Source organism: Cucumis melo, chromosome 5 (genome assembly GCF_025177605.1).
Source record: "Cucumis melo cultivar AY chromosome 5, USDA_Cmelo_AY_1.0, whole genome shotgun sequence".
Taxonomy (NCBI): domain Eukaryota; kingdom Viridiplantae; phylum Streptophyta; class Magnoliopsida; order Cucurbitales; family Cucurbitaceae; genus Cucumis; species Cucumis melo.
Genome location: NC_066861.1, coordinates 19,858,865 through 19,930,953, shown reverse-complemented (window position 1 = coordinate 19,930,953; position 72,089 = coordinate 19,858,865). Strand labels below are relative to the sequence as shown.

The window sequence follows — 72,089 nt, the reverse complement described above, 5'->3', positions numbered from 1 at the left end:
AGATTCATCTAATGAATTTTGTTAGAAAAAATAAATTAGAAAAAATTTACTTTGCAACAATAACTTAGGAGTATGGCCTGTTAGGAAAAATAAATTACGAAAAATATATTTGCAAAAATAACGTAGAAAAAATTACTTATGAAAAATTAACTTGGAAAAATATCTTAGAAAAAATTTTCTTTGCAAAAATTTAAAATTTATGTTAAACGATGCATAAACATAATACAAAAAATCAATTGTGTTAAACTTAAGAAAAATAGTAATTCATAATTTTATCAATTTATTTCAAGTTTTCAAAAAAAAAACAAATAAGACAATCAACAACTTTTGACAATGTTTGCTATAGAAATAAATAAACATAATAAAAATAAATATCGGTAATTAGGTGGGGTAAGATGAAATTATACATGTATTTTCATTGAATTGAATTTTTTTATAGCTTTTATTTCTAAATAAATCAAAGGAATAATTTTTAGAAAAAATACGATTCTACTTTTTTCATTAAAAATCTATTTTATGAAAAGATTTAGCATAAAACAAAATTTGAATAACCAAATTTGTATAATAAATCTAAAGAAGAAAAGATATGCATCATAATGCATTTTTTTTTTAAGACAATTTGTGTTATCAAAAGAATGATAGCATGATAAAAGAGAAAAAAAATAATAAAATTCTATTATAAAAAGAATAAATTTGTATCATACTTAGGAAAAATAAAGAATCAATGATAGTATGGCAAATGCATTTAGAAAAAAATGTCGGTATGTAGTGGTTAAAATCATGCAAAAACTTATATAATTTTTTTAATTTATTTTACAAAATTAACAAACTTATAACTTGCTTTAAAAATCATTTTTGAAAAAAAAAACACAAATTAACAAAAAACACTATTAATTAAATAATGAAAATGAAGAATTAATAATTAAACTTTCTCCTAAAAGCAAATTTTTTGTTGTATGCAATATTTTAGGTAAATGGAATTGACTAGAAACTTCTCTGCTAGGTTATATTTCATACCAGTCATTCATTTTTAATAACCATTTGTTTAAACTTACATCATTCCCTAAACTTGTATAAGTCAACCTGACTTAAAAGTTACTTGAAAGAGAAAAGAAAAAAATAAAAAAGAAAAGACTCAACTTCATATGTTCGTTTTTTCAAAAGACAATCTTATTTTGTTAATTCTTTCTATATATCAATGCATTTAGCCCATAAACTTTGTTGCCTTAATACTCTTCTAATTATTATTATCGCTTGAAATTATTTTGTCATTTGTTCTAAATTGCTAACGTGTTGTGAAATGTATGCACTACGAACACTCTTAATTTATGTCATTTTTGTGATGTTTACTAAATATGTAATTTTGATTGTCTACAATTAATTATGTTGAACACTACATAATTAACGAATGAGAAAATTACATTATAGAGATTATAGTTAAATTTATTTCACGAACTACATAATTAACGAGATTGAATAAAATAATTTTGAAATAAAATATGTATTGCAAAAAAAATGAAAAAAAAAACATTTTGATATTCCCAGACTATAATAATCTACACCCCAAACACATATTATAATAACCCAGATTATAATAATATGCATCCCAAACACAGATTATAATAACTCAGGCTATAATAATCTGCACCCCAAACACAGACTATAATAACCACAGATTATAATAATTCACTCCACGCCCCAAACGCCCCCTAAGAGTTTAGAGTTCAAATAGATATTATTATCTAGTTTGGAATTTAGATTGACATGGTTTCTTTTTTAAATGTATAAAGTTATTATATAAATGAACTTGTTAAAATGGTAAAACTGTTAAAAATATTTACAAATATAATAAAATTTTAATAGTAATATAATATAATCTATCGGTGAGACACCAATAGACATATGTAGTATCCAAAATTAGTGTCTACTAATGATAGATGACATTAGTCTATCACTATCTCTTACGAATACACAACATTTTGCTATATTTATACATATTTTAGTTCATTTTGATATATCTCTATATGTGTTAATTACAAAAGTGTATAACCTCTTATTGAATAGTGTTATGTTGTATGTTATATACACATCACAATTGGATTGAATATTTGCTGTCCTTTTAGTTTCTCTTCTATTTCTTATGCTTCGCTTCATTGTTATTGTTTATTCGATATTTACCGATGAAAATATAGAAACTTTAATTTTAAAAAAAATTCAATAAAATGTCGATTTCAATGAATATTCGTAGAACAATTATAAAAGAGATTAAAAAACAAAATTAGATTATAAAGAGAGGTTTTTTCAAAAATCGAAAAACAAACTACTTATCATTCCTAAAAAAACCATTAAAAGAAAAAAATTATTATGCTTCATTTAAATATTTGTGTGAGTTTTTCTATTTTTAACCATTTCTCTCGAAATATTTTATTATTTTCAAAATAAGTAAATATATCTTTTATTTTATTATATTTATGCAACTAAGCTTTTGATTTTAATTTTTGTGCTTAGGCAAATCTTTTACGGCACAGTAGAAATATTAAATCACCCCTTTGTACATATTAAGTAGGGGTTTTTAGGGCAAAGTATTTACACTATATAAAACAATTTCGAAAATGGAAAAAGCTCATAGACACACCGTGTAAAATACAAAAAATGCCCCGTCAACAATGCACGTAATATATTTGGTAACATGATTTGGTACACGATCGTTTAGGTTTCACTATTGTTTGGTACACGATCGTTTAGATTTGTTTTTTCAATTTTATGGTTTAATTTGGTTATACAATTAATTGGATTACACTATAGTTTAGATTTGGCTACAACATCATTTAAATTTGCCTACCCCAAATCTAAATGATCCCCAAATCTAAGGGTGCGTTTGGGGGAAGGGTTGATTTAGGGAAGGGTTAGTGTTATGATAAAACTAGTGTTATGTTAAACTTAGTTTTATCATAACCCTTGTTTGGGGGAAGGGTTTAGAAATGTAGTTTTATGATAATATGTGTTTGGGGGAAGGGTTAGGTGGGAAGAGTTAATGGAGATTTTATGATAAAATGTGTTTGGGAGAAGGGTTCGGTGGGGAGGATTAATGGAGATTTTATGATAAGATGTGTTTGGGGGAAGAGTTAGGTTGGTAGTTTTATGAGAATTTTATGATAAGATGATTGGGGAAAGGGTTAGGTGGGTAGGTATATGTGGATTTTATGATAAAATTTATTTGGGGAAATTGTTATATGGGTTGGGTTAATAATTTTTTTTATGTGGTATAATATTTTTTAAATTAGATTGTAAATATGATAAAAAAAATTATTGCATACTTTTTTACGAAAGCGTTGAACCCGTCTTATTGCAAATAATTTGTTGTATGTGTATTGCTATTAAATTAGTACAGACAGTTGTCCAATTTAAAATTAATTTATGAACATATTGTGAAAAATTTATTACAATTCATTTTTTAAAAAGACAAAATAATTATTTCGTATTTCTAATCGGCGATAGCGATGTCCTCCTATTTTAAACCTATATAAATAGTCGTTATAACGTTTTGGGGGAAATTGTGACTATTTTCCTTAATTTTAAATAAACATTATAAAGGAAAAAAATAGTTCTTTACAATAGGAAATGCATAAATAGTGAACATTATACAGGAAAAAAAGGTAAGGAAATAATAAGCCACCCAGGTCCATAGAAACATAAACTATCTCGTGATGTCTCATAGGAGGACTCTACAAAATCTCTCCCTCTCATCCTCGGGCATGAGTACGAAACCCCGAAGGTCATCCATACGAGACAGAAGATGCCTTTGCAATAGCGCCCTATCCAAACTCGTAAGTTCTGGCATCTCACGCAATATGCGAAAGAATTCCGTGCGCACATGGTTGTCATTTGCAAGGGTGCGTGCAGGCCACTCCGCAATCTACCTGAGTTGCTCATTTGTTTGGTCGAGCGCTAGAAGTATGGGTTCAACATCAAAGTCTTGCTGACTTCCCCTCTTCCTCTTGGATCCACTCGATCCGGTCCTACCTTCTGAAGCGCGAGAAGGTCGGGATGCACGTACATCGTCCTGCGAGAGGTCAATCCCCTGGCTGTACACGGGAGGAAACTCCTCATTTCCATCCCCCATATCAAATCTGTCATATCCGCCACAGGCTCGTTATACCCCACTTCGGCGAATGTCTCAGCGAACCGACCCATCGTCCTATCGCGACCGAAGACATATGTAAGTTCGTCGTAATACGAGAATGGTTTGTTCAGGAGTCCCTTCGCTGCAAGATGCGACTGCGGAGAAAAAAATATCACGTATGAGTACTGATTGAAAAATTGTTAAGTAAATGTACATTATGAACGTTGTGTGACGTTTATATTATTTTCCTTACCCTAACCCAATTATCAAATAATTATTTCTCCGTAATGATACATTTCTGTTCATCGTTCCACCCAAAGCCACTGCACGCTGGCCCCCGCATTTTGGCGATGGCCTGGAATGTTCACTTCAGTGCCTTAATTCTATAATCAATTACAATTGTTGCTCAGACCTGACATCCAGGTAGTTTCTCCGCCATCATGCGTACCAACTGCGCAAGGTAACCTGGACGGAACGTACCATTATCTGATTTTCATCCCCCCATTGACACCAACTCCATTAAACATTCCACAAGAGTGCCCTCCTCCTCCTTCGTCCAAACATGTCTCGGGGCACGATTTGAGGTTGACATACTAAGAATGACAAATTACAAAAAATACATGGAGTACATTAGTAATTTCACAATTTAATAGTTAAAAACAAAAGACACACGTACATTTCATATGCAACACCCGATATTATTTTTTACAGTACATTTTACACATGATAGAAATTCAACATTACAATCGAAGACTTATAATGTAAAATTGTCTTATCTAAGCGTTATGCAACTGCCAATCATTGAATATCGATTCGCTAGTTCGTCGCGCCACTGAGACCACTCGTTTGTTGTCTCAATGTAGTGAATGTCTTCTGAAGCGGTGGTCGTCGCGTAAATGGAGTCCCCCTCGTCCACGTCGTCAACGTCCCGCAATATGTCATTTCCCTGTTGATCAAATTGTGAAGCAAGGTACATGCTAGTATGGTGCGACACTAGACTTGCAGGGGATAGTACGACTTTCCACGAAGAATGGCCCAACGACCCTTAAGAACACCGAACGTGCGCTCAATGACATTCCTTACCGAGGAGTGCTTCATGTTGAAGTACTCCTTTGGATTTGTTGGCTCATTTGCAACACCACGCCACTCTTGCAAATGGTACCGTTGGCCTCTGTACGGGGCGAGAAACCCCTCCGCGTTTGGATAACCTTCATCGCACAGATAATAATATCCTGTTATTAAATCATTCGTTTAAGCGCTTTGAATAGGTAAGTAGGAAGTGGCGGTGTTTTATTATAAATAAGATATACCTTTTGGCACTAGTAGTCCATTTTCTCGTGAAAGGGCATCATGTAGGATACGCGAGTCTGCTGCGGATCCTTCCCAATCGACGAGGACATAAACGAAATCCCTTTTCGTGTCACACACCCCCAGAACGTTTGTGGCAATCTCCCCCTTACGCGTTCTGAATATAGGCCGATCTCCTACGGGGACGTTGACCTTTATGTACGTCCCATCTAACGCACCAAGGCAATTCTGCAGGTTCAAATAAAGATGCTGAAATAAGTGCGACGTACGTAAAGGTCAAATACAGTGAACTTCTATCATACCCACCTCCAAACACTTCCGATGTTGATCATTGCAGTTATTTGTTACCGGAACAGGTCTCTTTATCAACTCCTCGTACAGTCGAAACAGCCAATAATACGATATTAAAATGTTGAGATACTGTCTCACCGGACCGTACAAATTCCCGTTAGATGACGCGGTTCTTCATTTCATGAGCAAGGACGTGCAAGAACATTGCTACCATTTCCTCAACATCGACAATCTCAGTCGACGAAAGACCAGCCACATTTCTAAGTAAATGACATAGAATTGCGAATGTTCGCCTGTCCATCCGCGTGCTCTACCGACATACAAGATCTGACTCGTGTATCATGCGAAAGTACGCAAGCTCCCTAATTCTATGACGTGTATCAGACGGTGTATGTGGGAGACGTTTATTGTTGTTCATTAATAGCTCCAACGTTAGTAACATCTGATGTTGGGCTAGCGTTAATGCAGTTAGGACTCCAATAAGTGTTTGTTGATCCATTACAATGTATGTAAAGTTTCCTAAAAAAACATGTACTAAGTGAATTAGTACAATATCAATATATAGTGTGAAAAGATCCCTAAACTTAGTAATACCCCTATTTACTAAAACGATAAATATAGAACAAAGAACTTGTTTTAAACATTATTTCAAACAACGGGTTGCAGTAAAAATAGTATGTGAGATACGTACGTACTCGTGATGATAGTATTTAAAAAAAGCCAAATTTGACCATACGTATGTGTCATAGTGCATACAAATTTCAAGTAATTAAACACATATTTTCCAAGTTGATGAAATGTGTATTCCATTAATTTAATTTAATTACTATCAAAATTTATGATGATATTGAAAAAACAGTATTAGTAAAAAGTTGTTGATATGCAAATTTATGATCATATTTCAATTAATTAAACACTTGTTTTCAAAATCAATAAAGTTAATGAAATTATTTCTATTACTTAGAATGATTGGTAATAAGGTTAGAACTTTGTACTTGTAAAAAACATTGTTAAGTAGTTGTACTTATTAGGTAGTAGAAAAGTTTTTATATTTTTTAAATTAGGAATTGTTGTTAATTAATTGGATAGTTAATACAAATTGTTGTTAATATTTAATTGGATAATTAATTGAAATTTTCTTAAATAGAAATTGTTTTTACTATATAAAAAAAAAGGAAGATAGTTAAAAAAGAGAAAGTCAATAACTATAAACCGATTATACAGCAAACAATATTTAACAAAATTTAAGAAAATGTTCTATATACACATTATAAACGGAACAATATTTAACAAAATGTTCATAATAAAATTATACAAAACCCAAAAAAAAGTAAATAAGAAAAAAATACTGAAGAGTATACAAAACCTACAAACGTCCATTACAATAGTACCTCTTCGAAGAGTATACTCGTGAATCGCGACGTCCTACATAAGACAAAAAACATGGAAAATATTTGTACATAAGACACGATATAAAAGGTAAAAAAATAAAATAATATTACATATACATACCTTATATGACGACAAATCTTACCCGAAATCAACATTGAATGGGGAAATCGATTAATAATGAACATCCAAATGATAACAAAAAGAAGTTTTTTTAAAAAAATTTGTAGCCTCAGAGTTTTGAAACCATTCAAAATAATGAATGGAATTCCATCATAGTGGACACATAAAAAATAAAGAAGTAAACATGAAAAGATAACAGACAAAGAAGGAGAGAAACATATAACAAAAGGAGGACAGAAACATATAGTAAAAGGAGGACACAAACATAGCAAAAAGAGGACACAAACATATAGCAAAAGGAGAACAGAAACGTATAGCAAAAGGAGGACAAAAACGTATAGCAAAAGGAGGATGGAAACGTATAGCAAAAGGAGGACACAAACGTATAGCAAAAGGAGGACAGAAATGTATAGCAAAAGGAGGAGACAAACATATAGCAAAAGGAGGACAAAAACATATAACAAAAAGAGAACATAAACATATAACAAAAGGAGGACAGAAACATATAACAAAAGGAGGATAAAAACATATAACAAAAGGAGAACAGAAACATATAGGAAAACCAAATTTGAAACATATATGGTAACTTAAATGAAGAATCAGCAAAAAAATGAAGAATTAGCAAAAAAATAAGGCAGAGTAAATGAACAGAATCAGAAAAAAGAAAAAGATAACTTATAAAAGAGAAGATACAAACAGAGAGAAGATACAAAGAGAGACAACAATACAGTGAATGAAAAAAGGAAACGTACTTATATATAGGGGAAAGATGGGGCAAGTTGGGAGGGCTTTAATGGAGGCAAATCAAAAAATAAATAGGAAAGTAATAGACTGCAAGCTATCCATCAATAAAAGACTGGAAATCTCTGCTAGAAATGACATAAAGCATAGAAAAGTCCAAAGAGTCAAAGTCTATGTACTGAAAGCTATACCAAAACCATATAGTATAAACAGATGGAAGATACAACATTGGAAGCTATACAGAAAGCGTACAATGTAAACAGATGGAAGAGACAATAGTATGCAGCCAGATAATTTTGAACCCAAAGGATGGAATAAACAATACTATGGAAGAAAAGTGTGTAAAGAACTTCAAACAAAATTTGTGAATACGAAATGAGGCAAGACTAATGGTATGAAAACAATACAGTATGAAAATAATACAGCAATGTAAACCAATGTAAAAGGTAAGCAAATGTTATCAAAACAATGTACAATGTAAAGCAAGAAGATAGAATCGAAGGCCAAAAGAAGGTACAACAATGTAAAGCTAAAGCAATAAGACAGAATGGAAGGCCGCAAAAGCATGGATAACCAGTTTACATACATATATGGAAAACACCAGTGCTAAATTGTTTCAATCAACCAAGAACAGAATGCAAACAAATACATAAATTCCAAAAGAAATTAGTTTGAATTGAAAATGGGAAATCATCATCGGCTAAAAAAAATTGGATTCAAAAGACTCCAATACCTCCCTACCAAGCTCCATCGGCATCCAATGGCAGATAATAGTGTGAAGTTTCTGTCTTATCAGTGAAGGGAATGACCAAATCGCAAGCGAAACACCCAGCTGCAATAATGGAACCGCGAGCGGCAAGGAGTAAATTAGGGTCACCTTCAACAAAATGACTTTGGAGGCAAAACCCTTGATTCCAAAAGGAAATCGTGTTTGGAGCCAACGACGTTGAACGGTCGGCTTCAACAAACACGAAAAACCTTTCGAGAGTGAGAGAGACGGATGAGAGAGATGCAGATAGAGATTCGGCATCACGAAATCGGGTTTCATCGCGAAAACGCAACAGACGAATGAAGGAAGAAAATATCAACAAAATGCGGGTTAGGATCCATTGATTTTGCATGCAGATGGATTGAGGGAGAACATAAAACGATAGAAGGAGAAGCCGATTTCATTACAGAGAACACAGAACGAAAGAATAAAAACTCCGAATCGATTTAATGAGGGAGAAGATGAAACGAAAGAAGGAGAACTCGATTCCTTGAGGAAGAACACAGAACGAACAGAAAAAACAAATGGATTTTGGATGAAGACGAATGGAGGGGAAAATTTAACACGGGTTCAACACGAAAATGGAAAAGATCTATCGTCGGATTGAGGGGAACGCCGAAACCGGATTAACGAAAATGGGGAAGACAAAATCGTCGAATGTTTGCGGGAGACGAAATCAGGTTAAGGAAACCCTGTTTCCTTAACCTCCGGCCCAAACGGGGTTAGGGTTGGGCTAACCTAAGCCCACAGTCCCAACCCTAACCCCAAACGGGCCCTAAATGATTTTTTTTTCAAAATTTGGTAGATGATTTTTTAGATTTTGCTACACAATCGTTTAGATTTAGCTAGGCCAAATCTAAACGATTTTTTTTTTCAAAATTTAATATAAACGATTTTTTTTCAATATTCTTTATATGCAAGCTTTTAGTTTTGATTACCATAATTAAAATGTTTAACCAATTTTTCAAGATTCTTCGTACATCATCCTTTAGATTTGGTTACCTAATCTAAACAACGAAAAAAACAAAAGAACAAAGACGATACGATGCATGCAGTGAATGAAAAAAAATGAAAAAGAAGAAAGAAGAAGACATGCACACACCTAAAAAGAGAGAAAAACAAGAAAGACGATATAAAGAAATAGATTTGGTTACTCAAATCTAAAAGAAAGAAAAAAGAAAGACGGAAGAAATGGAAAAAATCGCAGAGAGGAAAAAAAATGATAGAAAGACAAATCTGAAATATTTAAAAAATGACTAATTTTATAGACTTTGTTACATACAGTAAATATGTTATATTTAAGAAAGTTTCCTATCAAATATACTGAAACATAATATCAAGAAGCCGAATAATACTATAGTTTTATATATTATCCTTTTTCTAATGTGTATGTTAGTGTTATTTTTACAATAAAAGTAATATTTTTTCTCAATAATTAAAGAAGTCACGTCAGAAGTCAGATTATCGCGTTTGAAAAAAGAAATAAAAGATAAAAATAAAAGAAATAAAAGATAAAAATAAAAAAAATAAAAAGTCAGACTATTGAAAATTAGAGAGATTCTGTCCTTCCAAGAATATAAAATTAAATTGAAGGATAAGAATTGCTGAAAACGACCCGCCAAACCAAAATCCCGTTCGCATCAGATTTGACTTGCAAGCGAAGGGGCCATGGTCTTGGCGCTGCCGTGCTTCTGCCCATTCAACCAATTTTAATGGCTTCTCTCTTCAACCCAAACCCACCTCTTGTTTCCTTCTCCTCAATCAGACCTTCCTCTTTCAATCCATCAAAAGTGGTGTCCAATTTCAACCAAACAAGCATTATCACCAACAATACTGACGTTATTGCCTATACCAAACTCTTCTCCTCTTCTCTTTCAATGGCTACTGGTCGCAGCTCTGCTGGTGTTGATAACACCTCTAGGAAGCTTCCTGTTCTGCTCTTTGACATCATGGATACCCTCGTTCGTGATCCTTTCTATGATGACGTTCCCGCTTTTTTCAGGTGCTTTGTCTTTACTTTTTTCTTTTTTAGTGGGAATTACTTTGTTGGAAAATATGGTATCAGGATGAATAGCAAAATTGAGAGTAGTATCAAACTTAGTTGGAAGTTATACGGGTGTCAATGGTTTGCTTGTGTAACTCTGGCTACTGTGTATTAAACATTTTACCAATTAAACTCGGTTAACATATCGATATAACTTTTACAAGCTAAGAATTTGGGATCCAAGCATAGGTTGCTCAACCAAATTTAATTTCTTTAATCTGAGTATTGTAACACTTACTCAAAGGTCACATTTTTCAATCTTCAGGTGAGCTTAATAAGAAACAATATTGATGTCTCTAACGGTGGTTATAACAATTATGAGGTCCTTTGAATTTTCCTATATGGGATTCTCAACATGCCCCTCAAGATGGTGCTTCCTTAGGTTTACCACTCTTGGATCTGATCTAAACTTTTGTTTTTGGATTGAATAACCATTTGAGAGGCTTTGATACCATATTAACGAACACAAGGTTTCATCTCAAAGTCAATTAGAAATATGAGGAATAGCCTATTTATCTTATAAAAATTGTGAGGTCCCTTGATTTTTCTAATGTGGGATCATCAACAAAGTTTGGGACTTGGAGTGGGTGTGTTCAATATATATTATATAGACATTCAAACTTTGAAATCAAACTTCATTTGTCCACTTGTTAAAATTGTGAGTCAAACATCCTCCGGTAGTATTCTTGTCTTGTGTTATAAGGTGGCGTGAATGGAAATAACTTTCGTTGTCCTTTTCTGAAGTGTTTATTCTCTTCTACTTTGTGACTCTCATGGTTACAACCTGTTTCTCTAGTTTAGCTTTAGCTTTCAGAAGAGAAGAAAACTTGACCACACTATGCGGTCCTACTTGCTTTCTGCAAAGGGGGATTGCTTGTTTTCTTTTAACTTCTCTTTTATGTTTCATTTGTTTGAATTTTAGCATCTATGTCCTTGTTGGCCTTATGAGGAAATGTAGTTTTTCTCAACTTCAAGTAGATGGAAGGGTGAAGAGGCAACTGGATACCCTGTCTAACTTCTTGAACAAAGGTCTCCCTGCAATGTTTCAAAGTAGGCCAAAATCCCACCTCAAATCATAAAGTTGTTGGTTGCTTCATGAGATGAGATGTCAATTCAATGCCAATGAATATATAACTTCATTTTTATAGGTTTAAAAAAATATGAAAAACTGCCAGCAGATATATCAATCCCTTGGGGCTCCTATTTATTTTCTGAGTAAACTTATAGTTATTGTTTTACATGAATAGATAAAAAAAACAGAAATAAAAAATGAACCGTGTAAAAAAAGTGAGTTGTAGTTTCTACTACTATCTGACTTCTTTATTTTTTTAGAAAATTAGTGTTTAATTTTGATAAGTTAATTGCATCGGAATTCACTGCTCAGAATGCCCATGGAGGAACTACTTGAACTCAAAGATCCAACTGTATGGATAGAATTTGAGAAGGGTTTGATTGATGAGGTATGTCTATCTTTTTATTAGCCTATGTTCCCAAGATTTGGCTAATTTACCATTTTATGGGTGATATAAGAACCTTCAAGTTATACATATACTAGATAATGTGAATAAAAAGAGAAGTTGGAAAGAGAAAAAATAAATTTGAAGGGAAGGGAAATGTAGAATATACCATAAGAATTTGAAATCTTACTCCTAACTGTAAATCCCCATTTACTGTTCAACTTTATTAGTCCTGTGCTGTCCGCTAAAAGAAAATTTTTCTGAGACTATTTTACAGATGCAAGACTATTTATTGAAGTGATAAGTTTATTTATTTAATGGAGCTTTATTATTTGATCTAGCAAGGGGACTTGGAGTTAGGCATGTTAATTGAACGAACTCTAAAGCCCTGAAGACTTGATCTATTAATTTTTTAGAATTCTTTGAGTCTCAATTGATTTCCTTAACAATGAGCTGGCCCGATTCTGGTGGAGATGTGAACCTTTATTGAGTGAGAGAACCTGACCACTTGTTGTAAAAGGGGCAAGACAATTTCTAGAAATCCTAATTACTTTAGCCCAAAGTGACTAAAGATAGGGACTCTTTTCAGCTAGGTTCCAAAAACCTGCACCTGGAGGGGACTGTCATTGTCAGTTTTTCATACTTTCATAAGCACTCACCTTCTAAGGAGTGGCGTTCCACATTTCCATTTCATTATGATTACAATAGTCGAAATTCCTTGAACGTTTCTTTGTTTCTTATCAAATGTGTATATATAATTTAGATTGCCAATGGGGTGCCTTCTCTTCCCTTTCATTCTTTTCCATTGCTTGTTTATTAAACATGAAATAACATTAGCGCTCTTTAATGTTCACTTAGTTGATTGGTTGAGAAAATGAAGGGGGCATATTTATAAGAAATAAAGTGCAATACTTTTTCCTTAAAAGCACATATTCTTCTTTTATAACATTTTATTTCATAGTGCTTAATGTCTGACTTATTTTTCTATAAATTGTTGTTTTCTTCAAGGCAGAACTGGAAAAGAGATTCTTTAAAGATGAACGACCGATAGATTTTGAAGGTTTGCCCATTTTCTCCCTATTTTTTCATTCTAATTTCCGATTTTATTTAATTCTTAGGCTTTAATCCAATATCAAATCCTTTTGAAGGTCAAACTCTAAAATTTCTCTTCACTTCATAGCGTAACATACTGAAAAAAGATTGCACTATCTTCCACCTTTTTTTTTTTTCAAACAAGAAACAACTCCTCAATGATGTTAGAAAAGGAATAAAGGATTAAAGCACCGTTTCACTCATTATAGCTTATCTTTTCTTGTTAGCAAGTGGCACTTCCTTATGTTGTATTTGGGGTTCTCCCCAGATTTCATTTATCGCAATGAAATGTCTCTTACCTAAGAAAAGAGAACAAAGGATTAAAAAATGCATACTCCAAAAGGAGAGAAAAAGATAAGATACGAACAGAAAATACAACCACATGTAGTTATCATGTACAACTGACATGCCTCCTTCAAAATACTGGAAAACAAATCGATTGCTTAACTCATTAATTTTGGGTTTTATGCTTCTATTTTGGTACTATTATGTACTTTTAAAACACATTGGCTGACCAGTGCTGATGATAATAAATTTACTTTTACCAGTATTACATTTCTCCAGATGCTGTTGATCTAGGAAGATTACCAGTTCAGCAATTCCAAGTATTGAAATTAGTTTTCTTCCTCTGCTTATGACATTTTATTTTTTCTGAATTTTGGCCAATGGAACTATGTGCTCTTCCCTCTTTTTGGTTCGTATTAACTTTCTTTATCCATCATTCCAGGCCTCAAAAGCTGTATGATAAGCGGTTACTCTTTCCTAGAAGGCATTGAAGAATTGCTAATTGCTCTTAAAGAGGAAAACTATGAAATGCATGCCTTCACAAACTACCCTATTTGGTTCGTGGGAAAAAAATTATACCATGTTATTTCATCTGATTAACTGCCCCATCAACTTCTGTTATTTGATTTGGCAGGTATGAAATGATCGAGGAGAAGTTGAAAATCTCGAAATATCTATCATGGACATTCTGCTCTTGTAAAAACGGTAATCTCGAAATATTACCTTGAGTTTTCATCATTACCCTTCTGCTATATTGCATATCATCTTTATTTTCTCTATTTTGATTGTGCACGTAATGGGTGTATGGATGTTTTATCTGGTGAGATGAGAAGGTCGATACTTCTAAATCTGAGGTTCATATAATTTCAGGTTAAACCTGATTAGCTTATCAACATAGGCTATTATACCTACTCATAACATTGGCTGGTTTACCAAATTACACGTTGGATTTCCTATTTGCAGTCCTATTTTTCAAAGTTGTCAAAATCACCTTGGCTCCGTGGTATTGGCATCATATTCTTCTCTAAAGGCCGGAGGTTCAATTCTTCATCTCCGTAGTTGTACTAAAAAAAGTCTATTTTCAAAATTTTAGTCGGTAAAAGTTCCTAGTTGATACTTGATAGGAACAACAACAATGTTTTTATTTTTATAAAGACATTAACTTCTCAAATTAAAATATTTACCAATGTTAAAACTCTACTTTAGGTGTAAATCTAACCACGGGTGAATTTAGCATAGACCCAGAGCCTCCCTCAACTTTATGCTCTTTATATTACATTTATATAAAAAACTGAATTAATATCAAGTTCAGAAGTTAGCCTAGTGGATAAAATGTCCCTCAACCTCCTCTAAACCTAGGTTCAAGCCTTACTAGTTACATTTTTTTCCACATTATTTTTACTAGTCTATATAAAGCCCATCAATAAAATTTCTGGATCCACCACTGAATCTAACTCCCAAACCAACAAATTCAAATACAACTCATAAACATATGATACGAGCAAAATTGTAAGGAAGCTTCTCAACAAAAGAATTTTTTAAACGGAGTCAAGCCTCTTTATTAATAATAAATGAGACTGATGCTTGAAGTACAAAAGTAATATACTAAAAGCAAAATATGAAAAAGACAAAGTTATCCAAACAAAGATGAACCTGGCAAAACAAAAGGGAAAATGACCAAATGATCACAAAGAAGAAACAACGAAAGAACCAAAGCAACAGAGAGTTAAGACATTAGTAAAGAGCATAATACAAAGAAAATATAAACACTTTGATGAAAAGCGCCCCAGATTGAAATTTTGAATTCCACATGTTTCAATTTGAAAGGAGAAGGGAAAACCAAGAAGAGGCAATCGGTTGCTTCAAAACTATCTAACCCAAATAATTTTTTTTTCAAAGATCATTGCCGTCCACTAAAAATCATGATGACGAAGACAAAACATCCAAAATGCTAAAACTTTTAAGCTAACAACATTAATTAGAAAAAATTTCTCTTTCTTGAATATGAGGGAACTAGTTCTAATTTAAGGGTTCCAGAGACTTGAATCCCAACACTTTATCTGCAGCCTTGAAAGCTTACAAAGCACTCAATTATTGGATCAAAGGTGGCTGAAATCAGATCTCAAATGAAAACTAATTTGCATTTTCTACTATCTGACTTTAAATGGGCTGGAATTTTGCAATGCTTAGGTTGAGAGGGGTTTCCAGAGGTCTGGTTTCCATCATTCAAATCTTCATTCTGAAACAAGTCGTTTAGATCGGTAAGGGGTCCTTCAAAGAAAGTTCCTCTAACTCATTTAGCTTCTCACACTAAAAGGAGAGTCAAGAAGAAATGTGAGTCAAAATCTGAAATCACATTTCTAACCTTTCTTTTTAGATGGAGGGCCTGGAGACTGGCAAGGGAAGCTTCTCAACAATTTTACTTTTGAGGAAGGTAGGGAAAAAATAGATCTCTGAGGGGCTGATCTGGTTGAAAGAAAAGGAGCTTGGATTTGTGTACAATTAACCTCCAAAGAGTCGGGTTTTTGATCTAAAATCAAACGTGCTTTGGAGGAACTTTTTTTTGAATTTAGGATACGTGTCCTAATTGAAATTGATGAAGTTTGGCCTTGAGAGTGTCTTTTACCATTAAAAAATGAGAATTTTGAGGAATTTGAGATGACAACATCTTTCTCCTAACAACAGTCTTTTTTAAGAGATCCTTCGGTCTCCTTCTAACAAAATGCTTGGGAAACGTCTTCAAGGGAAGCAGGGGTTTCTTTGATTTTTTATGCTTTTTGGAAGTACCTCTTGGACCGGAACTAGCCAAAGACACTTGAGATGAAGAAGGTAAATACGCAGATGAAGAGGAGAGGCTTGAGGCTTTTAGTAGGAGCTGCAATGGGCACTGACTCAGCCTTTGTAGAAGGGGCAACCGGTGCTGAAGACACAGGAGAGAGGAACCTTCTAACAGCGGAATTTGGGGCAGCAGAATTTTGGCAATTAGCCGATAGGAATAAATCTGAGTAGTTACACTGAAAGACTCTTGGATTCTTGATGGGCAATAAAGAGGTAGTAGCCAAAGAATTCTCTTTCCTCTTTAGATGCACCCCTTCGACCTTGGCTTCAGTGTTCCCCCCAAAAATGGAAAGGTTGTAGCATAAACTGGGTGTCTTAGTGGGCCTTACAGTTGTATGGGCATTGATTATGCCTTTTGGAGGGAAGGAGTTAATGCTTGACTTCCCCAATGGCTTGATTTCCTTAGTAGTGTCAGGTGGCTGTACCAAAGAATCTAACCCTTCTTTAGGATTGCAAAGCATTGACTGGCTTTCCCCAATTAAGAAAATTGAGGAGCCCAAGACAGCTTTCTCTCTATTCTTTAATTGCATCTTTTCAGATTCCAGCTGTGAATTCACAATAACTTTTGAGTTTACCTTCTCTGGCTCCAGTGGAGCAAATTCAGGCTTGTGAAGTTTCAACTGGTTGAATTTTTCTGACTGGATAAAAGGATTTCTGGTGTATTGTGCACGCATCCTCTCTGGTAGGAGAAACTCAAACCAATCATTTAATGAACATCGCCGAAGTTCAAAAAAATATTTCCTCTTTTCTCATCATTGATTTCAAGTGTTACTGGAATGAACCTACACAAATTCTCTTTAACTTGAATATTAGCTTCTCATACATTAACAAAATTTCCATGGATATGTCTAATAAGCCCCCTAAGTAGGCCCCAATAGTTTCAAAGGTTTGAATATTCCAGGAGTCTAGAGGTAGATTCTTAATCGAGATCAATGCACCATATCCTCTTGCATACAAAGGTTTGCTATGAATTAACTTGTCCCATTTTTCTAATTTTAAGTGGAAGGCACCAATATTCTGCCATTTCCCAGGTTGCTTTACCACTTCATCCAAAGATCATTGATCAATATCAATTAGAGCATTCTCTGCAAACAACGGATTGATGGTGACCCCCAATTGGAAGGCAGTTTGTAGACTTCTTTAATATTGACCCAGCTATTGAACTCAAAAAGACGTGTGACCACCCAAAGGTTGTTGAAATCTGTTTGGAAGACCTTTGGATTCTTGATAACCTACTGTTGGTGATTGCTCTATTTTTCCATGTCCAAAAAAGGGGAGATCTTATTCTACTTAAATTTGTCCGCATAACTAACCTTTGTCTTATCTTGTGGATGGCCAAAGGCTTCAGAGTGACTGCTTTTCAGCTTGATCTGTGCTGACAACCATGCTGAATAATCATGCTTGGATTTGAAGCTTTCCAACATTTTTTGAAAGTTCGCCATCCCTTTTCTTCTTTGCCTGATAGAATATGTATGAATGATCTTCCTCCTGTTCTAGGCCATAAGTTGCGTCTTAAATGCCCACCCTTTCTCTACTTTGAACTTTGAGGCTTCAGCTATGCTATTTTACCTTTTCTTCTTGTAAAAGTACTGCTTTTCTGATTGTTGACATAGATCTTCAATAGCCTCTTGGAACCAGCAGAGTTGGGAGCTAGATAAAGGTAGTGTTTTTTTTTTTTTTTGCTTCCTCATCTTCAACTTGGAATAACTCATTCCCGAACCAAATACTGTAGGGAGAGTCCAGAATTCTGCATCTTTCCACCTCCATTTCTAACTTACTTGCCGGAAAACTGAAAACTAAGAGAGTCGCAAGGGGAAGAGGACGGGGGAGAGGGAGGAGAGATAACAGAGAACTTACCTTTTGTGCTGCCCCTATTAATTTCATTGCTATTGGTATTTGGTAATTCATAAACAAGAGAATTTTAAATGACGAGTAATTGTAGAAGTTTTCAGGTGTAATTTACAAAGAAGCCACATTTAGCTTAATAAGATCAAAATATTTGTTTCAAAAGAGCCTGTTTTCCATATGTTTCAGGAAAGAGGAAGCCGGATCCTGAGTTCTACTTGGAAGCCTTGAGACATCTCAAAGTTGAACCAGCTAACTGTATTTTCGTTGATGACAGGTTCGACTTATTGAATTGTAATTGAAATCAAATATGATTGGAAAACTTTAGACATTTTACCAATTTTTTATTATTATATCGATATCAAGTAATATATCGGAAATCTATCCCACGTACGTATGGTCACTTTCCTGTTCTGTTGTTGGATGTTGACAAAGTGGGGTAGGTCTTTTCCATGCAAGAAACGAAAAACTATAGGCTGTGGAATTTTGTTGTTTAGGCAGCAGAACATCAGAGAAATCGATTGAATGGAGTTGCCTGAGGAGATGAATGTTATATGCATTAGACTATTAGCCAACTAAATGGACTTGAAAACTAGGTTTTTAAACTTTTGATTGTTTATCTGAAATTTGGATCTTCAGAGGATAGATAGGCACATGTAGGCTTCTTGTTCAAGTAGGAAGATTTCAATTGATTCATTCAATTCGATAAGATCTTAAGATTAGAGATTTACTATGATACAAATTACTTTTTATTCTATGGCACATAGCAAAGTAACTGCTTTAGCGTACTCTTCCTAATATAAATTTCTTTATTGCGTCGAAGTTTCCTTCTTGCATAGAAGAATGCCTGTTGCCAGGATTTAGTCACTTATAAATTGCCCTGCTTGAGGAATGTTTTCATGAAAATGAAGAAGCAATTGAATAACATCCCATCAAGTCGTTGGATTGAGTAAAAAAGGGATATAAGAACTTCATCTCTTTCTTCTGTGCTTTATAGGAAAAAAAAAAGGTTATAAAATTACCCATAGCTAGATTTCCTTAGTTTTTTAAAACTGTTTTTACTAAACAAATTGAAATCTTAATCCAATTGTAAAAGCCAAAGCAAAAATTTGAACCTTTTTTTTCTTTCTTTTAACTGTCAAAGTTTGGTTAGGATTTTAAAACCTTTTATTAAATCATACTAGCAACAAAGAAAAAGATTAGTAAATAAGCATGAATTCTTAACCTTTATGAAATGGTCACCCACTCTTTCCATTTACAAGTTTACTTGCAGAAAGAAGAATGTAGAAGCTGCAAAAGAAGTTGGCATCAATGGCCTCCATTTCAAAAATGCAGATTTACTATTAAAGGATCTCTGTCTTCTAGGACTTGATATTTCACCTGATACAAGCTCGCCTTAAATCAACATCTATATATATCTGCAGAACATGTTCGGCAAGGTTCATTTCCTTTTTCCATTTTTTAAATGAATAAAACTCATATTTCTTTTAATTCCATTGATCTTCATGTTAAGTTGGAATGCTGTTCTTGATATTGTTCCAGCTGGGGATTCTTTTTACTGTTGAAGATTAAAAAATAAAAAATAAAAAATAAAACATTAATCTGTAATCTATTCAAATTATGAGCAGACTTAGCAGGGACTATACCAATTAGGTTTGATAGGACATAATTAATGTGGAAGCAATGTCAACATTATCTTTTCAGAATATTACCGTACTCTTTTGATGATTTTTATAGTTACACTGGCTGAAAATATTGCTTTACTTGGTGTTTTGTTTGGAAAGGGAAATTGAAAACTTTGGTCCGAACTTTAAAATGAAGGTTGGGTATCTGTTTAAGTATCTATGATTTGAGGTTTGGCTAATTTTTCACTTTATTTTATTTTATTTGTCAGATAATTTTATGTTTATTAACTCAGTTTAAATTAATTTGATTGAGATGGGTTTAATTTTGGGGAAGAAAAGCTACATTTTTATATTTGGCTAGGTTTTAGAATCATCTTGAAATTAAACAATATTTAACAATGCTACTAGGCAATTTTGATGAGACAATTTGCCTATCCCAAAAAAATCTTAACCACATGCATTCAAATATAGGTGTCAATCCCTCAATGAATATAAATTGGATAAAACTATAGGAACTTAGAAAATTTAGAACAAACAAGGATTCGAATAGTTGTAAATATAATCATTAGATTCAATATTTTAAAAAAATTACAAATATAGCAAAATCTATTAAAGTCTATTAATGTTAAGAGTTTATCGAGATAGAAGCTTTGCTCTATTTAGAATGTTCGGAAAATATTGTTATATACTTAACTATTATTGTCAAAATTGCTAATCATTGCAATTATCTTTCTATGATTCTCACAAAATTGGCAACCAAACCTCTTCTGCCTTCAAAATTGTTGTTACCTTAGTCGATCATGATTTATATACACTGAAATGTAATTGTTCATTCCCAAATACAAAGTAGTGGCCAAAAGTGGAAATGGGAAAATGACATAACAACAGAGGAAAGTCGAACGATAGGACTTTACCTTGATCTAAAGTGGAAGGAAACTCAATTTTATAGAGTTGATATACGTTATCCTAAAAACTCCTAACTCTAAGCAATGGCAAGCAATGTTGTACTACTCCAACGTCCTGGGACTGTCATGGTCAATGTTGCAATGCTACTTTGAGGAACTGTTGGATTATTGATCTGATTATGGGATTAGGGTACCAAATGCTCCCGTTTAACTCATGCTCGGGAACGAGCATGATTTAAGCCACAACACATGACACTTTTCCAACACAATTAGGGTTCCAAATGCTTCTGTTCGATTTTATCCTTTAATGTCACGACACTACCCCAATTTCCTATATATATTCCTCTTGGGAGAGTGACTTGGGAATGATCTTCAGATCACTATGCCTGATTTTAGTCATTCTTGGGCAATACCCATGAAATTTTTTCCATTTTGTGTTGTATTGAAGATTATGGCTTTGAGATTCAAGTTTTGATGGAAAACTAAAGGGCCAAACGAAGATCTTGAGGTTTTTTGGGCACTTTTCTATGGATTGATGAGATTTTGAATGTTCTTGGGTATTTTTAATTTCTTTTGTTTTCTGTCCTTGGTATGAATCCATGCTTAATTTATGTTCCATTAATGTGACAAATTAGTTATGTTAAGCATTGATCGTGTATGATTGCTATGTATGAGAGGGCCAAATAAGCAACAAATAGATATTAGTTATAGTTACCTTCTATTGGATCTAACTCATGGTTTGTAAATAAATAAACGAGGTTTTTTCAAAAATATAACCAACCGATAAAATATTTAAATTGTATAGAACTATTTTGAAAACGGAAAAAACTCACAGATCTAAAATGGAAAATACCAAAAATGCTCTAGTCAACTCATAATTAATTGGTCACACACACGAGTGTAATTATTCTTCTTAATGATCATGATATGCGATCATGTAGGAAATGATACATGATCACGTATCAAATCTAAATGATCTTGGTTTAAGACCGTGTACCAAGACACTTTATATTTGGAACACGATTTTGTACCAATAACGTTTAGATTTGGTACACGATTGTGTAATTAAATCTAAACGACCGTCGATCGTGTACCAATATCCCAAACGATTTTTGTTCAAGATTGTGTACCAAATATAAATCTTTTATATTTGGTACACGATTTTGTAAAATTGATACATGATTGTATACCCAAATCTAAACGATTATGTACCAATATCTTAACGATTTTATTCAATATCTTTTATATTTGGTACACGATTTTGTATCAATATCGTTTAAATTTGGTACACGATTGTATACCAATATCCCAACGATTTTTGTTCAAGATCATGTACCAAAATCTTTTATATTTGGTACACGATCTTGAACCAAATAACACTTTGAAAAAAAAGATAAAGAAAAGATTGTTGATTGATTAAAAACAAAGATCATGATTGTTAGCTCATCGAGATTGTTAGCCACTGTAAAGTCTTAAAAGCATTTTGAGTAGTACGTGGTCTTTTGGTACGTTAGTTAGATTGGACGTAAAATTGATATTCCTTAATGATAACTTGGTGAAAGAAATATATATGACACGTCATTGTTCAAGAAAATAAGGTATGCAAAACTCACAAAATCCCTCTAAGGTCTTAAACTACTGTGGTGGGGGGTGGGGGGATCTTTTGTACGAGAAAGTTGAGGGTTTACTTATTAAAGTTAAGATTTTAGTTTTTTTTCTTTTTTTTTTTTTTTGAAGTCAGATAAGAATTACCATTAAAATTGAGAGTTTACTTGTTACATCTCTTGTACTAGAAAATGGATAAGAATTACCATTATGAAAGTTTAGGGTTTACTTATTAAAGTTTTTTTATATTTAAATAACTCATTGGAATGTAAAAAGAAAGTACAAAAAGGCTAAACTTCATTTGTTCGTAAACTCAAAAGTTTAAAAAATGACTTTAAAGTTTAAAACAGAAGTTCCAAAAATACCATTTACCATTAATTTTATATGGAAATGATTAAAATTTTGTTTGAAAATAGTCTTGAACAATTGCAAAATTTCATAAACGCCCTTAAATTTCAAAAAAGTAAAAAAAGAAAAAAATTGTTTTCATTGGTTCAATTGTCACACCAAATTTCTCGACACAAAAAATAAAAAACCAAAAATTTTGAATTAAAACATAAAATTTCACAAAATTCTAAAATAAAATTTCTCCTTTCCTTAAATATTCTAAATCAATAATTAGTCAAATAAAGAATTCTCTATTACTACATACTAAATTATTAATATACAACCTTCTTTGCATTAAAACATTGAAGTTTAAAAATTCTTTGGTGCTATATTATTCTCTTTATTCTTGTTAGACACAATATACCTTACTAAAATATGCAATTTTACTGATTTTTTTTTTTTTTTGTATCGATGAAAATAGGGGAGGGAAAAAGGAAAAAGGAAAAAGAAAGAAGAGAAGAAAAATGGTATTAACGACTTGTGTTATATAAAAATAAGAGCATTATTTTATTTTTAGCTTTTAAAAATTAAGACCATTTTTTAAACTTTAGAAAATTTGAAGTTATTTGTGAAAGTTTAGGATGTGTTAATAACTTAAAACATTTTTTCTTTTAATGTGTTTTAAGGAAGGAATTTTATTTTAGAATTGTGTGTAACTTCATGTTTTAACATTAATTTTTGTTTTCATTTAAATTTGTGGGAAAATTGGTGTAAAATTTAGATCAATTAGAGTTTTTTTTTTTTTTTTGAAGTTTAAGAATATTTACATAGTTTTCAATAGTTCAACATAATTTCTACGTTAAATTACAAAAAAATGTCCCTGAATTTTGTAGTTTGGAAACAAAACATCTCTAAACTTTGAAAAGTTTAAATGTCCTAACTTTAAAAATGAATTCAAAATATCCATACTGTTAGTTTTGGATGGATACCGTTAAATTTTTATTTTGAAAATAACTTTGAATTATTGAAAAGTTTCATAAAGAACTTGAGCTATGAAAAAGTCCAAAAATATTCTTTCTAATCCAAATTTTACATCAAATTTTTCATCAACCAAAATTTTAAGTTAAAACCATAGTTTTAAATTTATTTGACTATTACAACGATATATCACGAACATAACCAATCTCAATAGTTGTTGTAATTTACATATAGTTAATCATAAAATAAAAAAATGTATTTCTATTTGACTATTAAGACACGGTGACAATTTGGTAGATCTATGAGTGTGAATTTTTTTTATTTGACTAATTATTGTTTTAGTATGTCGGAAAAATTTTGATTTTGGAATTTTTTGAGATTTTGTGGAATTTTATGTATTAACCAAGATTTAAAATATCGATGTTGATGGATATATCAAAGTAAATTTCGATTTCGATGGATAATTTTGGAAAAAATTATAAAAACGAAAAATTCAAAAAATAAATTTAAATTAGTAAATAAATATTTCATTATTTTCAAATAAGTAAACATGTCTATTATTTATATTAGTGTTATTTTAATGTTTATTTTTTTGTGATTAGTGAATTTTCTACGATGTAATAGAAATATTAATCACTCCTTCTATCAATATCAAACTCATGGAAATGTGAAAATACCTAAAGAAATATTGACATATCAATAAAAATTTAAAACTATGATTTTCACTTAAAATTTTAGTTTTTATTTTGGGTGTTAAGAAATTTGGTGTAAAAATTGGATCAACAAAAATATTTTGAATTTCTTTTAACTTGAAGGATATTTTTTTAAGAATTTTTTCAAAAATATCCGAAGACCTCTTTACTTACCGGCAAAATATTTAGGGGTCTTTTTACAAATAGAACAAAGTGGCAAAATATTTATACTGTATAAAACAATTCCAAAAACGGAAAAAGCCCATAGGCCCATCATATTACCAAAAATGCCCCGTCAACAATACGCGCGTAAATATTTGGTACACGATCGTTTAGATTTGGTCATTTAATTTGTCAATTATTTTTTTAATTCTATCGTTTAATTTGGTTACACGATCATTTAATTTGGTTACGTTTAAAATTGGTTACACGATCGTTTAGATTTAGTTAAACGATTTTAAAAAAGAAAAAATTTGTACACGATCGTTTACTTTTTTTTACACGATCATTTAGATTATTATTTTACACGATTGTTTAGATTTGTCTACACGATCATTTATTTTTTCATGATTTTTTAGTAAACGATTTTTTTAGTTACTCTGGTACGCGATCGATTATTTTTTTTACACGATCGTTTAAATTTGGCTACTTCAATCTAAATGATTTTTTCAAGATTCTTTATATACGATCTTTTAGATTTTTTTTTTTTGTACACGAAAGTTTAGATTTGGTTACCCAAATTTAAACGACGTAAAAAAGAAGAAGAAAAGAAGAAAGACGATGAAAACAAATCGCAACGAAAAAAAGAAGAAAAGAAGAAAGACGATGGAAAGAAATCGTAATGGAAAAAAGGAAGAGAAAAAGAAGAAAGACGATGAAAGAAATCGCAGCGAGGAGGAAGACGGGGAAAGAAATCGCAGTGAGGAGGAGAAGAAAGACAGAAGGGACAAACCTGGCTAATTTTATGGGCTTTGTTACATGGGCCGTAAATAGTTTGGTGTTTTGTTATTTTCATGAAAATTTCCCAAATATTTATATTCTATAGAACAAGTTTGAAAACGGAAAAAGAACATAGCCCGACAATGGAAAATACCAAAATTGTCCCAATCAACACGTGATTAATTGGGCACACGCGGGCGCGTGTAATACGATTGCGTGCGATACACGATTGCATACCAAATTTAAACGATATATCATGGTACAAGATCGTGTACCAGGTATCCCAACAATTTTTATTCAATATCTTTTATATTCGGTACACGATCTTGTATCAATATTATTTACCTAAATCTAAAAGATCGTGTACCAATATCCCAATGATTTTTATTCAAGATTGTGTAGCGAGATTTTTTATATTTGATACATGATTGATCATGATTTAAAAAAAATATTTGATGATTGATCAAGATTTTTAAAAAATATAAAAAAGAAATTACAAAAGAAGAGAAGAAAAAAAATGGAAAAAAGAAGAAGAAATCGAAGCTGCACAAGATTAGAAAACAACGACAAACTTGAAATATAAAAAAAAATTAACAGCTTTTGATTTTGTTAAGCGAGGTTTAAATATTTTGGTTTTGGTTATATTTACGAAAATTAATATATGTTTAAAACAAAATGAAAAGTTTTCAATAAAGCTGTAAAGTATTTTGGGAAATTGCCAAAAATAGGTTAAAAAAGGAGGGCTAAATGACTTTTGGGACAACTTTTCAAAATGAAGAGTTTTAGGACAATTTAGGTGTGAATGGACAAAAATGCCCTTCTTTTCCTTTTCCTCTTCCACATTTGCTTTCCCTTCTCTCCACGATCGATTTCTCTTCTCTTTCGCGTAGAGTTCCCTTTCCCTTCTCTTTTCTTTCGCGTAGAACACCTGAAGCTACTCTGACCATTCGTCGCTTGCCATTCGTCGATTGCCCTTCGTCGGTCGTCGTCCAGTGCATTTCGTCGCTCCTCTTCGAACCATTCAATCAACTTCGAGCGTTTTCTCTTATTTCGGTGAGTTTCATCTCTAACCCATTTTCAATTTATTTGCTGTAAATGTTTAGTTGGGGTGTTTGTTGCTAGTTTCATCCGTAAATGTCTGGTTTTTGAAATGGACTTATTTACTGTAAATTAGTTTAGTCAAAGTTTGGTTTTAGGTTCTTAGAAAGTTCAATGGGTAGTGAAAAATGAATTGAACTAGAGGATGAGGATTTAGTTGGATCAAATAGAGGAGGAATAAGCAATAGGAATAGAAGGAATAAAGGTTTTTTTTTTATCTCGCACGTATCTTGCATGCATCTCGCACGTTCCAAACTTTCACTATTTATTTGAAAATCAAATTGGTACACCTCTTAATCCATTTAGAGCTATTCTTTGCATGTTTAGTAACTCTCTTAGGCCCTCATGCTTTATCTCGCACGTATCTCACACACATCTCGCACGTATCTCGCACGTTCCAAACTTTCACTATTTATTTCAAAATTAAATTGGTACACCTCCTAATCCATTTAGAGCTATTTTTTGCATGTTTAGTAACTTTCTTAGACCCTCATGCTTTATCTCGCACGTATCTCACACACATCTCGCACGTTCCAAACTTTCACTATTTATTTCAAAATCAAATTAGTACACCTCCTAATCCATTTAGAGCTATTCTTTGCATGTTTAGTAACTCTCTTAGGCTCTCATGCTTTATCTCGCATGTATCTCGTACACATCTCGCAATTATTTTTGTTATTTCTTTACATCTCGCACACATCTCGTAGGTTCTTTAAGTTCAAATCTATTTTTGAAGATACAAAGCTACTTAAGGTAGTTTAAGGATGACTACTTTAGGCTCTCATGCTTTATCTCGCATGTTCAGATTTTATTGCGTTACGGTGGTGCATGGGATGAGGGACGAAGAAAATATGAAGGAGAAGTGTTAAAAGGCATTGTTGTCAGTAAAGAAATAACACACAAAGATTTACAGGATGAATTATATGACTTTACAGAAGTTGACCTTACAAAGTTCGACATAAAGATAAAATGTATATATGAGATAAAAGGGGAAAAGGAAGCTCCTCCATTTAAGTTAAGTAATGACCGTGATTTGAAGTTTTATATTCTTAGTGAAAATCCATTGGAGGTCCCCCTATACCTATCATTTGAGCCTATAAGCAATTGAAGCAAGAAAGTGTTAAACAAAGATTACAATTCAGTATCTGGGAGCAACCAAGTTCAAAATTTAAACCCTCATCCTCCAATTGGAATGGATACATTAATGACAATGAAGTTGATATTGGTGAAGTTCAGGTTGGCTTGTGTGATAACATGATAGGGACCAATTCGGCTATATGGGAATCATATGAGTCATATCATTCAAAAGAAGATACTTTTACATGGGAGTCAGTTGAGATGAACAATGAATTGTTTGACATCCCACAATAAAGAGATTCTCCTACAAAAGATTGCAAAGGAAAAGGTAAAGTTGACTACAGCTCCTCTAGTTGGAAGTTGAAGACAAAAGGAAGTGGCTAGTCCGAAGAAAGCTTTACAAGTGAGGAGTTGGACGTAGGACAAATATTCTTTTGCAAGAGAGATTTGTCAATGAGATTAAGTGTGTTGGCAATGAAAAAAAATTTCAGTTTGTAGTAAAAAAGTCTACAAAAGAGGTTCTTTTTGTTAGATGCATCGACAACAAGTGTGGTTGGAGATTGCAAGCGGTTAGACTGAAGGATTCAAATATATTCAAGATTAAAAAGTATGTCAAAGTTCATTCATGTTCTCTTGAGTTTTTGAATCGTGACCATAGGCAAGCAAAAACTTGGGTTGTTGGAAAATTAATAAAGTCCAAATTCAAGGGAGTCGGTCGCCTATACAAACCACGTGATATCATATAAGACATGAGGCAAGACTATGGCATAAATATGAGTTATGAGAAAGCATGGCGTGCCGGAGAAAATGCATATGAACGAGTGCGAGGGTCTCCTGAAGAGTCATATAATCTTTTGGGTAGATATGGTGAAGCACTCAAATTTATAAATACAGGTACAATATTTCACATGGAACTCGAAGATGATCATTTCTTTAAATATATTTTTATGGTTGTTGGTCCATGTGTCAGAGAATTCTAAAACTGCATTAGACCGGTCATAGTTATGGACGGAACATTTCTTAAGAACAAATATCAGGGTCAGTTGATAGTAACCGTTTGCTTAGATGGTAACAATCAGATTTATCCTCTAGCCTCTGGAGTAGTTGATAGAGAAACAGATGACTCAATACAATGGTTCTAAGAAAAATTGAAAGGTGCAATATGGGAGGTGCCTAATCTAGGCTTCGTGACAGATTGGAAAACATGCTTCTCCAAGGGTATTTCATCAGTTTTTCCCTCTGCATTCCACGGCCTTTGTGTCCAACATTTGACTCAAAATTTGCATGATAAATATAAGAATGACACAGTTGCTACTTTGTTTTACAATGCATCGAGAACATATCATGAATCAACATTTCTAGAAGTGTGGAGACATCTTCTTGCATTTCCTAATGATTCAGGGAAATATTTAGATGATGTTGGAATAGCACGTTGGTCTCGTGTTCACTGCCCAGAAAGACGATATAACATGATGACAACAAATATTGCAGCGTCCATGAATTCTATACTAAAAGAACCTAGAGATTTGTCTATTGCTTTATTCCTTGAACCTGTTCGAGCTTTGCTACAACGTTGGTTTTGGGAGCGTCGAGAAGAAGGAATTAAAGTGATGTCTACATTGACCAAATAGGCAGAGTTAGTTATTCAAAAGAAACAAGAACGAGCTTTGACAATGAAGGTCAACCCAATTGACTGTTACCAATTTCATGTCAGAGATTTAGATAAGGAGGAGGTCGTAAATCTTCAGACTAAAGAATGCACTTGCAAGGAGTTTCAAGCTGAGCAACTACCATGCTCATATGTTATTGCTGCAGCATGAGATCGCAATATAAATCTTTATAGTTTATGTGCTAATTATTACACTAATGAATGTTTGTTGCCTGCATATGCGGAGGCCGTCTACCCAGTTGGGAATCAGTCAGATTGGAAGACAAGCAAAGACTACGTACATATAACTGTTTTACCTTTGAAAGTAGTCAAAAGAGTTGGTCGACCGAAGAAAAAGAGGATTCCAAGTGTTGGTGAAGCTCTGAAATTGCATAAGTGTGTCGGTGTAAACAAATAGGTCAAAACAGATTAACGTGTACCAATCCAATTTCATATACCGAGAAGTCGAGCATACAAGATAAGAAATTTCTCTACCAATGTACTAATTATTACACTAATTAATGAATGTTTGTTAATGATGTGTTTTCTTAATGATGTGTGCCAACATTCTTACTTTATGTGCTTCCAGATGGATGAAGAAGACGAAAATAACAACTGGCTTATTCATTTAGAAACACAAGAAACTAGTTTTAAAATCATTTAAAAATAACTAAGCGATCGTTTAAAAATAGCTAAATGATCGTTTAAAAATAACTAATCGATCGTTTAAAAATAGCTAAATGATCGTTTAGAAATAACTAATTGATCGTTTAAAAACAACCAAACCATCGTGTAAAAACAACCAAACGATCGTTTGAAAACAACTAAACGATCGGTTAAACAAAACTAAACGATCGTTTAATGTAACTAAACGATCGTTTAAAATAACTAAACAATCGTTTAATTTTATTAAATGATCGTTTTTATATTTCACACGACTATTCGTTTACTTTGTAAATCTAAAAATTTATATATTTTTTAATTATTTGCTACACAGCTGCTTTCATGATCGTTTAAAAACAACCAAACGATCGTTTAAAATTAACTAAACGATCGGTTATAAAAAACTAAACGATTGTTTAAAATAACTAAACGATCGTTTTAGTTTTAAACGATCTTTTAAAACAACGAAACACAAACGCGATTCAACATTTTAAAAAAAGTACGCAAATTTACAATATTGCCCCTTTGGTAAAAACAACCAATATATAAGTTCTGCCTTCTTCCTTTTTCGTCACTTCGCAATACAAACCGCACTGATCACTCAGCTTCGTTTTCTCTCAGTCCATTTTTGTCTCAGACCATTTTTGTCTCAGTCCATTTTTTTCTTCAACGTCAAAAGGTATTTTCTCGAACTTTTCCTACTATAACGTTACACTTTTCCTTTCTTTATATTTCAAACATTTCAACTTCTGTCTTGAAAAACTATCGTTCTGTTCTTAAATTCTTATTGTCAAGCGTTTAGGGTTTCAGATTCGTTTAAACTATACTCTCCATATTGTTAAATTTATTACTTGCCGATTAACTATATTTTCAGGATGGCTGTACCTAGCGACAAGTATTTCCCTGCCACTGTCTCATGTCAAGTGCACAAGATCGGTAGTCTTATCAAGGATAAACTGATCAAGGAATAGCTACAAATGTTCGAAAAATCAATTTTTGGTCCATTGTTGAATGTAAACATGGTCTTCAACAGCCAGTTGATCCATCATTTCTTGTTGAGGCAGATACCTGAAGACGGTAACGTAGATGGAATATGTTTCTCAATTTTGGGGAAGAATGTCTGTTTCACCCAAAAGGAATTCAACATCATAACTGGATTGTGGCCAACAAACACAACATTGGAGAAAGATTGCGATAACAAGCACCTACAAAGCCTTCTATTCGGATCAGAAAATAAGAAACTAATAACATGCTTGGAAATTGAGGAAATTTTCAAGAATTTTGAGTTTACAAATGATGATGATGCTGTGAAGGTCGCCTTGGTTGTCTTTATAGAAACTATGATGGTCGGGAAGGATAAGAAAACACAGTTTGACATGGATAATTTGGGAAGAGTTGATGATGAAGAAGCATTTAAAAGCTTCAATTGGTCAACTTTCTTCTACACTCGTCTGCTCAACAGTTTAAAGACAAGTCTACAAGGGAAAAAAGAAGCATACGAGCTAAAGAAGACAACAAGTTCCAAAGCAGTGGCATACTACAACATCAAAGGCTACGTGCTTGCTTTTTAGGTGATTTTTATTTGTTTATACACTTTAATTAAATGCAAATTGAACATCAAAGTTTAACATATTTGTTTAAATGTTGTAGGTGTGGGCTTATGAAGTACTCTCAACTGCAAGTCAGCCTCTGGCCACAAGAAATAGTAAGGGATTAATCCCTAGGATATTGAGATGAAATTGTACACAAGCTCCATCTTACAAAATGTTGCAGAAGAATATATTCGACAACAAAAATGTAAGTAAAACTTGTCAGCGATCATTTAATACAATTACACGATCGTTTAATACAATTACACGATTATTTAATACGATTACATTGCAGACTGTTGTTAAACCTAAACTGAAGCTGTCAACCCAAGAGAAGGCTTTCATGGAGAGTCAAATTCGAGGGGATGATAACATGCAAATGGAGGACAATGAATCCATTCGAGATATTAACAACAATGATACCAATACTCCTGATCATGCAATGAACAACAAATCATTGGAGCAATCAGACTCATCTCCACAACTGTCACCACAAAGGGAACAAAGTCAAACAGTGGCTGACCAGTCTGAAATGCATCCAATCACCAACAAGAAATGTTGTAGATCAAAGAAGTCTAATGACAAAGAACAACAAAGTCATTCAAAATCCTACAAGAAACTGAAGAAGGAAATAAAAGAAGTTCGTAAGGATTTATCCACACTGACTTCTATAGTCTATAGGATGGATGACACAATCAGAAAGCAGTCATTGGAGCTGTCTGAAATGAAGTAGATGCTCAAGAGATTGGTCCAGGTAAAATTTGTTTTCATAATACATTATATACACGATCGTTTATCAAAGTTACACGATCGTTTAACAATACATTATTTTTTAATTTTATGTTTGTTTTTATTTGTTTATTAGAATCAAAATGAAAATCAAGAGAATGATCATACTCATCAGAATGACAACGATGATCAGAATAGAGAAGATATGATCACCAGTGACCAAGCATATGTTGAAGAACAACATACTGAACAACAACATACTGAACATCAAGAGGAAACCCAAAGGTTAACATTTCATTCATTGTTTATTGGTTTATAATGTTGAAAATTGCTTACATTCTAAATAAGTAACAATTGTATTTTTTTTCTTATTCTCATTTTTTTCTCATTTTGTTTAGGAAACATCAACAGGAATCTGGTAGTGATATAAGCATAGACGGCAGGGATGCAGACTTGCTAATGACTATAAGAGATATATCGGATAATCTAAATGCTAAAAGTTAGAAAGAAAAAGACCTGCCAATAGTGATTACTACCCTTCCACTTGTGAGTCAACCTCTTGCACTTTGTGAAATGGCTCCATTGGATCAAACTGTACAAATTCATAAAGTGCCACCATCAATTTCAATTGTAAATGAAGAATCTCAACTGGTATGTATACACAACAAATTTGTAGTCCTTTGAATTAATAGTTTGGTTACTTGCCTAATATCATACATTGCAGGAAACAACAAAACAATAGGTTGAGATTCAAAAAAATGATGAAGCAGTTACTTTGGTTGAAAAAGAACCAGTAACTGTGCCTGATAAAGATGAACAACAGAAACCAATAAAGAGAAGAAAGCTATGTAAAATAGCAAATAAAAAGGTGCCTGATGAAGATGAGCAAGTTAATCCACCCACAACATCTACTAAGATCATATTAGAATCTACAATACCTGTCTCAGATGTCGAAATCAGAGATGTAGATAGATATAATCCCATGTGACAAGTGGATCCAAAATTATGGAAAGCATACTTAGAATGGAAAAGATCAAGAAAAACAACTCATAAAGAAAGGAAAGTAGTCTCCACAACCAGAAAGAAAGATTTTTTCAAACAGCTTGAAGAAAAAACATGGGTACTTGGAGACGTAAGTACTCTTTCTAAATTTCATTTTATATGTAAACGATCACTCGTATTTTCTAAACGATCGCTTCTATTAACTAAACGATCACTTCTATTAACTAAACAATCACTTCTATTAACTAAACGATCGTTTATATATATTATACGATCGCTTAGTACGTAAACGATCACATACATTTTTTAAATGATCGCTTATACTCTCCTTTCATTCACTAAACGATCGTTTAATTTTCTTTGTAGACCATGGATTTTCTATTATCCCACTTGCAGAAGAAAATGTTGCATCTCAAGCAACTTTGCAAGCGTACTTTTAGAACATTAGATTCCGCGTTTATAGTTAGTTGTTATTCTTTAATTTTTTTTGTTTGTATAGAAGTTAAACTGCATCATTATATTCTGGCTAAATTTTTTTACTTGTTCTTCAAGACTGAAATCAATAAACCAGACTGCATTGTTTGGCAACATATTTTCGATACTCATCTGGTGACACTAGAGAATAAAAAAGCTGAATGGACAGACACAACAGCACACTTAAATATATGGGCAGAAGAAGATTTGAAATACTATTTCAACACAGTTGTTGGTGATTTCGAACAAAAACCAGAGTGGAAAGATGTCAACTACGTGATTGGCTGCATCAACATAAAAGAACATTGGTTCGCTATTGCAGCTGATATGAGAAAATGCAAGATCTACATGTTCGACTCAATGCCAAATTATGTTGAGCAGAAAATTGTTGATCAAACTCTTCAAATGCCTGCACGATGCATCATCTCACTCGCAATTACAATTGGAGTGAACCTCCATTCAGAACGATTCACATATAACCCTTGGCCAGTACGCAGATCGAAGGCCACATTACAGAAAGGGCGTTCACTGGATTGTGGCATTTTCTGTTCTAAATTTATTGAATGCCTTGTAACTGAAGCTGACCTTGGTTGTCTAACTATGCCAAACATGAAACTGTTTAGACAACAGTATGTACTGGAACTTTGGGTGAATAAATATTTTTGGAAAATAAATATATATTTGGTTCTTGTACTTTTGAGTTAATATTTGTATTCGTTTAGATACATATCACAAAAAAATCGTGTAGAGAAATACTCATCGCGCATATATCTTTAAGCGATCGTTTAGTAGAGGCTAAACGATCTTCTTAATAAACATCAAAATATTAAGCGATCGTTTATAGAAACCACACTGATATCTAAAAGAATATTAATCGATTTCCTAAACGTTCAGGTGAAGAATATTAAGCGATCGTTTATATGTATCACACTAATGTAAAAGATCGTGCACATATTTTTAAGCAATCGTTTAGTAAAGTCTAAACGATCTTCTTAAAATCATAAAAAATATTAAGTAATCGTTTACCTACAAGTAGTTTTGCAACATAGAGAATAATCGATACTTGTGATTTATGTACATATTTCGCAACATAGATAATCTACAACTACTAATTGAAATGTCAATTGATACTTGTGATTTATGTACAAAATTCAATACATAGGAATGTTGGTCCATATTTGAAATGCCAATTGTTTTCTGAAGTACGACATGTTTTCTTGACATAATGTATCTAAATCAACACCAGCAGCTATGTACTCAAAATACTTAATGGTGAATACGCCACAATCACTATTATTTCGTTGTAGTGGAATTGAGTCGACAATGACAACTGGTCAAGGTTCCTTGTATGTCGATGATCTACCTCTCCTAGCAAAGAATCCAGTACTATCTAACAAATTTGGCACCGACTCTCGAATAGGCAGTAATATGTTTCTCATCTCTTCGGCAGTTGTAAGTGACAAAAGTGAATCCCATACCTTGACTTGACAACTTACCAAATCTAAACATAATATAACCCAATGATTGGCATGGACATTGTACAGGGGCCACTTCGCAACTAAAATGTGCTGCAAAGAAAAACATACAAACGCAAATATCAGACCGAAAGACAAATATCAAACGAAAATACATACATAAAGTAACGTGACGATTCCAAACCATAAAGATTGTGTCTGCAGTTGTGAAGTTTTGAGCAGAAGGTATCCCGGCTGCCTTAATCTTGAAGCGAATGAAAAGAAAAAGTGCATCCAAATGCTAATAGAAACAAAAGTAAGCACTAAATGTATAGAATCATAACAATAAAAAAAAATTATAATGACATAAATAATAAGATAATCTCTTACCTCATCCGCCAACCACTGGCGACACATAAACAAGTCTCTGAAAAATATCTTCGATTTTTTTCATGAAAAGTTTCACGCACCTCATCGTCTGTACGCTTGTCTGTAATCCAAGCTCGAAGTCTATCTAAATCGATGTCAAGTATTTTATGCATAGGATCATAAAACAATTGGTTCACACTGAGAGGTATTGGTGGTTGCTGTCATAGATCGTTTAGGTAGAGTTGTGAATCAGGTTGATAGGTAAACACTTGCATGCTTTCTACGGGCGGGCCGAACGTGTGGTCGTTAAGTGGAAAATGGTTCTATCTTTGTGACGTCTGAATCAAAATGAGTACGAAGTTTTTTCCCACTGTCCTCAATTTCAACCTCATTGTCAACGACATCTATTGGCTCCTCTAAACCAATCTCAACCTTCTTCTCCAACACATCGATTGACTTCTTTAACTCAATATTAAACCTCAACCAAGGAGGTGTACCGACGGTGTGAACATCTTCGTTGCCCTATGGAAGCTCATAATGCATTAGTGTGGATAATGATAGAAATTAAACATCAATATTAGCAAGAACATGGAACTAAGCCTTCTTTTAAGTTCAATGTGTTTCGCCCCATTACTTGTGTCATCCTCAACCAATTAGGGGAACCGCCTGTATCAACATCTTCGGTCTTAACATTATCCACTTCTTCACTTTCTACTGTATGATCTACTAAGCCTTCAAACCCCTTGCGGTCTCCTTCATCACCCTATGGAATCTCAAAACGAATTAGTGAGAACATGCAACTTAACGTATGAGTAATTACCAAATATGAAACAACTAACGTCAATACAATTAATAGTTTGATTCCTAACCTTTCTTTAAAGTCCAATGTGCTTCAATATGGTTGACATCATGCCCTTCAATTCGTCAATATCTGATTTTATACTAGTAAGTTGCCCTTCAACAACCGCTACTCGATCTTGGAGATTCCGAATAGCCTTTTTCATCTTAGACTTCGACTTCTGTTTCTTACTCTTTTTGAAGTCACCTTCATCATTAACAACTTCTCTTCCTCTTTTTGAACCACAATTCTTCGACTGAACAATGGTAGATGAGCGGAGGTTTTCAAAAAGTTCACCTGAAGCAATTTTCAACTGCTCCTCTTCAGGTGTCATCTCAATGACCACCTTAATTATCAACTGCAAAGAGAAAAAGGCAAATGTATTTAGGACAAAGAAATAAGCACAAAATCATGTGATCTTTAAGTTAATTACTATTGTTTGCTACTTACCATTGGCGAGTCAAACACTTGGCTTATAGTTTGGGACTTTGGTGATTGTTGGCACACCCACCTCAGCATTCGTGGTATGACATCATCGTTTACTTTATCTACACCACATCCAATGATGGTTGGTATAGACTCATATGCCCAAACCTATTCCACATTTGACAAATAAGTTTAGGAAGTGTCACAAGATATATATAGATATATAAAAAAGTGGTTTCACTATCGTTTAAAAACAACTAAACGATCGTTTAACATAACTAAACGATCGTTTAAAAACAACTAAACGATCGTTTAAAACAACTAAACGATAGTTTAATTTTAAATGTATGCATAAGTTTTGAAGTAAGAAGTAAGAAGTCACATACTTGTAATGCATGTGAAAATCCATTGATAGTATATGTTTTTGTCTGTGTTGATTTCTTCTTTCCCTTAGCATATTGCTTGTCCAATGCTATTTTCAAGACACTTAGCGTGCGTCCAAAAAAAATCTCATCCCAATCATAATTATTAAATATATTCCAATCATCAGCAATCTTGAAAAAACCAATGTCGACTTTGGTTCGCCTATCTTTTCCTACAAAGATAACTCTATAAAGTAGACTAAAGCTAATTTCACAATATCATCGTCATCACCCTCGTATTCCAAAAATATATCCTCTAAGTCGCTTACATAAATACACTCCTTGTCTTTGAAAAACTTCTCCAATAATCGACTATTCCCAACCAACTGAATATACTCCTCTTTAGGACCCCATAGACCAACTATGATGTTAAACTCTCTCCTACCGAAAGTACAAACAACGCCCCTAGTAATAAACTTATACAATCCTTTCCTTCATCTTCCACCTCCCTTAACAATAAGTAGTGGATGAGTGGCCCATTAAAGACAATATTTAGGTCCAAAAAGTGCCCAAACTTTGTTTTCCTAAATAAGGCTAATTGATCGGGTTTGAGTTTGGCCTTAATATTATGTGTTGTCTTTTCTAAATGAGACAAACAACTTACTAGGGAATAAAAATGATGGGAAGGATTAATCTTGTACAAGGGTCCGTCGGTCGATGTCGATGTCATGATTGAAGCCTGAACAAAAAGGAACAAATTCAGAATTAAAGAAGGGATCCAAAGAAAAAGGAGCAAAATGTCAATTATATTTAACTTCAAAATTTCACTACCCATTTAACTTTCTAAGAACCTAAACCAAACTTTGACTAAACTAATTTCCAGCAAATAAGTCGATTCCAAAAAAGCATAAACCAGTTATGATGAAACTCACAACAAATACCTAAACCAAACATTTACAACAAATATATTGAAAATGGGTTACAGATAAAACTCACTAAAATAAGAGAAAACACTCAAAGTTGATTGAATGGTTCGAAAAGGAGAAGCGACGAAATGCACTGGAGACGAACAGTCGGAGTATCTTCGAAGAGCAGAGCGGGAAATTTCAAAAATCAACAAAAGGAGATTTTTTTTTACTTCACGTGTTCTACGCGAAAGAGAAGGGAAAGCGAACGTGGGAAGAGGGAAAGGAAAAGAGAGAGAAATTTAATGAAGTATATTTTTGTCTATTCACACTTAAATTGTCCAAACTCTTTCTTTTGAAAAGTTGTCCAAAAAGTCATTTAACCTATTTTTGGCAATTTCTTAAGTATTTTACACATAAAAAGTTGTATTATCTTTCTTTCTTTTTTTTTTTTCCTTGTGATTTAGCCTATTTTCCAAACAAAATTTGAACGGTTTCAAATTCTTTTTCACCTCATCCTTCTTCCTTTTCGTGAAGTACCGCCGCCCGCCACCCCCCGGTACTCGCCGCCGCCGGTACTTATCTCTCTCTCCAACCGGTCCTCACCCACGCACAGCCTGGTCTTCAGTCCACCGCTGCTCCCGCCGCCCGCCGCCGGTGCTTGGGTCAAAGCCTTGTTTGGTAAGGTTTGATGTTTTATGGATTTTTGTTGAGTTTTACCCAATACCCATGAAAAGTTAGGTTAAACCTTCTTTATCTTCTACGTTTTTAAGTGTTGGTTTGAGGTCTTGAAGTGACATTTAGCTTACTGTCCAGCACGTACGGGTTCGTTTCCGGCGAGTTGTTTTGGTGAGTTTTGAGGCCATTGTGTAGATCCTTAGATACCCATTAATAATTGGTTTGAGTATTGACTTAATCTTGGCCTTTCAAAGGCTTAGGAGCTATTATCCGTTGGAATTTAATAGGGTGTTTCGGCGAATTAGTGTTTGGTTCTCGTTGATCTATTAGCTTTGGAGTTGGTTTGGGTCAAACTACTTATCGGCGAGAATTTTTATGTTTGGTTTTGATCTTTTTGGTTATGTCGGATATTTGGTTTCTTTGGGTTGAAACTTGGATTTATGTTTAGGTCCTAATTAAGACATTTGCTGGATTTATGTCTTATGATTTTATTCTTTAAATGTTTGATGTTCTAGCGTGGCTTCGGATTTTCATTTATGTCTTATGATTTTATTCTTTTAGAGCTTTATTCTATGAAAATGTTTTATTTATTTTAATTGATTTTTTAAGAATTTTAGATTTTCAAGCTTATGCGTGCATTCATTAGAAAGTTGGGTTTTTACTGGTAACTCCTCACTTTCAACCTTTTTAAACTTGTTTGAAGTGCTGTAAACTAGTTTACAACTCTTGGAGATTATATTGTAATTTGAAACTTAGTTGGAGTGTTTGGCTTAAGGCTTAAGTTGTTTTTGGTTGGTTTATTGATTATGGGCACTCTTTGGGATTCTGATCAAGGTTTGGAACTGAGATTTTTTTTAATTAATATTTCATTCATATAATAATTTGATTGATAATCATTTTCTGAATTTTGCGTTTCCCTTTTACCTTCAAGATCTCAAATGGCAGACCCCAGCAACTTGTCTTGCTACAACTGTGGTAGCATTGGGCTTACAGATGGTTTTGATGGCTTCTTCTACTGCCTTCAGTGTGGTTCCCAGGCTGATGACATCATCGACACCGGTGTTGCTGAGGAGGATTTGGCTTTAAGAGATGTTGGTAAATCCGGTGGCCCAATCTACTCACAATCTCACACTCGCCGCCGTAATCCAACCGTGTTGAAGGTGGAACCCCTATCTCAGTCTCAACCACTTTTTGGTACAAGTCAGTCTGAGTTCTGGGATAGCCTTCATTTAAAGGAAGACCCGTCTGGCAATGTAGGTCAAAATGATGATGGCATTGTGATGTTAAACGATGGTGTCGGGCCTACTGGTCCAGAGGATTTTGGGTCTGGTGATGTGCTATCTGGAAAACCAAGTTTTGAGGAGTATGCTGATGAAGTGAGGATGAGGTATGTAATGGGGTTGCAGCTGATTATGGAGCTTCAATGCGAAGTTTTGGTGAAGGAATTTAAGGCAACACCTATAATTTGTGGGTTGGCTGCGAGCATTTGGTTGAGGTTTGTGACTGCTACACGGGTTTTTGATGAGGATTGGGCCTTTCAGACCGTCCAGGAATCTGAAAGCCAATGCCTAGGTTTGATAACTCATTACTTCCACTTAAAGTTCTTATTTATATTTGATTACCCATTATAATCATTTTGATACTTGAAAGTTTTAACTGAAATCTTTAGCTTTAGATTTAAAAGTGGTACTTGTGGGTAGGAGACTTTTAATGTATAGCTTTTGTTTGATTATTTAAACATGGTGAATTCTGATGGTTGTCTTGAAAACTAAACTTGTTTTTTTCTTAAAAAAAAAAAAGAAAAAGAAACAAATCTCATAGATGTATGAAATTTAGAGAAAGAGGCTGCAGCCCAATCCAACAGACGAAAGATTCCTCCAATTGGTCAAAAGAGAGGATAGACTGTACAAACTATAGAAATGAAAGATGTACGTTTGCACCAAGTCATAGCATAGGTTCAGAAAAGTTATGAAAAGTGCTTTCCTTGTTGTTGAAAAGGTAGTAGTTCCTCTCCTTCCATGTAATCTATAAAAAAGGATGAATCAAATTCATCCATATGATACTCTTCTCATTAGTGAAGGGGTGGCCAATAATATTGCATTGTTTATTTTAGCCTATAATATCGTTTGCATATTCAAATATCATAGTTTTTGTCTATATGGTCATATGTGATGCCTTTCTCCCAAGATTCTTTGTAACAGTGCATCATTTTGTCTGACATCCTACAGGTTTGCAAGTACAGTGAGATAATACCTCATTTATTCCTTCAAGTACTGCTGGTTGAGTTTTCTTAATTTATTTTAATGTGTTTTAACTTTTTTCACCATCTTAGTATTTTGAGTTCTTGCCATATTTCTTATTCATTTTAGTTGCAAACTGAATGTTCCTTCACTCAACAGATACTGAACGCATTAGACGTGTTTGCTCTAGCCATAAAGACGAACCCCACAACTTTTATGGTCAACGAGTAGTAGTTTTATGGGTTAAATCTTTAAGAAAGAAGATACCATTATTTTGTACATTAGCTGTTTCGTTTTTGGCTTGCCATGTTGCTCGGGAAGCAATTTTGCCAACAGACATAATAAAGTGGTCACTTGAGGGGAAACTTCCATATTATGCTGCTTTTGTCGACATTGAAAGTCGCATTGGGAAAACTTCAAGGGCTTGTCCTATAAGTTCAAAGCTTATGCATAGGCCCTCTCGAATTTCGTCGCTGCAGAAATTAGAATCACTGGCAGCATCGATAGCTCATACCATAGGGTTAAATCTTCCTCCAGTTAATTTTCATTCAATAGCTTGTCGTTATCTCAACAAGCTGGCCCTTCCTGTTGATAAGATTTTGCCTCATGCTTGCCGCATTTATGAGTGGTCAATGCCTCCTGATTTGTGGTTGTCAACCAATGAATTGAGACTTCCCTCTCGTGTTTGTGTAATGTCAATTCTAATTATAGCAATGAGAGTTCTGTATAATCTCCATGGTTTTGGAGAATGGGAAAAGAGTTTGTCTGTTAATTGTGCTTCATATTTCCCACCAAATCAGAAGACACATTCAAGTCCTGCTAATAATTTTAGTAACATGCAGGCTGATAGTGAAAACAGACCCGGATTTACTTCACATGATTTGGATAATCCATCTGTTTCTCCAGAGAACCCGCATCTCACCACTACAGAGTTTCTTCGCAAAATTGAAGCTCGGTATCATGAGATTGCTGAAACTTATGGTATGATTTCCTTATTATTGTACTTTTAAAATTAGACCAACCTTAGTGATACATTTGCTTTTACTTACTACTCTTCCCATTACTGTTTGCATTTATTTCTTATTAAATTGCTATTTGATAGTTCACAAAATTGTATTGGCAGAATACTCTAAAGACTTGCCGTCCTATCTTCAATACTGTAAGGACGTTGTCTTTGCTGGTTCGGAGTCTTTGTTTATTGATGATCACGAGGAACAAAAGATGATCGAAAAATTATGGAATTATTATCAGAATGAAAAGGTAATGATTAATGACTAATCATGCTTAAGCCTTGTGTGCATAGATATTGCGGAAAAAAAGTTTATCTGACGAAATCAATCTGTGCATAGATGTTGAAGAAATGACTGGGAAATAATAGTGTTTCTACTTTGCAATAATACTATCTGTTGCTGTGATTATTACTATATCAATGCTTTTTAGTTGGAAAGCAATAATCATAATGCAAGCATAATTCCTAACTAGAAAAAGGAAAATTGTTAACAGGATCACGATCAAACAGAAGATGTGGATCAAAATGTTGCTTCCAATCTAAAGAGATTGAGGGAAGGTTCCAATGATCGATTATCCAGCGAAAGCAAGAAAGTCAAAGGCGAAGAAGACTGTATTAGCGGTGAATCATCGAATAACAGAACTGGGTCAATTGACTCTCGGCAAAGTCATTCATCAAAAAGTTTAGAAAATAGTGATGATGATGATGATGAACAATCCTCAGAAGACAAAGCGGCTTCATCACTAACTTCCATAAATGAAGCGATCAGACAACTGAAACTGGACATGGAGGAGAAAAGGTTCTGCTACATTCCCCCAAGGGCTAACCCAAAGAGATTTGGTTACCTTCACTACTCAAGGAAGATCGATGAGGGTGCACTGACATACGCTGCTCATGCCGATTACTACATATTGCTTCGGGCATGTGCTAGAGCCGCACAAGTTGATATTAGGATTATGCATATTGGAGTGTTGAGTCTTGAGAAAAGATTGTCTTGGTTAGAAGATAGAATCCATAAAACCCTTCGTCTAACACCCTCAAGTGTTACTTGTGAGTTTTGTAGTGATGTGCCTAATCATATTGACTCCGTTGGACTCTCAGATTTGGATATTTAAGTGATTTATTTAGTCTATTATTTTATTCTACTCATCTCTTTAAAATACATGAAAAATATTGATTATGTTGCAAGCAATAAGCTTAAGCAAGCATTTAGGTTGAATTAAAAATTTGGTATATAGTATAAATAGTAGGTTTTGTTTTTTATCTGCACCATCTCATTTTTCTTCTAAAATATACATAGTTGGGTTTAGAATCTTTTTCCTCTTTTCCATTCTGTCATTTTTCCTTTCCTTTTTTTTTTTCCGATATGCAATAATTAAGTTAATGATATGGAAAGTTTGGTGAAGATTTGACAAAATTGATCTTTTAGAATTAAATATTGATTTCTGTGGTGGTTTGATTTCTTTCTTCCTACTGAATTAGCTTTATTTCATGCTTGTTTCGTAAGTATTCAATCTTACATATTAAATATTAAAATGGGTTTGTAGCTGCTAACTAAAGTATGACTTAATTGATAATTTGTTTTAGTTCCTAAATTTGAACTCCTAACTCTGCTTTAGCCTCTCTATCTGGTTGGTGAAAGGAGTGTAGCTCGGGTGGGCTTGGGTGACTTGTCCGAAACCACAAAGATTGAGTGATTTTGGGAGGTAGTAATTTTATTACGAAGTGAGGCATCAATTTCTTAGAAAGAGAGCATGTTAGCGATTTAACAAGAATGAGTTAGGTTCATTCATTACAAGTGGAGTTGGATGTCCAAGAGGTTACTAAGTTGTTGGATAGAAAGGGATATAATATTATTATAAGATACTCTGTCAACCTTACGCTTTTTGTCACATCCCTTAAGTAGAGAACAACTATACCAAATGATATAGCAGCTTTAACACCTTCTCAAGTATTCTTCCCTTGATTTATGACAAGAGGTTAGATAATAGTTAGTTGTGAAGTCTGTAGGTAGTTTGCTTTATCGAAAATAAAATAAAATAACTTAAGAAACCATTCAAAAAGTATTTCAATGTAAATAAGACAAGATGTAAGAATTTTTTAGTTGAACTAAAAAAGGAAATACCTAGCAACTTAAATCTAAAATGGTTAATATCATATAAACTACGACTTGTAGATGATGAGCATTTGAGATGTAACTATTAGGCTGAGGAGTATCGTATAAAGTAACATACACTAGTTGAAAATATATTGAAGAGAAAATCCAGGAGATCTTATTTTATTAAGAAGGTTTTCAACGTCCCAACAAAGAGTGGTGAGTTATGGTGTGATTGATCAAAGTATTTGGTGCTGAAAAAAAAAAGAATTACTAATTGATAAAGTCACTACAATCTGGATAGAATGATTTTAACATTGAACGTGGGATAGAAAAGTACTTTAACTATAACTAATAGTTATTAAACGAAACATAAACTTTTTAAATCAAACATCCAACGGTTATTATGAGACAGCTACGTTGTAATAACTTCATGGAATAATTTGTATTGAACATTAAAGTACAAATAAATAGCTGTTGATATTTTAAAAATCACAGCCAAACTCTACTACAATATCGTGAAGGACGACGACTTCAATTGGCAAGCACGTGTTTAAGAAAAAATCATGATGCAAATAGATATCTCATTAGAGAATAAGTATGAGGTTCCAAATTTGATAGTGTCCTAAGACACAACATTTTAGTTTCATTAGATTTGAAGATTGAGTCGTTCCATATTATCTATAGAATTGAGTTATCGATTTGAAAATACCATAAACATCGACTTCAATGCAAGCAATTTCAAGCATTGAGTTTCTGAAACAATCCCTGATTCATGTGCATTTCACTTCATTCAAATCAAATGATCGAAATTGTTCTAAATCTTCGTGGATGCTGAATTTTTATTCGATAGGGGCAAGAGCTTGTTATTTTGTTTGTATTCGAATGAGTTTTCAATAATTGGTGTGTCTAAAATTTGTTGTTCAGTATTGATGCTTCCCATTTCCAATTTTCACTCTGTTTCACCAATGTGTTTAGGTTGGATTAGAACGACCAATGAATTTTACAAGGTTAACTTGTGTTTTTGTTCGTAGATAGCTCATTTCTAAGACGTAAGAGGTCAAATGAAAAAACACCCAATTTTTAGTAACTAAAGGTTCAAAGTTTTCTTTTTCTGGACATCTACTTGCATCACGCAATGAAATAAATAAACATAGAAAACCTTCATGGTATTGTGTGGTGACCCTCAAACTTCAATTCTAGTTACTCATTCTTGCTCGTCTCAACACTCATTCTTTTTTATTGCTCTTCCTCTCCCTCTCTCGTTACTCATTCTCAATCATCGCTCCATTATTGAAAATGAAATTTAAGATTAGAAAATAAGAAAGTAGAAATTACACTATGTTTGTTCATATTAAAAATATACATAGCAAGGATCAAAAACGAGTAACAAAAGTAAGAGTGAAAACAAGTGCAAGAATGAACATCGAGCTGAACAAGAGTGAGTAGCGAACAGCAAACATCCAGAACCACCACACATGCTGAAGATGGTCAGAAAAATTGGCATGGTTGTTTAGTAATTGCACGATGTGTGATGCACGCACATGGTCAGCAAAATCTTGACTAATATGTTGCCTTGGCTTCATTACATTTGGACCGGAAAAGAGGTCATCCATATAAAAAATTTCTGAAAAGGGAATAAATGAAGGAGAAACAGAAAAAAAAAAAAAAAAAAAAAAAAGGAAAGCCACCTAACTGAAATCAACATGGAAAGTTAATAATACGTCACTTCGTTCGCAAATGGATTTTCTTTTTAAATGAGCCTTTTAAGTAGCAGCCCATATATTTTGTAAACCTTTAGGGCACACTAGCAAACTCCTTAATTGAATCGAAAACCATGACATACATAAAATGTGTGTTTTAGCTGTGTTTCTACTTCTCCTTTTCCTCTTCATTGTTTTACTATGTTAGTATTCACATGCCAAAATGAGAGAAAAAAAAAAGTTGCATAAATTGGATACTCACTGTTAAAATCATTCTGTGTGCATAGAGAATTTGTTCTGGAAGCCATTAACGAACTCCTCCATGCATGAGCTGTAAGTCTCCATTCCTCCAACATGCCTCGCTATTTCCATCCCCAAATCCATCCATTTCTTTGCCATTTCACACTGTCCCATCCTCACAGGCACAGATGCTCGGTTCCATGCTGTCATGGCAAGCCATTTCCCCTCTTCCAATGGATACTCACCTTCCTTCAGCCCCACCATTATCCTATAAACTCGTAGGTACATTTCATACACAGCCCCATCATCTCCCTCGCCCTTGTTAATGCTTGTTATGCCAACAAGTTTCCGGAAAACAAGCGCAACGGTTTGATAGTCCGGCGATGGGGAAGAGAGTTGCGCTGATAGACACTCTTTGAGTGCCAAGTCGGCTACTTCTTGATTGAATCGGGGACCTTGCAAAGCGTATAGGCCAATCTGAAGAAGATATTTAGAATTGCAAACCTTTGAGCTCACAAAACTTTTCACCAGCTGTTGTTGTGACACTGTATCGTTTAGCCTTCCATGTATATCATAGGCAGTGACTGTGTAGATGAAAAAGTTCTCTGCTTCTTGACGATGAATCTCTTCGTTGTTGACTTGGTTCTCCGTGGATATTAACTTCATAATCTGCATAAATAGAACTTTTTCAATCTCAGCTGATAAAAAGCAAGTTCATAATGTAATATAAAGAAAAGAGAGCTTGAAAATCTCACTCAAACTAAGTGTAGAGGGGTTGAAGTTAGAGTATACTGGTCGATTGGCAGATTCAATTTTCACAAGTACAAAACTAGAAAGTAGTGAAATAGGATCAGTTTAGACAAATTTTACCAATTTTCATCAGTCCATTGGGTTTCAAATTTTAGTTTCAGCTTTTAATCTAGCTACAAAGAAAACGCACCGACCAACTTACATTCTACATGATATCAACCCAAGGAGGGAGGAAAAAGAAAAGGGGTTCTTACCTTACCAGCTCTATCTAACAATTCTTTGGCTTCTTTGATTTTTGCGTTTGTCAATGTGGTCTTTGTCTGTTCTTCAGAAGCTATCATAGCAGTTACAGTTAAAGTTAGTGATCTAAAAACTAAGACATTGTGTTCTTCGACTTGCTCTTTATCAGCCAAAGCAGCGTAAAATTTCGAAGCCAAATGCATAAATTCTGAGCATAATTCAAACTTCCTCTCCCTCCCCGTTTTTGTCCCAAAGTTCCAACAAGCCACAGCAAACCACTTTTGTTCCCGCTTCCCTACTTCTGCTTCCCCAAAGAAGCAACCAGCCCCAAGTTCAACAGCCCTGTCACAAGCGCGTTCGAGAACTCTAAGGATTGCCGAGTCATCGTTGGATTCTTGAGTGAGGATGGTAACTAAGGTGCGTAATACAATCACTTCTCTTGTTGGAATAGATTTTCCTGTGGAATAAAAATCTAATAAGCTATTAAGAGAGGCAACTGCAACGGGAAAAGCACGGCAAGCAACAGCTTCATGAGCAGAGAGTGAGAAAAAGTCTGGCGTAAAATCATGGCAGGACATCATGGATTGAATCTGATTGATGGCCGTTGTATTGTCATTCTTTAGAAGAGAGATTTTGAACTGCACAAGCAAAGATAAAAATCAAATTCAATCAATCATTTAGTAAGGTATATCAGAACAATATCATAGAAGATAGATCTGATAATCCTGCATTATATTTATAACATGTGTAATATGGAAGGAGATCGAGTACCTTCAGGAAAGCAGAAGCTATGCTGGGTTCTAGCTGCAGAAAAGAAGAAGAATAGCAATATAAATATCATGCAAGGTCTTGAAAAGTTTTGAGACCCAGATTCTTAGAAATTGATTTACTTCCGCTTCCTTTGATGGTTTATCATACCTTTTCAGCCTCATTGACATATTCCTGAGCTCGATCAAGCTGAGAGAGACCAAGATAGCAAAGACATAGAACTCTAAAGCCTTTGGCCCGAAGATTTCTATTTTCAATGTCGTATGGAATGTAAAGCATTGATTTCTCAAACATCTCAGCACTAATCTCGTAACCTTTTGACCGAAAATGATCTGCGGCACTGGAGAGGAAAAAAAGGGACAGTGAATACTGAAAATAAACTATCAGATAGAGATACCAACAATTTATGTCTAATATTTATTTTATTTCATTCTCTAAACTTCATGTTTATGTTTTAATCTTTCATATTTTCCAACTATTATTTTAGTCTTCCGATTTTAATCCCTATAGGCAATTTTTCATTCATCATTCAACAAAAAATTTGATTCTATTTCAAATAATAGCACCTAACCTAGTAATTAAATGTACAAAGACGGTTTTACTAAATACTTATTGAAAAAATGCTCATCCAACGCAAAAAGTTAATTTCATGCAAGGTTTAAACATTAAAACAGAAGGTTTGAAAATTCAAAGACTAAAAGGTGAACTTTTCAAATACATATCAAAAAGGGACGAAAAGGTGCACTAAATATAAGAATCTAGGCAAAACAAAATTTAGGACTTCTCTTGTATTTCATCAACATTAGAAATGAACATGATCTTTCATGGTTGTCACAATACAATATCCTTTTTAATAAAATGACAGTGCATTTTCTTATGCACTTTTCTTTTCTTTTCCTTTTTTTTTTGACGCAAATTTCCCTAGCCATATGATTCTGAGATTATTTAAAAAAAACCCCTTAGATCAGTCGATGAAAATAATAATTTGATCTTCACTTATCATTAACTAATTTAATCGTTGTACGTTCATAATTTGTATCAATTTAGTGTAAACTTTAACATCTAATAATTTAATCACTCTATTTACAGATTTATAACAATTTAATTCATGTCAAAAAATCAAAATTAATTTACTTAGTAATTATAATAAATAACAATTTTAGGAGTAATGATTAAATGTATAACAACATTTAAAAAATTAAAAATAGAACAAAATCTATCAATAATAAACTTATATTACTGATAGTATAGTCTATTATTAATATACTTTATGATTAATCCGTCTATTATTAATGAACCTCTATCCTTAATAAACGTAAACAAATTTTGTTATATTTTCAAATTTTAAAAAATGTTGTTGTATTTGCTAATATTTTAAATTTACTTATTATATTTACAATGATCCCGATCACTTTTTTTAGGTATAAGGTTAGAGCTTATAATTTATAATCGATATTAATATATAAGAAATGCCATTATATCTCAACGATAGTATTCACATGATAGTCACTCATAATAAAGTATAGTGGCTAAATTATTAAATTATTACTTTTATCAAAGTTTTTAAAACTTAAATTACCATATAATAAAAAAGGGACCAATATAAATGAACTCATTCGTTTATCACAAATTAAATAAAACTAGAAGCAAAACTGTACGAGTGTATTTACCAATTCCAAAGCAGGGTGTGCATGGCTTTTCTCTGCTTTGCGGCAGTCTCTCCACGAAAAAGTGTCAACACCCTCTCATCTGATACCAGCTTCGCCGCAACTCTGGCCCTCACTTCCGAAACCTCACCCCCATGACCAACAACCTTGTGAGCCACTCGCACCGCCGCCCCCGCACTCACATGGCAACGCCCCAACAGCCCCATGAACACTCCCATGGCGGTCTCTGCTCCAGCCCCCCCCACCGCCTCAAAGTAAGTCTCCACAGCCGAAACCCAAGCGCTCTCCGGTATTCCCTTGTTCTCAATCATCCCTCGCAGCTCCTTCTCCGCTTCCCCATGTCTCCCTAGCCCCAACCAAGCTTTCAGAGCCAAAACCGGCAGACTTGGATGATTATCCCCACAATCTCCATCTCTCAAAATCCTCACACACTTAATTACACTCTCGAACTCTTCAACCTGCAAATGAACAGCTGAAATGAACCTCAATGTCTTGGATCTTAGGGCTTTAAACTCAACCATATCCTCTCTACCTCTTGCTACACGCAAACCTTTCTCAAACAGATCCAAAGCTTCATTCATCAGCTTCAAAGCCTCGCGGAACGCTTGAGTTTCCCCCTTTGATAACTCGATCTTCCCAAACGACAAGTACTCGTCTCCCAGCGCTTTGTAGTGCTCAGGAGAACCGAACATCAAACCTTTCGCTCGACTAAGAAGCACCATTGCAAGATTCCTGTCAGAGATCTGCCAGGCCGTTCGAGCCCTAGCGATGTTCAGATCCAACAGAAGCTTCTTAGCGTCGGAATCGACGACTGAAGTTAGATCTATCTTCAAGACGATGTCCGAAGCCCTCTCGAAGCAACTAGAGGCGAGTTCGAAATTCTTCAAACCGTGCCATATCAATCCGGTCTTGTAGTAGAAGGAAGCAGACTTGACAGCAGGGGAAGGAACTCCAGGGACATCGCCGGCAAGATAGAGGAGGTCGGAGGCGATATGGCGGAGATTAGCATGGTCAGTAGAGGATCGGCGGGCGGCGGAAGTATTAGAGAGGTCGACACAAGCGTTCCAGAGACGGTAACTGAGCTTCCAGATGTGGAGTTTGGTGGAATTGGGGAAGGGAGTGAATTGAGCGAGATGAGTGAGGGAATGGCGGAGGTCGTCGGGAATGGCCGGAGAGAGAGGGTGGTCGGCGTTGGAAACGGAGGAGAAGAGCTCAGCCTTCTTGATTAAGGATTCGATTTGGAGAAGAATGGGATTGAAGAGATCGAATCGAAATTGTGAATTTGATTGTTGTCGTTGGGATTGGGATTGGGATTGAGATTGAGATTGAGAAGGTGAAGGGATTTCTGCGATCCTCATTTGGGGGTTTTGGCGGGAGATTGTGAAATGAAGGAGTTTTTTTTCTTTTTCTTTTTCTTTTTAACAAACTAACATGAACTGCCGCAGTGCGTAGCTTTTGTTTCAAACTTTGGAATACATTTTTATTTAAACATTAGAAAAATATCGAATTTGGCCATTTTTACTTTCCAGCAATTTCTACTACTTTCATTCCTTTATTTTTAGTACAAAATAGTGTAAAAATCCTCATGAATACAGTTCTACACCAGATTTCGACCAAGAATATTTAATTCTGATTTTATTTATTTTTATCTTCTGATGCTTTTTTCTCAACTATATAAAATTCAATCTTTAAATTTATTGATTTTTTATACAATCTATCTTCAATTAATTTATTATTTTGTGATTTATGCCTCGGAGAAGAGAGTTTGTTTGAAGATCAATCCATTGAATTCTTTAAATTTTTATTTTGATTTTGTTTTTTTTTAAAGCAAATAAAGAGTGAACTTTTCTATTTATAGTTTAGAGAAACCTTAGTTAGGTTGATTTTGAGCTCAATTTTTGGCCTAACAGCTAGGTGACACAATTTGATTGGACGAGCTATTTAAACCAACCATGTATCAGTTTATGATTGGCCTAAAATTTTCAATCAAGAGACACATGGAGAAAGTTCAGATAATGTTGTTTTTTACATTATTGACAAAAATAGGGTCGAAACTATTTGTAGTTTTGGTTTGAAGCAAGGCCGTATAACCGATTTTCCTTAATCCAATCATCATGTTACGCTTAAGTTTGATCAAATGTTAGACCAATGTCGTGGGTCATGTTTACGACTTTAATATTTTTTTTAGTTTGTTTAATTATCTTTAATATTTTTGAATTATTTATTTAATAATAAAAATCATATACATTTTTATATAGTAATTTCAAAATGAAATCAAACCATCTAAATAACATTATTTAAACAATTAAATATTTAGAACATATTTTTAAGAAAAGATGAAAATTGAAATCTAAAAAAGAAAAGAAATTAATTAAAAGAATTGAAATTGGAAAGTATTAAAAACATTATTAATATAGATACCCATGCATTTAAGTCTGTCCATCATATGTCATTCCTTAATCATCCAACAACATTGACAAATGTCTTAAAAATATTCATTCTTAGTGGTCATGTAATCTAATTCATACTTGTCAAATTGTCTATAAATAATGACATCCGGTGGATTTGCAAGAGACACAGATTTTAAAGAATATGAAGAAAGAAATTTGAAAATTTTCTAAATATCTAATTTTTTTTTAATTTCTTATTTATTTGTTTGTTTATTTATTTATTATATTTTATTTATTTTAATATTATATTTTTCAATCTTTGTATTTTGGTTGGACGTATAGGGGTCTTTTCAAAAATATAAAAAAGCAGCAAAATATTTACATTATGTAGAACAATTTCAAAAACAGAAAAAGCCTAGAGGCTCACCGTGTAAAATACAAAAAATGTCCCGTCAACCACGTCGTCAATAATGCGCACGTAATATATTTGTGATCGTTTAGATATAACTACAATTTATACGCGATTGTTTAGATTTGACTACAATTTATCTTTTCAATTCTATCGTTTAATTTTGTTAGACGATCGTTTAATTTGGTTACGTTTAAATTTGGTTACACGATCCTTTTAAATTTGGGGACTCAAATCTAAATGATTTTTTTTTTCAAAATTTGGTACCCGATTTTTCTAATTCTTTTGTTACACGATCGTTTAGATTTCTTTACACGATCATTTACTTTTTTTACACGATCGTTTACATTTGGCTACTCTAATCCAAATGATTTTTTTCAAGATTCTTTATACACGATCTTTTATTTCTTTTACACGATCGTTTACTTTTTTTAAACGATCGTTTACATTTGGCTACTCCAATCTAAATGATTTTTTTTCAAGATTTTTTATACACGATCTTTTATATTTTTTTACACGATCGTTTACTTTTTTTACTCGTTTACATTTGACTACTCCAATCTAAATGATTTTATTTCAAGATTCTTTATACACGATCTTTTATTTTTTTTAAACGATTTTTTACATTTTTACACGATAATTTACATTTGGCTACTTCAATCTAAATGATTTTTCTTCAAGATTCTTTATACACGATCTTTTAGATTTTGCTATTTTTTGTATACAACGTAAAAAGAAAGGAAAAGAAGAAAGATGATGGAAAGAAATCGCAGTGAAAAAAAAGATGAAAAGTAAAAAAAAAAAAAAGAATAGAAAAAGAAGAAAAATGATGAAAAGATTAAATAACGTAAATAAAGAATTGAAAAATAAGAAAAATGATGGAAAAAAATTGCATAAAAAAATAGCACTAGAAGAAATCTAGCCTTTAATATCAGGTGGAAAAAATGAAAATGAGCTTTAATGTCGGTTTTCAAAAGAGGCGGATGTTTAATGTCGGTTTAAAACCAACATTAAAGATAGAGCTTTAATGTCGGTTTAAAACCGACATTAAACATCCTTTCTTTTTTAGAACGACATTAAAGCTCTTTTTTATTTTTTTAATTTTGTAAAAAATTGAATCTTTCTCTCTCTTACTTTACTCTTTTCTCAAACCCTCGATTTTTCTATCTTTCTCAAATTTCTTTCATTCTTTTCTCAATTCTAAAATTTTCAAATCTCAAATTTTCCTTCATTCTCTTCTCAAATCTCAAATTTCTTTCACTCTTCTATCTCTTTATTTTCAAATTTATTAAAATTTATTTCACTCTTTTTATCTCCCTCTTTCTCTCCACGAAAACCCTTCAATTTGCATATCTCCACCCTTCATCCGCGTCTGACTTTTCGTCGACTTCTGCAGTTTTCCATCCACATTTAGGACGGTGATGGCGACCCACGACGATTTGGTTATGTAAACCAAAATATCAGATTTTCCAAACCATTTCTTCTTTGGAACTTCCACATCCTCTTACCAGGTACACTCTTCATCTTCCTTCAATTCTTTTATTTCTTGGTCTGAATTTTCTAGGGCTTCAACTTCAAAATTTCATGTTTGCAAATTGAAGGGGGTTATGTTGAAGATGGAAGGGGAAAGGGTAATTAAGATGTTTTTTTTTCTCATATTCCATGTTAAACCCACTTTCTAATTTCTTATTTTGATAGAAACTCGGTTCTTTGATTTGCCTAGAAAAGTTTTCATGGAATTTTCAGGAAAAAATAAGAACAATGACATCTGAGATGTGGTCGACAATCCTTACCACCCATGGTACTCTCTATTTCTGTAACATTCTGATTAAAACGAAAAAGGGAAGAGTTTTAAAGATGATTTTTGGTGTTTGATTTTAGAAGGAAGATATTGAACTGATGGGTTCTATGGAGATGAATGCTTATCGGCTGTCCATTTCTTGGACTCGAATTTTGTCCAGTAAATTCTCCCTCTTTACATTTTCTTTTTCTTCCTTAAAACTCAATTATATATATATATATATATATATATATATATATATATATAATTTAGAGGTGTTTTATTCAAACAGAAAAACTAATCAATAAATTTTTTTGGAAGTCACATCCTCATCATCACTCTAATCCTTCTGTGGACTTTATAGGGATTGAGAATCTTAGAAAAGAATTGAAGTGTATAGGCCCACCAACATTTCTAAATGTTGACTTCCTCCTTTCATTATGTTTCAGTATGTTACTTAAAGTTTGTTTATAAAATCATCTTCTCTCCATTTTTTCATTAATTTGATTCATCGTTAGTAGTATAACAATTAGTTTTACTTAATTTTGTTATCATCTTCTTGTTAATGTATAGAGTGATATATAATGAAGATTTGAAGGTTGCATAAATATGAGAAAAATGTCACTGCTTATTAAATTTCTTGACATTGTATTTTTGCTTGTCTAATTCTTACTGGTTTTTTTTATTTATTTGTTTGAAATTTTTGATGAGATATGAGATTAAAGGCCTTTAATAACACTTTTCCGACATTAAAGGCCAAAATTCTTCTAGTGTAAGAAAGAAGAAAGACGAATCGCAAAATAAAGATGGAAGGGCAAACTATGAATTTTTAAAAAATGGCTAACTTTATGAGCTTTATTATATGGACCGTAAATAGTTGGTGTTTTGTTACATTTATGTAAGTTTCCCAAAAGTATATTATAGTATTAATGATATAAATATATCTTTATAAAAGAATCTAAAATAAAATATATTACCATAATTGAATTTTTAAAAACATATTTTTAAGAAAAAACCGAAGATTGAAATCTTCAAAGTAAAGAAAATAATTAAAAAATTGAAATTGGAAACGAAATTTTAATGGAAAAAATAATCAAATTGAAATTGAAATGGTGAGGTCAATTTTAATAAGAAAAAATATATATTTTTAGGATTGAAAATGGAAGATTGAAATATTTAGAGTTTGTTTGATAATGTTTTCATCTTGAAAAAGGAAATAGAAACATAAATTTGTTTCATAATCATTTTTTATTTCTTAGGTTAATTTTTCTAACATTTTCACTTTTTTTTTCTAGTTTAAATATAATTTAATTATGTAAAAAATAAAATCTATATACTTCATTAAAATATAAAAAAATAATTACAAAACATTAAAATTATCAAATGCATATAAATCTTGTTGCAAAATTAATAACGGTAATACAATAGATTTTATTAATCTTATGTTGTTAAAGTTTAATTTAAAATATTATTTATCATTCAATTCATTTGTCTTAAATTATGTTGATTCAAATTCTACTCAATTACATTATTATGTAAATGTCGTGGTTGTAAAACATTAAAGATAACCTAAATTAATATTTTAGTAAAAAATTTGGGTCTTTTAAAAAATATAACAAAGTAGCAAAATATTTACACTGTATAGAAAAATTTCGAAAATGGAAAAAGTTCACAGATCCACAAATGGAAAATACACTACAAAAAATCGGAGGTCTGTCGACGCCGAATTAGGCATGGAGAAAAGGGACATCGTAAGAAGAACCTTTTTATGACGCTGTGAAGAAAGTGTCGGCAGTGTGGAGCTTTGGCGACGCCACACAAATAACGTCGGTGGAGGGTGAGGCTTCCACAATGTCGATTGATGAGACATCGCGAAAATATTTAATTTAAATAATAATATAGACTTTTCGCAACGCCATGCATGTACACATCGCCATTGCCCCAATGACTTCCGACGTCGCATGCAAGACGTCGTGGGAGTCAACCTTTTACCGACATTGCTTTGATCGCGTTTGCAAGGTTGAACATTTAAAATTTTTTGACAATCATATCATGACGCCAAATTGCATGACGTAATGAAAGGTCGAACCTGTATCGACGTAGGGTTGGTAACTTCGCGAGATATGTGACATTTTGACTACTTTTGACAAGGTTCTCACAACGCCATAAGTGACTACGTCGGCAGGTTTTTGAGAACCGACGACGTCATAAGTGACGGTGTCATGAGTGGGGAGTTCTCCCGACGTTTTCGGGCAGCGTTGGGAGATCCCCTCTCATTTTAGTTTTGTGATTCATAAAACATAGAAGCAGGCTAAAAAAAGAAAAAAGAGAAAGGAGAAAGAAAGAAAATAGAGGAGAGGAAGGTCTGTTGTACTGCCATTCATTGTTGCTTTCTTATCTGCCGCGCGAAGCTGTCTATTTGGTTCGTCGTCTCTACCAATGAAAATAGTGTATTTTATTCTCTTTTTCATCTCTAAAAAATATATATTAGATTTTTGTATGTATAAATTGTATATTGTATGTATAAATTAGATTGTATGTATACGTTAGGGAATAATGCAATTGTAGATTGTATCAATATTGTATGTGTATGTTAAGGAATAACGTATATTGTAGAATGTATAAAATTTTGTAGATTGAATAAGTAAATATCTTTATAATTTAAATTGTAAATTGAAATTATTAGAATGTTTTAGTTATAATGTATATTTAATTTTTTAAGAACTAAATTATATATGTGAATGAAATTTTAACAATTGTAATATGTTAGGGAATAATTATTATCGAAATTGTGAATTATTGAAGAATTTTGATAAAATTAAAGAATTTGAAATTTTTATTGATGTGTTGTGGCTACATTGCAGTTATGGTACCCTGTAGTTCATTATTTGTGAACACTGGTTGTTTGTTAGAAACAAGGGTGCATTTATTTAGTTAGAATTATGGTTGCCCTTAGTGCAAGATTTATGTTCTAGCTTTTTAATGATGGACAAGAGTTGGATGAACATTAGGAATAAGATATTGGTTGAGCATAGAGAGGGAGTTTTCAAATTCTTAGACGTTACGAAGTATCACGTCGATGAATACGGGTGGATAAAATGTCCATGCAAGAGATGTATGAACTCGAATTGGGCACTACAAGAAATCTGGCCTTTAATGTCACTTGACGACCGACATCTTTGCGAGCGTTATTAAAGGCCTTTAATGTCGGTTGGACTTTAATGTCGGTTTAAAAGCGACATTAAAGGCATCTTTATTGTCGGTTTAAAACTGACATTAAAGGCCTTTAATGTCGGTTTTCAACCGACATCTTTCATAGTGTTATTGAAGCCTTTTAATGTCAGTTGGGCTTTGATGTCAGTTTATAACCGACATTATAGATCCCCAATAATGTCAGTTTAAAAACGACATTAAAGCCTTGTTTTTGGATCCATTTTTACAAATTTATTTTTATTTAATTGCTGCATTATTTTTCATTTTTTATAAACTGACAGTCGATTCGTGTAAATAAATATTTTTTCTCAGGCCAACAAATCAATAAAATTAATATTATTTTAGAAACTTTAATATTTGTCTTTTACATTTGCATACACAAAATGAAATCTTAATATTGTATTTATATATAAAACCCGAACCCAGTGAGTAGGTTTCCCGATGCCATGTCCCCGAATGCGGCGTAGCCAGCAGCGCCACACAACATATAAAAAAGCGTTGTCACCGACAAACTCACTTGAGTTGCCTTCTTCATTGTCTTAGCCTATGAAGGTGGAGATTTTAGAGTGTCCTGTTCCACAAAACATAACATACCTCCATCAATCAAATTGAAAAAAGAACAAAAAAAGGAAAAGGAAAAGCACATCGATTTTTTTCGAGATTCGTACCTGAATTTCAATGAGGATAATCGAGTATGAGTAGGCAAAAGCAATGTCTCCAAGAGCTTGGAAGCTCCTCCATACTTTTTGTGTTTGAGTGACAGTTCCTATGCTAATTCCAGTTAAACTCCCTCCAATTTTCCCATTTGCTAAAGCAAACAATCAAAACAAGAACAGTACAGTCACAATCTTCATCTTAAAATCGCATTAAAAAGGTTTTAAATACTATACTATGATCCATGTGTTTAATGGGATTTACCAGTAATTTGAGCAACTCCAAGGCCAAGTCCAATAGTTGAGTAAGTAAAAGACATAACAGAAGCAACAATGGAGAGCCACCAAAGTTGATCGAAGTCTTTAATTTGGGAAAATATTATCTCTACAATACCAAAACCTATCATATAAGGATTGCTGTTAATTTGGCATGGATCTTTCCTACCACTTGCATGAAAGAATTTGACAATTTGACAATTTGACAATTTCCCACCACTTACACAAAATGAAAAACTGCAACTAAGTCGTTATGAGCTTAAGCTTTAGCATCAAGTTGCGTACTAGAAGAATGCTATTTCAGCAACTATCACATATAGCAGAGTCCGCAATTTTCTTGAATGTCGAACATTGATGAATATATGCTTTTGAATCCAATGAACTTGTTTACATTATTAATCATCCATCATTTCTCAACACAATCTAAATCATTTGAAGAATGCACACACCGATTTTACAAGGAGTATTGAGAGATGATGTTACTTACTAAGGAGTTTTCAGGATCTTTATTGATCCATCCATTGATAAAAGTTGCAAAAAAATATGGCATCTTAGCAACTTCAATGCACTAATTATTTCAATGGTGAGAGCTAACCTTCCTTATGTTCACGATCATAAATGTTAAGTATTTGATGTTGTAAATACCTCTCTCTGACGTAATGCAACTTCCTTCCTACATTATTAATAGCACATACTCATTTTATACAGATCGGCAATGATTCTCCTAGAAACACACATCCCCTTGTCAAGTTAAAAGTTAGAAAACTTTACGCCAAAGAGCCATAATGAAAAGGCACCAAATGAAGGGATGATTTACCATTCCACTAACCATAGTTGATAGAGACTTAAATATTGGATTCCTCTGGTAGAAATTGACCTGGAAAAATATATTACCAACTACTATATCATTAGGATATAACCAGATCCAAGCATCAAAGTTTCTTTGCTCAAAAGTACCATTGCATATAAAGATAGCAACATACTACTTTTAATAATACATGCATTTATACATAGAGAGGGCAATTTAATGATAGAGAAGATAATAAGAACTTACAACAACAACCATATTTTCATTTTAAAAAGTCATTCACATAGTGAAGTCAGAAAAGAAAATAGTTCTAGGGACCAAACTAAACTTCAAAATCTTGACTTACCCAATAATTAAAGAACACAATCCATAAAAATCAGACATATCCTTTTCAACCCTGTAACTTCTGGTTCACAACATTATTTCTATCCTACAGAGAATCTCAATTTTCCCTCAAATTTTTAAGCCTTCAATAACCACCTCAGTAACAGTGAAAAAAAAACCACATACTAAATTATGGAATACAAAAAATGAAATTTTAGATCATAGAGACTTAAAATTAAATTCAAACCATAGAGTCGACATTGAAAATTTAACCAAACTATAAGAACTAAATCAAAACTTTTAATTCTAAAAAAAAATCAAAACTCTTAAAAGTAGATCACGTTGCTACTTTTTTCTAAACTTGAAATTAAACAACAAATATAAATGAAAGATAGGAGATATTTCCAAAACTTGATGTAATAACAATTTCTTACTTTGTCTCTTACAGCAAACGTTTTTTAGTGATAAATTCAACACGAACAATACCATATCCTTTAAAAAAACACGTATAAAATCATAGGCACATATCTAATTTTAAATCAATAGAATTAATAACTATCATCAATACAAAATTTTCTATGCATAAGCCAAAACTAAAAATTTATATGGAGATACTACTAGAAGAATGACCTACAACAACAGTAAAAATCAAGAACATAAATACGATGATCCGTAGAAAACCTAAAAAAACAGTCAAAGCTCCCACAAGTTTTAATTGCAGAGAAAATTATCTATAAGTCTAGGTATTTAACTCATAAGGAAAATTTTAACACATTCATTAAGTAAAGAAATAAAGAAGGGATATATTGTTCAGTAACGACTAGAGAAGTAATTAAAGGTTAGTGATGAAGAGAAGCAATATTATTGGACCTAAGTCTTCTGTTTTTCTTGTAATTGGCTTTGAAGCAAGCTTGCCTTAGCCTTTTGATTGTGTGGGTGAGGTCCATATTTGGCATTTCCTCCGATAGCCTCTTGTGCTCCTCTAACCCTTTTACCTCATTTGTTAACCCCATTTCCTGCCAAACAAATAACATTCATCAACATTAACACCCAATAATCAACATTTACATCTACTTTTCTTACGTATGTATAATAAAAGTTCATGGAAAGGAAAGGTTTTATTCGAAAACTATTTTTTATTTTAAAAACTATTAGTAAAGAGTAGATAGTAAGTCAAAAAAGTCGGATGTAGATCAGTGAGTACTTATAGGTTTTCCAAAAACTGAGAACCAAATTTTTATCCAACAACATCCAACGTGGATGGCAACTTATAAATGATACACATACCTTCACATTTTGGATGAGAGAATTCAAGCTCTTATGTTTTCTATGAGGCCATCTCATGAAATTAAGTTGTCTACATCTTCTTTTAAGCACTGTCAAACCAACATTCATCTCTTTTGCTGCTTCTGATATTGGTATATGAAAGTACTTTCGAATCTTTTCCAATCCCAACACAAAACTACCTTTTCTCCTTTTATTCCCATTATTATTTCCTTTAGAGAAGAAGTCCTTCAAATTGGGATGTTATTGTGGGATTTGGAAATTAGGGCTAGTGGAGATGAAGGAGGCGGCTGGAGTCGGATTTGGTTGAGCTTGCGACTGGAGTCAGCATTGGAGGCATACGATGAGGCATCGGCTGAGGTGCGGCGATGGGGCAGGAGTGATTAACTTTGGAAGGAATGGAAAAATCGTGGGGAAGGGGAAGAAGGGAAAAACAATGGGTAAGAGGAAAATGAAAGGAAATTTGGTGGGAAATGAGGGAAAAAGAAAAATATAGAGAAAAAGGGAAAAGAAAACACAAGTTTAAACTTTTGGAAAAAAAAAATTAAAAGAGAGAAATAAAATATAGGTTGGAGGGAAATTAAAAATTAAGGGAGAAAATTTTGAATTTGGTTTAGAAAGAAAAATTGTGGGTTTGAGAAAAGAGTAAAGTAAGAGAGAGAAATCTTCAATTTTTTACAAAATTTTAAAAAAGTAAATAAAAAATAAAATGAGCTTTAATGTCAGTTCTCAAAAAGTAGGATGTTTAATGTCAGTTTTAAACCGACATTAAAGCTCTATCTTTAATGTCAGTTCAAAACCGACATTAAACATCCGCCTTTTGAAAACCGACATTAAAGCTCATTTTTCATTTTTTTCACCTGACATTAAAGGCCAGATTTCTTCTAGTGGGGACTCATTCGGGGTGTGGAGAGGTATTTATTAACCATTAGAATGTGCCCCTCCTACACAAAATGAGTGTATCATGGAGAGCCAATGAACTTGTATAGAGGTATAGAAAGATTTGATGAAGGAACTAGTAGTGACCCTTTCCATGAAGGAATTAACTAGCAGTGACCTTTTCCATATTGAAGGAACCAATATTAATTTATTTTCTGAAGATAATGAAATGTTGGGAATGTTGTATGATTTATAAGCTATGATCGAACATGAAAAAGAAACAATGGAGGAAGGTTTGGAGAATGACATGTCATTCAAATAATGGTGTAGAAGAGGAAACGATGAATTTATTTCAGGAGTTATTAAACCAAGCTCATTGTAAGCTATACCCCGACTGTTATAAATTTTCATCCTTCAACTTTTTGATTATGTTGATGCACGTCAAGGTTCTTAACGATTAGAGTAACAAGTCATTTGACATGTTATTACAACTGTTAAAACGTGCATTACCAATGTATGGTACTTCTATCCCTAGTTCTTTCTATGAAGCGAAATGAAAGTTGTGTAACTTGGGCTTGGGATACATGACTACTCATGCATGTAAGTACGATTGTGTGTTGTATTGGAAGAAGTTCACTGATTTGACACATTGTCCAACTTATGGTGAGTCTCGGTACAAGGCTAGTTCTATCAAAGGGAAAAAATCACGCAAAAGGTATTGCGACACTTTCCATTGATACCTAGATTACAGAGGTTGTTTGTATCATAAGAAGACTTGTATGAAATGAGATGACATTAGAATAAATGAGTCGAAACAGATGACGTGTTGAGACATCCAGCTGATGCAAAGGGATGGAAGCATTTTTATTATGAATTTTCTGAGTTCACTTTAGATCCACAGAATGTTCGTTTGGGATTAGCTTCTGATGGGTTCAATCCTTTTGGGGATATGAATACTACCTACAGCATGTGGCATGTGGTGTTAATTCCTTACAATTTGGCACTTTGAAAATGCATGAAAGAGTCCAACTTCTTCATGTCATTGCTAATACACGGTCCATGATCTCCCAGTAGGAAAATTGATGTTTACCTCCAACCCTTGATTGAGGAACTAAAACAGTTATGGAGTCTTGGTGTTCATACGTATGATTTTCTTATCGGTAAGTTTTTCCAATTGTACGTAGGATTCTCTTATCGGTAAGTTTTTTCAATTGTACACAGCTTTGTTATGGACTATTAATAACTTTCCAGTATATGGTGATTTATCTGGATGGAGTACGAAAGAGTATCGGGCATGTCCCATATGCATGAGAGATAAATTGTCATTTGGGATAAGATGAAAAATAGCTTTCATGGGACACCAACGTTATCTTCCTGATAATCATGTTTGGCGTAGAAGTTACATGGTGGAAGTGTAGAGCGTAAGCCTCCTCTGGTTGTTCTGAATGGGCATGATATCTTGGAACAAGTAGATTTCCTTGAGTTTCCAGTGATGAGTAAACATCCATCACTGAAAGATTAAAAAAAAGATAGCTTTAAACTGGATAGAAAGAAGTATCTTCTTTGATCTGCCTTACTGGCCAAGTCTACTAATACGTCATTGTTGGGTTTTATATCCTAAAACTCGTAGATAGTAAATATAATCCATTGACCGTTATTAATAAAGTCTTATTACTATAAATTCAATAAGTGTTATTGATTATATTATTAGTTTTGTCTTAATAACCTAAATTCAATAAACTAACATCTTAAGCTATTTGATAAGTCTTGAACAGTATGCAGAGATATACAAGGATCAATGTTCGAGATCAGCTTAAAGGACCTGTAGTATAGGGTTAAGGTTGGGTACCTTATCCTGGTAACAATATGGATATGGCTCACTTTGTATTTGATACAAACACAATGATCCAACGCGTTTGTGTAGGTGACATGCAAGTGAGGGTATCATATGCAATGAGTTTTCATAAGACCGAATTGCAAAATAGAAATCATTAGATGTAACTCCGTTGACTAGTTAGGTTTCTATTTCATTAGGATGACCTAGGTAACTTAGTCTTAATCCTGAGTGTATGATGAACTCCTGTTCGCGAGGGATTGTCCTTTTATTTGTACGGGTGAGAGTGACCAGATTGCCAACTTAATATGCTTATCATTTTCGGGACAAGATCGAGTGGAGAGCTGGGAACATAATCACACAAGATGGAATTCACTCATTCCTGACTTTAGGGTAAGTAGATGAGTATTCCCTTAAATGGTGTCTCTGGGACTTGAACAAAGGATCCTACCCTCTCTATGGTACGAGATGAGTTTCTGTTTAGTGGTTGGACCATAAACAAGTTGTTCATTAGAGGAGCACTGGTATTTAAGGACTATAAGTAACCCTAGGATAAAATGGTAATTTGACCCAGCTGATGTTACGAACACTTGTAAAAGACTAACTTACTGGTATTGGTCTATATTCGTGGATACAAAAATATATCTTCAGTGAGAAGAGTTCAGTTGTGAGTCTTTAGTGGAGTGTACACACAGTTAACGAATATTGATTAATGTGGTTAATGAGTTTAGTCAATTAATCTCATATCATTGTAGCTTGCTGTAGGTCCATTTGGTCTCCTTCCTAGCTCGTAAAGGATAATGAGATTTATTTGTATTAGTTTTAATTTGAAATGTTCAAATTTACTTTGGGAATTAATATAATGTATGGTGATACATTATAGTATAAAGTTTATATTTTAATTAAACTTTAAGGGTCTTTTCAATAATATAACAAAGCGGCAAGTTATTTACCCTCTATAGAACAATTTTAGAAACGAAAAAAGTCCATAGGCCCATAATGCGAAATGCCAAAAATACCTCAACAAACACGAGATTAATCATCTGCGCGCCCAACTAATATTTATAAACGATTATTAGACGGTATCGTGTAGAATAATATAGAATTGATACACAATCTGGTAAATTAAAAAATACATAAACGATAAAAAATAAATGCTAAACGATAACAAAATACTTTAACGATTGCATAAATTATCCCTAACGATTATCTCATATGTATGTCTGATCGTGTTTGAAAATATAAACGATAATCATATATATATAAACGATAAGTTAATAAACAGTAAAAGATGACGAAAAAGTTTAAGTATACACGATCATGTAGAGAAATTTCAGCGATTGTTTATATAAGTATAAGTATAAACGAACATTTATAGAAACTCCAATAAATCGTAATTACAAAAATGTCATAGAAATGAAGGGACTATAAAAAGATGAAGGAATTTGCTCAGACATTTTCGTTCATCGTCTTCCTCGTCAATCATTTATATCCTAGTAACTACTTCAACAGAACTATCGCGATTGATGATCTGACTTGCATACATAAAGGTTTGAATATATGTTCATTTCACTCTATCTCCAACATTTACATATATCTACCACAATCTATATCGCATACGACAAGGTCTAAATCTATATTCATTTCGATCTATCTCCATCATCTATATATATCTACCACGATTTATATCGCATACAAAGAGGTCTTAATCTATATTCATTTCGATCAATCTATATCTATCACGATCTATCCCACATACAAAGATATCTGTTTCTATATTGATTGTATATATTTCATTGAATATAATTTATATTAATCTTCTTTTTTACAAATAGATGGTGAGCAAGAATCAACAAGCATCGTGTAGCAAATCAATAAGGTGTAAAGCAAAGACAGAAGAAAGAAAAGTGAAGAAAGAAAAAAGAATAAAGGTAATAAACTAGAATGTGAGTCTGTATAGCATTGTATATTTATGTATCTTTTTCTTTATAGCGCTCTGCATTTGTAAATTTGTTAAAACTTACCTTTGTTTAAAACATACTATTTGTTATGTCATTCAACAGGTGAAACACTATCCAAATGATATTATTATGGAAGATGACTAAAAAAATCTTAGAATTACTATATGCTACAGTTTAGAAACATTGAATCAGATCAAGTCAAAAATAAACAAAAGAATTCTTTCTTGAGTTTTAACAAACAATCCTTTTGGCTAGTTCCTTAACATTAAAATGGCCAAAAATACCAATACAATTCCTGAATTTTCTATTAAGAAAACAATGTCATACAAAAAAAACTAATGTCCTTGCTTTCAACTTCAATGGACATATAGCAGAATTTGAGCTGAAAGACTTTTGTTTTGTGACTCAACTAAAAGGTCACAAATTTCCTGAGTTAAATCTAGGAGAAAGAAAAGAAAATGGTCTAAAAAATGCAATTTTCCATCATGATGACTTTATAACAAGAAGAGATATAGAAGGAACTTTCAAAGTGTTGTGCAACAAGGAAGACTCATTGAAAGAAAAACTAGTTAACCTCTATATCTTAGAAGTTTTTTTAATTCCTAAGAAGCAACACAACCACATAAATCTCTTACATGTAGACATATTGGATAATGAAGAAATCTTCAAAGGCTATCCATGGGGAAGGTTATCATACATCCTAACATATCAGTTCTTCAAAAAAACATCCTACAGTGACAAGGATGCTATATACCTTCAAGGGTTTTTCCCTAGCTTTAGTCTATTGGGCTTTTGAGAAAATACCAAGACTTTCCAATTTAGATGTTGGGTTTGGAAGAAAGCTTACAACGAACGGCCACCAATTGTAACATGGAGATGTTTGGAAACAAGTGACTGGAGGACTCTAAACATCGACATTTTTAAATTTGAGAATGTAAGTAAACTTAGAGCATGCTTTATATATGTTTATCTATATAGACAATGAAAGATTTTCTATCCATGTATATGTAACGACCCAACTTTCCGGACTAAGCTGAGGTCACTACCAAATACCAAAACTCGACCATTCGACATAAAATTTAAAACAGACCAGTTACGATTCATTAAAAGCATTAGAAACATTACAAAAAGACAGTTTCGGGCCCTATTTTAAATCAATCATAAAAGTCTCAAATAAAAAAACTCAAGTTATCAGTTCAAAACCACAAGTCAAATATTCTGACAAAATACATAGCGGAAGCGATAAGAAAACCAGACGCGTCCATATGGCCTTCACGCGTCCTTCCTGCCTCTCGTCGGTCTGCCCCTCGCTGTGCCCTTACCTGAAAAGTTTAAGAAGAGAAAGGGTGAGTATAAACATACCCAGTAAGGGACCCACTACTGGGCCCGTTAGGGGACAATAGTTAACTTCCTATTCGGGTGTACCCTACATAACAGTCTAGTGGTCCCGTAGAACGCACATATCAGTCTAGTGCTCCCGAAGGATGCACATATCAGTCTAGTGCTCCCGAAGGTTGCACATATCAGTCTAGTGCTCCCGAAGGATGCACACATCAGTCTAGTGCTCCCGAAGGATGCACATATCAGTCTAGTGCTCCCGGAGGATGCACACATCAGTCTAGTGCTCCCGAAGGATGCACACATCAGTCTAGTGCTCCCGAAGGATGCACATATCAGTAAGGCACACTACCCCATAGATGAAGCTAACCGTTACCCCTCGGTCTATACTAAATCGTCTACCACAGTCATACCACAATCATCAATCATTTTACATTTTCCCTAAAGGCTTTACTGGCCAGGTAGTATAGGCTTAAACCATTACACCCTCAGTTGCTATACGCGTCAACTATTCGTATACCATTATGGAAGAGCCCCAAGACTCAAACAACTAAATAACCAACTGAACTCACTGTCCTTCCCCGTCTAATCCCATGATCAACGTCCATCAATCTAAAATCTCAATCTACAATTAGCGGTTGCAGTTCAGTTACATCAGACAGAAACATAATAACAGTGCTCATCAGTCAACACAGATACACTTATTCAGTATAGTCACTAACGTGTAATCCCCTGTGGATTACTACGTTTCCGGCCTCGACCCGAGGTCCAGTAGTAGGAAAACCCTTACCTGATACTCGGTTATGCCCCTCGATCGAATCCACGCTCAACAGATCCACCTAAACGAAACACGAAGGTTTTAGTTGATGACTTTAGTAGAAGTCGTTTTAAAAGGTCAGAAGCGACATCCGTTGACTTACCCAAGGAAAGGAAAACTACCTCCAAACAAGCCTACCGCAAGACCCGAGAACTCAAGCGTCAACTCTGTACTACCTTCAAGGGAGAAAAGTAGGGCCATATCTTATTCCAATATTCAAACTCTAATCGGGTGTAGCAACATTAGGGAATTCATCGAAAACAATCCTTACCGAAGACTCACCGTGACCCGGAGCGGAGGAAGGAAGGCTTAGGTGGCTTGGGGAAACAAGGAGCTCGGCTTGGCTTGAAGGCGTTCAGCTCGGCTCGGCTCGGCTCGGCTCCACCTCGGCTCGGCTCGGCTTGGCCTCGGCTCACAGCTCGGCTCGCGGCTCGACTCAACTCGGCTCGCGGCTCGGTTCAGTGCGGCTCGCGGCTCGGCTCACTCGGCTCGCGGCTCGGCTCGTGGCTCGGCTCACTCGGCTCACTCGGCTCGGCTCACTCGGCTCACTCGGCTCGGCTCACCCGGCTCACTCGGCTCACCCGGCTCACTCGGCTCCAGCCCGCGGCTTGCTCGAATCGGATCCGTGGCTCGGATCTGGTTTTTTGCTCCACCCGACAACGCTCGAGTGAGAGACGTCGACGGCGGACGTGGGTGGCTCTCCTTGGCGTTCAGGGCTACGTCGGGAACACAGACTGAAGTGGGGCCGTCGACGGTGACAGAGACGGAGGAAGAGGGAGGGCTATCGGCTGCCGGCGGTTGGAAGCGAATCGGAAATGGATGGGGAGCCGCGGCGGACGAACACGATGAAGCTGATGACGCTGGAGGCGGAAGGGAGACGGAACGTGGCGGGGCAGGTGGAGACGCGGCGTGCACGGAGAAGGGATGGTGGACGGCGGCGCTGAACGGAATAGAGAGAGAGAGATGGCTGCGGCGCGCGAGGATGGTGAAGACGAAAAGAAGAAGGGGGCTCGCGAGGGTTTCCCTTTTTTTTTTTTTTTTTTTTTTTAAATATATATATATATATATATAAATTAAATAATAATAATAATTATTAAAAATAAAATATTAATATAATAATAATATATTAAATGAAATTAATTAAAGTTTATATTAAAATATTACTATTAAATAATTAATTATTAAATAATAATATTAGTATTTTAAATAAATAAGAAATAATAAATAAAATAAAAAAATTATCAATATTAAAATAAAATGATAAATTACCTAATGATAATAATATAAATAAATATTATATTATTATTTTATCGCTTTACAAAAAAATCCTAAATTCCCGAAAAATTCACATAAAATACTAAAATTTTACCTCGATCTTCGGGGCGTTACATTCTTCCCTCCTTAGGGAACTTTCGTCCTCGAAAGTTTTATTCCTCGAACAGTTCGGGATAACGGGACCTCATGTCATCTTCACGCTCCCACGTAGCCTCTTCTACCCGGTGATTCCGCCATAAGACTTTAACCAAAGGAATTTCTTTATTCCTCAACGTTTTCACTTCTCTAGCCAGCACCTCAACGGGTTGTTCGGTATAGCTCAAGTTTTCATCAATTTCCAGTGGCTCGTAATCCACTACATGGGATGGATCTGGCACGTACTTCCTCAACATGGAGACATGGAACACATCATGAACTGTCGAGAGTGATGGTGGCAACGCCAAGCGATAAGCTACAGGGCCAATCCGCTCCAGAATCTCAAACGGCCCAACAAAACGGGGACTCAGCTTTCCCCTCCTTTCAAATCGTAAGACACCTCTCATAGGTGCTACCTTTAAGAACACCTTGTCCCCTACCTCAAATTCGAGATCCTTCCGCCTCACATCTGCATAACTCTTCTGTCTACTCTGAGCAGTATGTATGCGTGATCTAATCTTCTGTATCGCTTCATTGGTAGACTGAACTAACTCAGGACCCATCAATCTTTGCTCTCCCACTTCGCCCCAGCAGACCGGGGATCTACAACATTTGCCATACAAGGCCTCAAATGGTGCCATGCCGATAGTAGCCTGATAACTGTTATTATAAGCAAATTCCATCAAATGTAAGTGGGAGTCCCAGCTACCTGGAAATTCCAATGCACACGCTCGCAACCTCGTGCGCATAGCAGTCTGCAAACCCTTCCAGAATTTGGAAGTGAAACGGGCATCTTTATTAGAAACAATCGACACTGGCACCCCATGCAATCTCACTATCTCAGACATGTACAACTGTGCCCATTTACTAGCAGTATAGGTGGATTTACCCGGAACGAAGTGCGCTGATTTGGTAAGCCTGTCCACCACAACCCAAATCACTGTAAAACCCCTCAGAGTTCTCGGCAGCCCCGTAATGAAATCCATGCACACGTTTTCCCACTTCCATTCCGGTATGCTCAATGGTTGTAATAAACCCGCTGGCTTCTGCCTTGGTGCCTTAACCTGCTGACACACCAAGCATCTACTAACAAATTCTGCTACTTCCCTCTTCATGTTACGCCACCAATAAACTCGCTTCAGATCCTGATACATCTTCGTACTACCCGGGTGCATGGAAAATAGGGAACTATGAGCCTCAGATAATAATTCTGTCTTAATCACAGTGTCTGACGGCACACAGAGGCGTCTCTCAAACACAAGTCCACCATCAGAGGATATGGAGAACCCCTCCGCTTGCCCTGCCTCTACTAGACCACGTTTCTCGACCAAATAAGGATCGTTACTCTGAGCATCAATGATCCTTTGCCTCAAAGTCGGCTGTACCGTCAACTGGGCTAACTGCATAGTAACTGCCCCCACCGACACTGCAATCTCAGCCCGCTCGAGATCCCGATGCAATGGGGCCTGTCGGGTAATAAGTGCTGCTGAATGTGATACCTTCCTACTAAGAGCATCAGCTACCACATTTGCTTTGCCTGGATGATACAGTATCTCACAATCGTAATCCTTCACTAACTCAAGCCATCTCCGCTGTCTCATATTCAATTCTTTCTGAGTAAAGAAGTATTTCAGGCTCTTATGGTCCGTGAAGATCTGTAGCTTTTCACCATATAAGTAATGCCTCCATATTTTCAAAGCAAAAACCACTGCTGCCAACTCTAGATCATGTGTAGGGTAGTTCTGCTCATGACTCTTCAACTGACGAGACGCATAAACAACCACCTTACCCTGCTGCATCAAAGCACAACCCAAACCCTTCTTGGAAGCATCACTATAAATCACAAAACTGCCAGAACCATCAGGTACAGTAAGAACCGGTGCGGTAACTAGCTTCTGTTTAAGGTTCTGGAAACTGTCCTCACATGCCTTGCTCCAAACAAAAGGAGCTCCCTTCCTGGTCAACTGAGTGAGAGGAGTAGCTATACGAGAAAAGTTCTCCACAAACCGTCGATAATAACCTGCTAAACCCAGAAAGCTACGAACCTCACTGACAGTGGAAGGTCGGGTCTAACCGGTGACAGCCTCTATCTTAGCTGGATCCACAGAGACTCCAGCCTTAGAAACCACGTGACCCAGAAAGGACACCTGCTTCAGCCAAAACTCGCATTTCGAGAACTTTGCATACAACTTATTATCCCGAAGTGTTTGCAAAACCATACGTAAGTGCTTCTCATGTTCGGCCTCCGTCTTGGAGTATATCAAGATGTCGTCGATAAACACGATCACAAAAGTATCTAGGAACTCCCTAAATACTCTGTTCATCAAGTCCATAAACACTGCCGGAGCATTCGTCAAACCAAAAGACATTACAATAAACTCGTAGTGTCCATACCTGGAACGAAATGCTGTCTTCGGTACATCCTCATCCTTAATCCTCAGCTGATGGTATCCCGACCGAAGATCAATCTTAGAGAACACTGTGGCTCCCTGTAACTGGTCGAATAGATCGTCAATCCTGGGCAAGGGATATCTGTTCTTTACGGTCACCTTGTTCAACTCCCTATAGTCAATGCATAGACGCATCGATCCATCCTTCTTCTTAACAAATAAAACTGGCGCACCCCAAGGTGACACGCTCGGTCGAATGAATCCCTTATCAAGCAATTCCTGTAATTGTACCTTCAGTTCTTTCAGTTCTGCGGGGGCCATTCTGTAAGGGGCCCTGGATATAGGAACCGTGCCCGGCTCCAACTCTATGGCAAACTCAACCTCCCTGTGCGGAGGTAACCCTGGAAGTTCCTCAGGAAAGACATCCGAATAGTCCCTCACTACTGGTTCTGATGACAGGGATACATCGGCCTCTCTAGTATCCACCACGCTCGCTAAGATACCCCAAGTACCCTGACTGAGCAGTTTACTGGCCCTGATGGCTGAGATTACCTGAGGCAACGACCTTGACCCTTCTCCCTTAAATTTAAAACTGGCCCTCGAGGGAGGGTTAAACGTTACCTCCTTACGGGAACAATCTATGCTGGCGTGGTTAGCGGCTAACCAATCCATACCCAGGATTACATCAAAGTCGAGCATATCCAGAACTAACAGCGTTACCTCAATCACATGGCCTGCTATCTCAATCTGGCATGTTTTCACCTTTTCCTTTGACAACATACACTCCCCGGAAGGAGTAAATACTGATAGAACATGGTGTAAGGGTTCTACCTCTAAGCGGGCATGCAACACAAATGTGGACGAGATAAAAGAATGTGACGAACCCGAATCAAACAAAACTAAGGCGTAATGCCCCAACACTG

At 34.3% G+C, this 72,089-nt stretch overlaps 4 protein-coding genes across 8 annotated transcripts; 2 read left to right on the top strand and 2 right to left on the bottom strand.

Annotated features, from left to right (window-relative positions):
* Positions 1 to 10,280: 10,280 nt before the first annotated feature.
* On the top strand, positions 10,281 to 20,013 carry LOC103485900 (flavin mononucleotide hydrolase 1, chloroplatic-like). Of its 3 annotated transcripts, none has more exons than XM_008443657.3 (7): positions 10,281 to 10,746; positions 12,173 to 12,248; positions 13,254 to 13,305; positions 14,065 to 14,179; positions 14,257 to 14,327; positions 18,495 to 18,582; positions 19,579 to 20,013. In XM_008443657.3, the coding sequence occupies exons 1-7, from the start codon at positions 10,457 to 10,459 to the stop codon at positions 19,703 to 19,705; spliced, it is 819 nt and encodes a 272-aa protein (XP_008441879.1). In that variant the 5' UTR covers positions 10,281 to 10,456; the 3' UTR covers positions 19,706 to 20,013. The 3 variants fall into 3 exon arrangements, with proteins under 3 accessions (XP_008441879.1, XP_008441881.1, XP_008441880.1); XM_008443659.3 differs by lacking the exon at positions 19,579 to 20,013 and adding an exon at positions 14,586 to 14,659 and having other exon boundaries at positions 10,312 to 10,746; XM_008443658.3 differs by having other exon boundaries at positions 10,318 to 10,746; positions 19,568 to 20,013.
* Positions 20,014 to 38,424: 18,411 nt separating this feature from the next.
* On the top strand, positions 38,425 to 43,082 carry LOC103485898 (TATA box-binding protein-associated factor RNA polymerase I subunit B). Of its 3 annotated transcripts, none has more exons than XM_008443649.3 (5): positions 38,425 to 38,691; positions 39,620 to 40,260; positions 41,088 to 41,909; positions 42,052 to 42,188; positions 42,432 to 43,082. In XM_008443649.3, the coding sequence occupies exons 2-5, from the start codon at positions 39,627 to 39,629 to the stop codon at positions 43,050 to 43,052; spliced, it is 2,214 nt and encodes a 737-aa protein (XP_008441871.1). In that variant the 5' UTR covers positions 38,425 to 38,691; positions 39,620 to 39,626; the 3' UTR covers positions 43,053 to 43,082. The 3 variants fall into 3 exon arrangements, with proteins under 3 accessions (XP_008441871.1, XP_008441872.1, XP_008441873.1); XM_008443650.3 differs by having other exon boundaries at positions 38,470 to 38,696; XM_008443651.3 differs by lacking the exon at positions 38,425 to 38,691 and adding an exon at positions 38,738 to 38,859.
* Positions 43,083 to 45,329: 2,247 nt separating this feature from the next.
* Positions 45,330 to 50,831, bottom strand: LOC103485899 (TPR repeat-containing protein ZIP4). The gene is made up of 6 exons (XM_008443653.3): positions 49,404 to 50,831; positions 47,884 to 48,073; positions 47,737 to 47,769; positions 46,980 to 47,603; positions 45,998 to 46,644; positions 45,330 to 45,659 (listed from the first exon to the last, which is right to left on the bottom strand). Exons 1-5 carry the CDS (start codon positions 50,756 to 50,758, stop codon positions 46,006 to 46,008), a joined length of 2,841 nt encoding a protein of 946 aa, XP_008441875.2. The 5' UTR covers positions 50,759 to 50,831; the 3' UTR covers positions 45,330 to 45,659; positions 45,998 to 46,005.
* Positions 50,832 to 57,613: 6,782 nt separating this feature from the next.
* On the bottom strand, positions 57,614 to 58,275 carry LOC103485954 (amino acid permease 3-like). Its single transcript, XM_051085443.1, has 3 exons — positions 58,111 to 58,275; positions 57,861 to 58,000; positions 57,614 to 57,763 (listed from the first exon to the last, which is right to left on the bottom strand). The coding sequence occupies exons 1-3, from the start codon at positions 58,250 to 58,252 to the stop codon at positions 57,737 to 57,739; spliced, it is 309 nt and encodes a 102-aa protein (XP_050941400.1). The 5' UTR covers positions 58,253 to 58,275; the 3' UTR covers positions 57,614 to 57,736.
* Between the last annotated feature and the right edge of the window lie 13,814 nt (positions 58,276 to 72,089).

Bases quoted from the DNA above. Each gene is read 5' to 3' on its own strand.
- LOC103485900 (XM_008443657.3), top strand. From the start codon at position 10,457: ATGGCTTCTCTCTTCAACCCAAACCCACCTCTTGTTTCCTTCTCCTCA. The intron at 14,180-14,256 runs GTTCGTGGGAAA...TTGATTTGGCAG, and splicing joins TTCACAAACTACCCTATTTG to GTATGAAATGATCGAGGAGA. The intron at 14,328-18,494 runs GTAATCTCGAAA...CATATGTTTCAG, and splicing joins ATTCTGCTCTTGTAAAAACG to GAAAGAGGAAGCCGGATCCT.
- LOC103485898 (XM_008443649.3), top strand. From the start codon at position 39,627: ATGGCAGACCCCAGCAACTTGTCTTGCTACAACTGTGGTAGCATTGGG. The intron at 40,261-41,087 runs GTTTGATAACTC...TTCACTCAACAG, and splicing joins ATCTGAAAGCCAATGCCTAG to ATACTGAACGCATTAGACGT. The intron at 41,910-42,051 runs GTATGATTTCCT...TTGTATTGGCAG, and splicing joins TGAGATTGCTGAAACTTATG to AATACTCTAAAGACTTGCCG.
- LOC103485899 (XM_008443653.3), bottom strand. From the start codon at position 50,758: ATGAGGATCGCAGAAATCCCTTCACCTTCTCAATCTCAATCTCAATCC. The intron at 48,074-49,403 runs GTAAATACACTC...TTTCCTCTCCAG, and splicing joins CACACCCTGCTTTGGAATTG to TGCCGCAGATCATTTTCGGT. The intron at 47,770-47,883 runs GTATGATAAACC...TCTTTTCTGCAG, and splicing joins ATGTCAATGAGGCTGAAAAG to CTAGAACCCAGCATAGCTTC.
- LOC103485954 (XM_051085443.1), bottom strand. From the start codon at position 58,252: ATGATAGGTTTTGGTATTGTAGAGATAATATTTTCCCAAATTAAAGAC. The intron at 58,001-58,110 runs GTAAATCCCATT...TGTTTGCTTTAG, and splicing joins TGGAGTTGCTCAAATTACTG to CAAATGGGAAAATTGGAGGG. The intron at 57,764-57,860 runs GTACGAATCTCG...TTTGTGGAACAG, and splicing joins TTATCCTCATTGAAATTCAG to GACACTCTAAAATCTCCACC.